The sequence below is a fragment of the Pinus tabuliformis genome, chromosome 9 (genome assembly GCF_031772625.1).
Source record: "Pinus tabuliformis cultivar Carrire ecotype Pingquan chromosome 9, CPIR1, whole genome shotgun sequence".
Classification (NCBI taxonomy): domain Eukaryota; kingdom Viridiplantae; phylum Streptophyta; class Pinopsida; order Pinales; family Pinaceae; genus Pinus; species Pinus tabuliformis.
Genome location: NC_142307.1, coordinates 1,247,379,764 through 1,247,451,852, shown reverse-complemented (window position 1 = coordinate 1,247,451,852; position 72,089 = coordinate 1,247,379,764). Strand labels below are relative to the sequence as shown.

Below are 72,089 nucleotides of genomic sequence, written 5' to 3'. Positions count from 1 at the left end.
TGCCATGCCTGTCAAATTTTCGATAGCAAAACCAGAAGACCACCCGCACCTTTACAGCCAATAGTTGCTATTGGGCCTTTCGCCAAGTGGGGCATCGATTTCATGCAATGTAACCCCACCTCGACCGGGGGGCATGGGTATATTATAGTCGTTGTTGACTATTTTACCAAATGGGCCGAGGCGATGCCTACATTGGATAACACTGGTGAAACAGCTGCCCTTTTCTTTTTCAATCATGTAGTCGCCAGGTTCGGCGTACCACAGGCTATAGTGACAGATCATGGATCGCATTTTCACAATCACATGATGGTTGAATTAGCTGCCAAGCTAGGGCTATCTCATGACAACTCTACCCCGTATTATCGGCAAGCCAACGGACAAGTTGAAGCAATCAACAAGGTCCTGAAGCGTATGTTGCAAAGGATGATAGGGGTTCATAAGAGAAGGTGGCACCTAATCCTGTACTCAGCCTTGTGGGCTTACCGAACATCGGTAAAGAATGCGACCGGGTTCACACCTTTCCAACTGGTGTATGGCCTGGAAGCAGTCTTACCAATCCAGTGCGAAATTTCGTCGCTTAAACTCGCAATTGATCTCCTCCCCGGAACTTCGGAAGAAGAGGCTCGTTTCTTGGAATTAATCCAATTGGATGAAACCCGTCGTGATGCCGCTTTGGCTAACGAAGCCCATAAGAAACGAGTCAAAGCGCAGTTCGACAAAAATGTCAAACCCCGTGTCTTCTAAGAAGGCGACTTGGTCTTGCTGCATGACCAAGAATCCGATAAATTGGGAGCAGGAAAATTTAATTCCTTATGGATGGGTCCCTATATTGTTAAACGAGTGTTAGCAAAAGGAGCCTACGAGTTAATGGATTATGACGGAATTCCACTGGCGCAACCCCGCAATGGGTTGTACCTCAAGCGTTACTATGCTTAGATAGTAACCTGTATGCTTTTGTTGTATTTTGTTTTCGCTAAAGTGTTTGTTTTGGTCGAGTGATCCACCTTTTTACATTTATTGCAGATGTCGAACCTTCTGGAGACATGTGTTGGATATGCCGACGGAGCGAGTCGTAGTTCGCGGAACTTATCCTCCGCAGCCTGGGCCATTTTTGATCCAAGCGGCGAGTTAGTAAGTTTCAGAGGTGTATGTATTGGGCAATCAACGAATAACATCGCTGAGTATAGCGCGTTGATAGAACTACTCTCTGATGCCATCACCCGTGGCATACGCCGACTAATTGTCAGGCTAGACTCACAACTCGTAATACTACAACTCAATGGTATATATTCCGTTCGCAATCCAGCTATTTATCGCATGTTCCTAAGGGTTAAGATTTTGGAAAGACAATTTGATTCAATTCAATACCAGCATATTTCCAGAAACTTAAACACGTTAACCGACGCATTAGCAAACTATGTGTTAGATAGACATTTGCGACATTTATAAAAAGAGACACATCATCAATGATTGTACATATGGATCATATAACTCAACCAGAATAAAACTCGAAAATCAAAATATATATAAGCTATTTATCGTTCATACATAATGTTCTGTAACCAAGACAAAATCGGTCATATGACCCAAAAACTCAAAAAATGCTAGGGGGCACCCTAGCCTAGTGGTGCTCATGATAGCACGTCACGGCCTGTGCAATCATGCACAAGAGACGAGTCCATCGTCTAGGCACGCCAGTAGTATGCCGCTGCAACTGTAAAGGTAACTCATCAATCCTCACATCGGGAATGCCGAGAGTAAGGCTCTCAACCTGCTCCTGCACAGCTGTAAGGATCTCTGCTACGTCAAGGTCGCGGAGAATAACTCTCCTAGCAGTCTCCCCTGCTGGGGCAGCAACTGGCGCTCTCGGGCGAACTGCTGGACGAACAGGACCAACATCTGCATGCACACAAGAGTTTGATTAAAAGTCTTGATAGAATAAAGCACAACAACATTATGAATAAAAGCAGTAAACAGTGATATGGTAAGAGATTTTACCAATAGCACCCCACTGTTCGCCATCCGGCAGTACCAAGTCCGGATCACCTCGGAAATCCATACCAACATATGGATACTCAGAATAGACGATCTCCTGGCGCTCGAACCACCTAAAGAAGGTATCAGTGAAAGTAATATGAGATTGACCAGCATGCCTAGACATGTGGTCGACCCATCTCTGCATGCGTGGCTCGGTAGGAGAAGGCAAGTCGAGTGCAATATACTGAGGCTGCATCAGTGGTATTTTCTCCAAGGCAAAGGCAGTCAGAATAGAACCATACCCAAAGTTCTTCAGCTTCCCGTCCTTTACCTTGGTCAATTGACTTTTCATCTGAACAAGTACTGCATCACACCAATTGAATATTTTCGGTTGGAGACACTCCAAGGCATGCTGCACATAAGATCTGTTGGCAACATGTAAAGATGCGCTATCGGCCATCCTACCAATAGTATACAGAATGGACCTGAGAGACCTGTCAGTGATCTCACGGATAACAACCTTGCCATCTCTGCTCGGCTGGGAACCTTCCCTGCAATACTGGCAGACATAATCTCTCACGGAGTCATTCCCCCGGGCCGAACCTGACAAAGAAATGGGGGCACCCCGCCTTGACAACCCAGTCAAGAAGTAAATGTCCACTATGGTCAAGGGGATGGATTTTCCCCTAATCTAGAATACTTGGTTAATAGGGTCCCAAGCATCAAGCATATACTGCAGTAAAGAGATCTGTGCTCTCATACTAGAGATACGGAAGAACTTCAGCAGGCCACAGTTATGCAGCGCATTCACCGTGACAGGGTCATGGAGGGAAATCATGTCCTCCTCTTCATGTTCTCGTTCTCGCCATGTAAGGGACATTTTGCTCAAAGATCCCTGCAAAACAAACAAGAGGAAGAGTAAGTTCCTGGATTTGATGAGAAACTGGAAAAATTTCATCAAAAAACTGTGCATAGAACTGTTTTTCTGAGATCAGCGCAATTGGCAAGTGTCCTACCTACGTTGAAGGTCAAACTGCCTTAAGGCAGCTTGACATTCAGCGCAGGTTTCGAATGGACTGCCTGCGCTGATGGCAGAGCGCCCTAACCAAACCCCAGGGGCTCATGGGGGCAGGAAAACAGGCACAAAATGGAAAAAGGAAACCGTGAAAAGAAAGAGCTAGAGTTTAGCTCCTACCTGGTCCAGACGGCGCCGAAAATCGTCCGCAGAATCTCCCGGAATCAGCTGGTGAAAATCAAGGGGGAAGAGGCACCTCCAAAGCTCCAACAAACCAAGTTCAAATGAAATGGTAAAATGAGAGGTAAAAACACCTTTTAATTGCTTTTTACGCAGTTCAAAGCGAAATATTAGGGTTATATTCTCATTTCCATGCAAATGTTATTCATTTCTAACTAAGTTTGATGCAACAATTGAGAATGCAGTACTATCCTTGAAAAGAGAAAAGCTAGTTATGGTAAAAAATCAAAATTTGACTATATAAACGAGCAGTTTTAGCATAAAGTTCATGCTCGTTAAAAAATAAATGCAAGATCCGAGCAGTTTTAACGCGGTCTTCATGCTCGTTAAAAAATAAATATAAGCAGTGAGCAAGAGTTTCCTCCAGTATTTAAGCTCATTTTAAAATAAAAAATGAACCTATCCCGGTAAATAACCACTGTGATCGTAAATTTATCAGCCATAAAAGCCTTGGTCGTGTTTGTACCTACCACCTCCACTTTTCATTTGGCCGATCGTTCACCTCCATATGATTGTTTACCCATTTTGAGGAACAGCTGCGAAGAGTGATTTCACCTAGCCATCCTTGTGACACTGCCGTGATTGGAAAATTCCAACCTGTACCTGGAATCTGCTGCTATCCCTGTTTATCACTCGTTCCTCAAAAGACGAGTCTTCTTTAAGCTCTTTTCAATTGACTTGTAAAATATGAAAAGATTGCCGAGTTTTGGCCTTCCAGCTCGTTAAAGGACAGGAAGAGCTATCCCTCCTCTAGATTTTAATCTTTTTGGACCTGAGGGATTATTGCACAAAAAGATCGAGCGCTTGTTTTGTTCGGCTCGTTAAAGATATCGAAAACTCATCCCTTTTGTATTGTTTTATACTTTTTCGGACTTAAGGGATTAGATGACGAAAAAGGAATTTTGGAGTTAACTTTATGTACCTTTTCAGACTCTCTAAAAATGAAAAGGACTGAGTTATCCTTATCGTTAGACTCGTTAAAATTGTTAAATAGCGACAAACTTGTCTTTAGACGAGAACAAGTTTCACTATCGCTAAACTCGTTAAAACATAGCGATGGGCTTGCCCAAAGGGCAGGTTATAGAACAAGCATATGTTATCCTCCTCAAGCTTGACAAAAATAAAGAGGTACTGGTCAGCAATGACTGGGGAAAAATTGGGAAAAATCAAGAAAAACTTTGATGGTAGCAGGTCGCTCTTGAACATGACACTTTTCCTCCATACCACAATCGGGTTGGGTTGTTTCATTCACCGGTCACATCACCATGGTCTCGCCATACCATCCATATTTGGGGTAATGCTACCAATCCATCGCATCAGTGTTGCCATATGTTCAAGAGAAGTTGTTCAGAAAGAGTCAACCGGGTCCCATCCACTGCCATACATTATCCTTCATCCATTCATGACCGCCACCCTGAATCATATGTCACAGATCATTTTCACCTCCATTAAAATCATTAGCTCCGTTCCGTGTCACTGATGTGGGATTCATCAAGGCCCTCCTTTGACGGATCGCTTCTTGTCGACATCAGCTCATTATCCAAAAAGTTGATCTAGGAACAACCCCTTCAGTACTTTGAAGCTTGCACGCCTCAATGGCAAGTTTCTCACTTCCGGCGGCAGGAATACATCAATGACCTTCGACCAGAAGATTTTGCGTGGTGTTCGACGCCAAGTCCTTTATTCACACCACGTGAATTGTACTGCAGTACCTTGAGGGTCATTATCATTATCGGTGATTCCTCTCGCGCTTGTTAACGGTTTTCATCATTGACCGGTAATCAAGCGATGTCTTTCCATGTTCGACTTCAGCGCAATTCTAACATGGATCAACTTGTACTTAGAGTGAAGATCGAACGAGTTTGAAGACCCCGGATCTAGTTTCATCCATCCGGGCTGCGATATATATTCAGGAAAGATAAAGACATTTGACATGTACATCATTACAGCAGATGATCATCCTACTCAAGGGATGATAATTTCGCCAAAATTATCGGTCTACCATCAGACGATCGTCTGTTCTATGTACAAAAATGAATTTATAAAGCTGAGCATGGGAATGCCCGCCTCAGCTAGATCATGAAAGCAGTATGAATCATAATGTATTGTATTGTATTTTATTACAGGTCTCCTCCCAGCAGATGGATGAACTTCGGACCCTCCTGGATAAAGCATTTCACCCGATAAACAGCCTCATACTTTAAGGGGCAACTGTTATAGACATTTTTGTGCCTTACATCCCCGAGCATGAAATGTCCATAATCTAAGGGATCCAAAGTCCCTAAATATGTTGTTCCTACCCCTAGAGGAACAAGGCAAACCAACCACAACAATTCACAGAAGTTCTCCACCTGAAAACACTCAAAAACAAGCCAATTCTGGATCATGTCAACTGCTCCACTGAGCATCTGCGCTGAATGTCAACTGCTCCACTGTCTACCTGCGTTGAATGTCAACTCCAACAAAGGCTACCTGCGCTGAGCGAGTTTGGACATGTGGCAGAGTCATTCCTCAAGGTGTCAATACCCAGGAAGCTTCCAAAATGACACTTGCATCAAGGAATTCGACTGGTGATGAGTAAGAGGTTCCAAATCTCCAAGTGGAAGCAAGAACCTCCAAGTGGACTCAAGAACTGAGAGAGGGAGAGGACACTAGTCAGATCTCAAGCTGACTCATCCTCTCTCCAAATATCTATATATGGATCTCTCCTCCATGGGATCTAAAGGCTGGAATTTGGTGATTGCAAAGAATTGTTGTTGGTTTGTGGTTGGAAACATTGGGTGCTTAATGCTTTGAAGGGAGCTGAAGAAGGAATTCCATTCTGCTGGGAAGGAGATGCTGGATTGGAGCCCTATGGGTTGTATCTCTTCCTGAACCCCGTTACTTATCAATAAAGCTATCTTGATTCTTTCCTATATGCTGATGTATTTTGTATGAATGCATTAGTGTATTTGATTTACTTCTAATCCTGAATCATTTATGAATATGTATATTTGCCTTTGTATTGTGTTCTTCCCTTGTCGCAAGTAGCTGTTCTCTTGTCACAGGTAGTTGTTCTCTTGTGATCTCGTGAGATTCAAGTAGCTGTTCTCTTGAGAAAACGAGGAGACAAGTAGCTGTGGACACACAAAGAGAAGAGGATCTAGATCGAGGGACAACCGGAAGACAACGGTAAGTCTGTCAATCTCCCCTCTTTCACATTTCATAAAGGAAGAAATCATAATAGCTGTATTCGTTTGTTGCTAAGGCGTTGTCACATCTTAGGTGGATAGGATCGTCCTGCATAGGCATTTTTCCCCACAACAATCTCCACAACATCCTTATAGTCTGTATGATCAGCGTGGTGTTACATTGCAATTGTCTCCTCGTTCATCTTCAGCTCATCACCGATTGTTTTCTATGGAGTCAAAAGGCGAAATTCAAGTCTCCTCTCTTAGTCAGTCAGAAGTTTTTACTAGTAACACTCCTCAAGTCGGTGATGAGCAGGCATATGAGTTTCCTCCGGAAGGTTTCCCTTATACGGGAAGCATCCCCTCTAGAATTTATCCTAAGTTTAGTGAGCCATTATTGTCGCATGGTTATACCTCTCTAGCTTAGTTGGTTTCGGGGACTCCTAGTGCCTCATCATTGTATCAAAATCCTATCTGGTCTTCTAGAACCATGCCTACATCAAGTCCGTTTGTCCAGAACACGACCTCTCGACCGATTGTACTAACTCTAGTCACTTCAGTTCCGGTTCAACCTACCATTTCATTTTTGCTTGTTTCAATGTTTAAACCAACTCTTCCAATTCAACCGACGGTCTCGGTAAGTTCTTCTACCCCTCTAGTGAGTGGACAAACTATGCCACCACCTAGGGGGCAAGATTCGAATATCTCTATGATGTCAGGCCAAACCAATGTGAGTGGATCACAAACTCACATGGTTGGAACAAATCAACCTTTCTACGGCACTATTCCTAACCCTGTTGATCCATCTGGGTCAGGTAACATCCAATACCAGTAGCCATACGTGGCTCAGGTTCCATTCCAACTAGATTATGTTCCATATGGTTCACAAGCCTTGGTTACCCCGCCTTACATTCCTCAAGCTGGACCTTATGTTCAGCCTGGCCAATCCACTGTGCCTGGTGGGTATGGCTAGATTCAATTCGGGAACTATCTAGGAACTGTCCAGCTACCTTTGCAGCAATAAGGGAAACCTTCATTGCAGCAAGGGCAAGCATTGCAGTAACAAGGAAAACTTCTACAACCGCAAGGGAAACCTTTGCAACAGTCGCAACAACCTTTGTAATAACCACAAGGTCAACCTGTGTAGCAACAAAGCCAACCTTTGCAACAACCACAAGGTCATCCTTTGCAGTAGTAGAGCCAACCTTTGCAGCAGTAGGCTGTATATGCATATCAGCAAGGTCAATACGTTCAGGGCCAAGGTCAACCTTTGCAAGGTCAAGGTCAACCCCTGCAGCAGCAGGTTCAAAATCCTTATGTCCAAAGGCAGCAGGTTCAGAATCCTTTTGTCCAAGGGTAGCAGGTGCAAAATCCTTATGTCCAAGGTCAACAGGCTCAACAACCTTTTAACCCATATGCCTATCAACGGCCTATGGCAAGACAGAATCCTCCCTATGGGAAAGGTAACCTATAGTGGGGGAAAAATCAAATTCCATATGGGAAAAATCCTCCATTGTGGGGGGGAAATCCTTACCACCAAGGATGGGTTCCGAAGTTCAGGTCTACTTAGAGGCCCCAAATTCCTTTTAATACACAATTTTCATTCTTGGCCACGTTGGAACTCCCAGATGTGTCAAGGCTCACTAATGATCCTATCCTTCATTCGCCTTATTGGCCTCCAGTTCCAATGAAAGTTCTGAATGATTGCCCCAAATTTGAGGAAAAGCTGAAGGAGGATCCACAAGCCCACGTGATGACATATCACCTCTAGTGCTCCTCCAATTTGTATGTTGATGATTCTATCTACCTACAACTTTTTCAAAGAACTCTCATAGGGGCTACAACAAAATGGTACATTGAATTGCCTCGAGGTACCTATAGTGACTTAAACTCTCTCACTATGGCTTTCCTCACTCATTTCCAGCTACCGGTTCACTATGAAACTGGCACCTTTCTGCTTACGTCACTTAAGAAATATACTGTGACCCATATCTCTGATCATATCCACGAATGGAGACGTCAGCATCGCCTAATAAAGTTTGAAATTGTTGATCAATTACTGATAGAATGGTTCATCAAATCCTTCATCCGCCAAATTGCTAGGGACATAGCTATGGGTGGGTGTGTTACTGAGGAGAAAGCCATCGCTCGTGCCAAGTATTTCGACCTAGTCTACTCGAAATATGGCACATTATATGAGATGTTACCCAATGCTCCAAGACCATCATCTGATTTGACAGCATCGAAGTCTCTGACTACACTACCTATTGATGGAGTGACTGGTTCCATGTCTTATACTCTCACGAAATATTCTTCCAAGAATAAATCAGTCTCGAACACTGGTTCCAATGATACCTTCTTGAAATTCACCTTGTCCTTGTAAGACCTCTGAGGTTCACGTTGTCCATTATACCACAGTGGACAAAACCTATAAGGGTAAAAAGAAGGTCAAAGGCAAGGCCAAATCCAATGCCCCGAAAGAGGGCCTCTAAGTCTACTGCTAGTGATGCTTCTCAAAGGAAGTTGAAGTACCCGTGCCTCATCTGTAAGGAGGATCATTACACTAAATATTGTCCCCAATGATATAAAGTTATTTGCTTGCTAAAAGGGACCCCGGTTGTCTTAAAATAACCCTTTCCATCCCAGCAGACCCAATTGGTAGACTAGCCTCAGTCCTCTACTCCCTCAGTTTCCCAAGTGTTTGTGATGAACATGCCTATAAATGTGGCTACCAGATCTAAAGATTATCAAACCCAGATGACATGGAAAGAGAAAGAAAGTACCCCTTCCTCCTATATCCCATCAATGCCCGGTCCTCTCCATATAGAGCGACCTAATCCTGATTTTGTTGTCCAACCATGCTCTCGGGGTGTGCTGCGAAAGTCCTCATATAATCCAAATGCTCAAGCTGCTCAACACTATAATATTGTTGAGGACTTAGCTCAGGCGCCATCAGCTATGTCTTGTCTCGAGGTCCTTCAAAGTTGTCCCTCTCAGCGGAAGGCATTACTGTCATCAATCGGAGGTGTTGATCCATCTGATTCCAATCTCATTTACTTTGATATGGAAAACCATGTTCCATGCTTACCTCATCAGCTTTCCTTTCTCATTCAGGTGATAATTAATGAAAAGACAATTCACAGGACCGTCATTGATGAAGGTTCTTCTACCTACATAATGTCTGTCTCTTGTTGGAAGGCAATCAGTTCTCCTACCCTGAACCAATCACCTAACACGTTGGAATCCTTTAATGGACGTGATTCTCGACCATTCAGTATCCTTCCTAATCTTGCCATTACCTTGGAAGGTAAGACAGTTAATGTCGAAGTAGAAATTGTTGATGCAAATCTTAACTATAATCTTCTACTCAGGTGAAGTTCGACCCATGCTATGCATGTTGTAGCCTCCTCTATGTTCTGCATGCTCTGTTTTCCTCATGAAGGGAAAATCGTCATGGTCAACCAATTGTCTTTCTTTGCCTCTTCCTCCTCGGATGGCAATGTTCCTTATGTGAAGCATACCGGTGCTCCTTATGAGAGTGTGGGGGCTAGAATTTTTAAAGATCCTGCCTTAATGGGTATTTTTCCTCTCCCACCTCCGCATGTCGCCTCAGTCAACATGATCTCGGTTAAGTTTGATCCTTGGTTCATTCCTCCTCCTGATAAAGTTGATGCATGGGGTGATGTCAAGCCGTTAAGCCCTGCCAAGAATAATTATGTGGATATTGTTTCAGCTTCGGCCTCAGTATCTACTAATCACACTACTTTGGGTATGTCTCTTGATGCGTATTCTCAATCTCCTTGGCTTGGTTCTTCGAATTCTTCGAATCCCTTAATCGAGACGTTTCCTACTGATGAAAGTATCATGGAAATTATGTCTTTTGAGGAAGCACCTTGGAATGATACTCATCATTGTTCCTCGTTCTTACCTGGCCAGGAAGTCATGTCTACCTATCTTGAGAAGTTCTCTTCTTTGTTCCTGACCCAACCACTGCAGGTGCCCATCATGACCCATGAAGATTGGTCGAAAGGGAACATGGGTAATATTACCCAAACAATGCCTATTGACATTTATGTTAAGCCTCGTATCGTTGAAAACGTTCATATTGGGGTAACTTGTTCTCTTCATGAGATCAAGATTTATACTCGTCTTTTTCAATAGTTTTGAGATGTTTTTACATGGTCATATGAAGAAATGCCTAACATTGACCCAAGTATAGTCATGCATGAAATTCTGACTTATCCTAATGGGAAGCCCGTTCCCCAATGACTTCGTCCCGTGCACCCTAGAAAAACGGCTGCCATCAAGGGAGAAGTTGAAAAACTTCTTAGAGCTGGATTTATTTATCATACTCCTCTAATAGATTGGGTGTCCAATATCGTACAGGTGACTAAGAAATAAGGCACCATTCGGGTCTGTGTTGATTACTGTGACATTAATTGTGCCTGTCTGAAGGATAATTATCCCACTCCTTTTATAGACCATATTATAGATGAATGTGTTGGGAGTGAGATTTTCTCCTTTATTGACGGTTTTTCTGGTTATAACCAGATAAACATTTCATCCGTTGATCAACAGAAGACTGCCTTTATCTGTCTGTGGAGGATTCTTGCATATAAAAAGCTCCCTTTGGCCTTAAAACTATTGGGGCTACTTTCCAACGATCGATGTCTTATGATTTTCATGACATTAAAAACATCATTCAACCTTGTTTGGATGATCTTCATGCTCATTCACGTAAGTGCCAAGACCATCTCGATCACCTTTGACAAATATTTCTTCGTTGTAGACACTATAACATTCGTATTAACCCGCAAAAGTGTGTCTTCTACATTGAATCTGACCGACTTCTCGATTTTATTGTTTCGAAGGATGTTATTCATATTGATCCTCTCAAAGTTGAGGCTATTATTAATCTATCCCCTCCTTCTTCGTTGCATCAATTACAAAGTTTGCAAGGGAAAGCGAATTTCCCTCGTCGCTTTGTGCCTATGTTGAACTAGCTTCAAGGTTCAATTGATTTCTTAAGCAAGGAACTCCATTTCATTGGGATGAGACTGCCCAAAAGTATTTTAATGACTTAAAAGTTGTCCTCATTAATGCTCCTTTATTGCACCCTCCGAACTATGATTGTGATTATTTCCTCTATCTAGATGCAACTTCTAGCACTATTGCTATGGTCCTAGTGCAAGATGACAATGAAGGTCATGAACATGTCATTTATTACCTTAGTCGCAATATTCTTGATGTTGAGACCCGTTATGCTCATGTCGAGAAATTGGCTTTGGCTGTTGTTCAGGTTGTTCAACGCTTTCAACATTATATTCTCCTCCACACTACAACCGTGATTTCTGATTGCAACCCCATGACATATATTCTAACTCGTCAGTTGCTTGGGGGAAAATATTCCAAGTGGATTGTCATCCTCTAGGAATTCAATTTGGTGTTCACTACTACCAAATCGAAGAAATCACTTGTATTTGCTGAGTTGATTTGCTCTTTTCCCTCTGCTTCTCTCCCTGCTAGTGCTGATGAGTGGTTACCCGATGAGACTCTCTTTCTGATTATCACTCTCGATCCTTGGTACGGTGATATCATCGTGTATCTCCAAGCTTCTAGCTTCCAGTTTGGGTTGTCTAAGGATGATCACCAATGCATTCAACATCAATCCCAACCTTACCGCATCATTGGGGATACTTTATACCGTGTTGGTGTTGATTTAATTATTCGTTGATGTTTAACTCTTGATGAGGCTGAAAGAGTCTTAAATGACTGCCATTTTGGTGCATGTCGTGGTCATTTTTCTGGCTATGCCACTGCTCAAAATATCCTCTGCGCTGGCTATTTCTAGCCCTCCATCTTTAAGGATTGCATTATTGTTGTCTGCAAACGCCACCAGTGCCAGATTTATCAGCGGAAAATACATGCCCCACCCGCTCTCCTTCACCCCGTTATTATCGTTGTTCCCTTTTCCAAATGGGGCATTTATTTTATGACATGTAACCCTCGTTCGGTTGGGGGGCATGGTTATATTATCGTTTTCGTGGATTACTTCACCAAATGGGCCGAAGCAATGCCTACATATTCAGCTGATGGTAAAATGATGGTGCAATTTCTATTCAATCATGTGATTTCCAGGTTTGGAGTGCCTCAAGCCATTGTCACTAATCATGGCTCCCATTTTCATGATTATATGATGGTTGAGCTGACTTCTAAATTGGGCTTGCGTCACGACAACTCAACTCCATATTACCCTCAGGCCAATGGCCAAGTTGAAGTGGTAAACAAAGTTTTAGTTACTATGCTTCAGCGCACCATTGGGATGAAAAAATCTAAATCTCATGCCTGTGGGCCTACCGAACCTTGACTAAAGACGCAACTAGATTCACACCTTTCCAGCGCATTTATGGTCTGAAAGCTACCTTACCAATTGAATGTGAAATTCCCTCACTCAAATTGGTTATCGAATTACTCCCTGAAACCTTGCCTCAAGAAGAGTGTCTCCTATTCTTAGAACGACTGGATGAAACCCGTCATCTCGCTGCTTCACTCATTGAAGCACAGAAAAAGTGAGTTAAATCCCATTTTGATCGGTTGGTCTCTCCTCGTGATTTTTCTGAGCTAGATTTGGTCTTGCTGTATGACCAAGCTAACGATAAGGTAGGGGTAGGAAAATTCGAACCCATGTGGCATGGGCCCTATATTGTCAAGTGTGTATTACAGAAAGGGGTCTATGAGCTAATTGATTATGAAGGTAACCCTTTGAGCAAGCCATGCAATGGGCTATACCTAAAAAAGTATTATGTGTGAGTCATCTCACATTATTACTTGTGTACATAAGTGTGTTATTCATTTTTGTGTAGTTTGGGTTGGTGTGTTTTTCAAGAAGCTTTCCTACTTATTATGCCTTCACCTGCTTTGCAGATGTTTATGACTCCTTATGTCAGTTTTGCTGATGGTACTTTCCACAGTACCTAGAATCTATCATCCGCAGCATGGGCTATTTATGACCCTCATGGTGAGTTGATTGGTCTTCAAGATATTTTTTGGGTAAAACAACTAATAACATTACTAAATATAGCGCAGTTATAGAACTCTTGTCAGAAGCCATTGCTGTTGACATTCGAGAAATGGTTGTTAACCTTGATTTGCAACTTGATGTTCTTCAGCTCAATGGGAAATATTCTATGAGAAACCCTCAGATATTGAGAATGTATTTACGTATTCGTCTATTGGAAAGAAATTTTGATTATATCACATATCATCACATTCCTGGGCATAAGAATACATTAAAAAATGCATTGGCTAATTATGTTTTAGACAGACATTTACCCAATATGTGAAAAACATTGTATCATAGTAAACAAGAAATATAACATATATATGTCGATAATGTTTGAGTGTAATACATCAAAATCCAAAAAATAATATATGTGTTCCAAATACATCTGTGGCTCGCAGGCCTGAAAACTGTAAATGAAAACTATGGACTACTCTGTGTGGTGATCATGATAACATGTTATTGCTCATACTACACGAGTCGGTAATCGTTCAATCTGATTTGACACTCCCACTTTGTGTTGCTGATAATGGCAAGGAATGTCCTCGATCCATGCATACTCTGGGATTCCTTTGGTTAGGCCCTCCAGATTTCTGGAAATCTCTTCTTCGTTGTCCACTCCTTCCTGATAAGGACTGACCTCAAACTGTCAAGCCACGTGTATAGCTATAGGGGACATCCTTGCTAGTATTTCTAGTCCAACATCTACATTTACAAAGTCAAGATATCACGAATACATATATGCAAAAAAACAATAAAAACCAAAAAAACAAAATTGTTTTTCTCACCTCCATCATCAAATTCTTGTCCCTTTGGGAGTGGTATGTCAGGATCACTGTGGAAGTCAATCCCACTGTACAACCATTCCTCTACCACAATCAACTCTCCCGAGCCATACAAAGAAGGTAGATCTGTAGGACATCTATTGGCCCCCTCTAGATCTATGCATCAGCTCGCTCCATCGAACCGTCTGTGGATCTCGTGGTACTCGAGGATTCACCTCTACCATATGGTAATGGAACAGTGGTATCCATTCCAAGAAGGTCACTAGAATGGAACCATATCCAAATTTCCTTAAGTTCCCTGCTTTGCACTTGGATAGTTTCCTTTTCATGTTTACCTTCATGGCTTCCGCCCAATTGAAAATCATGGGCGCCATGCAATCCACAACATACTGGAACCGAGATTTGTTGGACTCATGTAGTGCTTGAGCCCCAGCCACTCGGTTGATGGTTAAGAGTATTACCTTCAATACAAGATTGTTTATGGTCATGATGTCGATCTTGCCGCTTGTAGATTTCAGGGCTCCCGGGAAATGTTGGTCAAACAACATGTTTACACTTGCCCCAATAGGCCTACCTACATACAATTGGACTGGTTCCCCTCTGCAAGACAACCCGGTAATGAAGTAAATGTCTGAAGTCTCCAACTCCAGCTCTTGGTCATGGATCAAAAATACCTCCCATCCAATGTCCCATAGACTAATCAGGTATTTTAGTAACTCAGGTTGAGCCCATAGGCCCGGTGTCAGAAAGAATTTGAGGAGCCTGCAGTTCCCTAATGCATCTAGACAGTTTCGATCTTCCAAGGCCATTTGATCTATTTGTTCATGCTCTCGTTCTTTCCACTCAACCACCATATTTTCACTTTGATTCACCTTCAAACACCCAACATTTGATTTAGTATCAATCTTTGAAAGGGAAATTTCGGATTTAAAGCATTAAAATTGGGCAAAATTTGAAAAATCCTATTCTCTGCACCAACACGACTGTTTTTAAAACAGGTGCGTCGACGACGCAAGTCCCCATGCTAGAAGCCCCTGAATGGCGTAGTCTCGTGCCCAGATCCCACGTCGACTGAGGGTGAAATTGTTTTGCTAAAAATCACTAAAAATCCCTAAAAAGATGGTTAAATGCGTAAAAAGAAAGTATCAATGCAAAGATTAGGGCCTCAACTCTTACTTGCAATAGACGGTTCAGTGATCGACTTCTTGGATCTGCAGCAATCCACTCCTAAATATTTAGGGCACAAGTGGGTAAAAAAATTTCTCCAAATGAGGTAAATCGTAAAAATGTTTTACTTTTTTCCCTTTTATAAGATTTTCAGTCTATTTTAGGGTTTTAAGAAGTATTTTTTGCCATTTTTCCTTATAAATGGATAATGCATTTGCTTCTTGTGCAGTGACAGGTGATGGTTTGTCGGTGGTGATATGACACTAGAGTCGTATTTAAGCTCTTTTCCCAACTCATAAAAAATAAAATGAAAAGATACCTACTTTTTCCCTTTTTGACTCGTTAAAGAAAATAAAAATGGGGAATCTACTTTAAGCCCTTTTCTGACTCTCAAAACGAAAAAATATTGCAAGTTCTTTTCATTTTGACCTCGTAAATGGTTTCGAAATATTGTTTAACCAGTATACGTTTACCCCCTTTTCAGGTTGGGATAAACTATTTACGAAAAAGGTACTCCTTGGCTGACATGGTCAAGACATTCTTTCGAGTATTGTTTTCTACCTTCTCGAGCTCGAGAGATAAATTGAAGAAAAGGGACGTTTTGGAGTTTTCTTTTCCATGTCTTTTTCAAACTCTCTAAACATGAAAATGATACCAATTTTTCCCTTTGTCCAACTCGTTAAACTTTAGTGACATCAGATTATTCACCATGACGGACATCGAGCTTCTCCTTCCTATGGCTCGTTAATCTTATTATGTTGAATCTATCCAAAGGATGGACTTATATTACAAGCATATGTTATCCCTTCAAGCTTGCGATAAAAAATAATTGGGGTACCTTCTAGAAATGGTGGAGGAAAATGGAAAAATTTTACCAGTTGTGTTGGCTGCTTATCACTCTTGAACATGACACTCTTCTACTTTGTATCGGGTTGGGATATCCTCACTTCATCATTGACCTTCCTGGGTTTGGGCCTCCACTTTTTCCTTTCCATCTTATCTTTTCCATGTCATCATGACCTCCAATTCTATGGATCCAAAAACTGCCAAACTTTGGAGTCATGTCACCGATATGTTCAAGAGTTAATCCTTTTGCAGTTTACACTCATTCCTGATTCTCTGTATCATCCATAATCATTGCATCCTTTGTCTTGCGTCGATGATGTGGGATACATCATGGCCCTCCTTTGACAAGGTCATTTCCTATCGACTTTAGCTCATTATCCGGGAAGATGGCCAAGAAACTCCCTTCTAGTACCTTAGAGCTTGCATACCCTAATGGCAAGTTCTTCACACTCGACGAGAAGTTCTCATCATTGGATTTCGATCAAGTGACTTCATGGGTGTTCGAATTTAGTTCCTTATTCACACTCAGTGAATTGTGTTGCTGGTACCTTGAGAGCCATTATCATTATTGTTGGTTTCTATCACGCTTGTTAACAATTCACATCATTGACTAGTAATCAAGCAATTTTCTAGCATGTTCAATGTCAACACATCTATTCACATGCTAGAATTTGTACTTTGATCGGGTCATGTTGGAGCGCAAGACCTTGGGTTCAGATTACAAAAGTCCATGTTGCAAGGCGATGTGACGTGATCATGCTTACATACATGTCTCTTTCAAATGGATGGCTGCGACCATACCATGAGTCTGTTATATGTGATCCTTCTCATTATTGGATGGTTGCGACCATACCTTGGGTTAGATATGATCCTTCTTGCTAGATGGTTGCACCCATACCTTGGATCCATTTACATGATCTTCTTCTGGATGGTTGCATCCATACCATGATTCATGTATCAGATATTTCAGTGATGTATATGTATCTATGCTTGCTTACAGGTCCGACGACAATTTCGGTTCCATGCATCTACTCGTAAAGCATTTCACCCCTCACTCTTGTTCGGCCTTCATGCTTTAGGGGGCATCTGTTACACATCATTTTGTCACTGTCCCTATACTCCCCATTCCTTGATCCTGGAGGACCTCTATAGTGACCCTCATGTGTTTCCCTATCATGAAGAACATGTCCTTACATCCCTCTTCATCTATAGAACATTTCCCTCTTACATCATTTCCTAAGAATATTCCTTCAAACTCAGTTTTCAAGACCGACGCTATCACTCAATTTCTTCCCTATGCTGATTTGCAGAGTTTAACACTGGGCCTAGCGTTGAACGACATTGGTAATCCATTCATGACCCGTGCCAACCCTCTTTTGGAAATTTCTTAAAAATGGATTCGAAGCATCCAGGTCTTGAAGCTTCGTGAACGGAAGTCTGGTAAATGGTTAGGCAGAATAGAGACGAGAGAGACTGTTTGGGCTCCTTTCCCCTATTAAAATGGGACAAACCAAAAGGGATAAGGCCTCTCCCATCATAAGAGGATCCATTTCCCCTCTCTCAAGTTATATAAACTCCTCCTTTTCCAACCTCAAATAGCTAATGAAAAGGATGGAATAACCTTCAAATCTTGATAGCCACCTTAAGAGCCTTAGCCTTCTAGTTTGTGTTTGTAAAGGGAGAATAAGCTTGTAGTTTGTTTGCTTTGGATCAAAGAGGAAGAAGCCTTGAACTTCCATTGTTTTGAGGGTGAACCATGGGATGCTAATAGTGGTGCTGGAACCCTGACATGTCGAAGGAAACCTGCAAGACTCAAGCGAAGGTTGTACTTTCCTTTTTGTCATAATAATACAATTGATATTTTGTTTCCTATATCAATTGCATATGTTATTTGGTAGCTTAAGACTCCTTAGCCTCTTAAGTAGGTTAAATATTTTGTATGCTATCATGTGTGCTTTAGTTTCTTGTCTCATTGTTTTAGGTTCTTGATTGACACTAAGGAACTGATCGCTAGAGCAAAGGCACAAGGACTTCATCAAACAAGGATTAGCAATACAAGAGGTAGGATCTTATCCATTCTCAATCTAAGGGAACTTATATTAGATTGTCTTGTTTGTGGCTAGACCCTCTCCCCTGGGCTAGAGGGATTGTCTCTATCCACAGAGAGAATCTTCCTACTCCACAATACGTATACGCACCTTCTATTCTGTGAACCCATGTGTGTACATGACTTGGACAAGGTTAAACAACGTATACAACTTAAAACATTCTCTTTCCTCAATTTCTTGATTCTGATCTGCAATCCTTTGTCCCATCATCCTATTCTTCTGTGCCATTACTCTGTTACCTCTGAATTAACCGGTTACAATGTGAGTTGCCATCTTGCATCACTTTATCATTTCTAAAATGACCTGTGGACACCTCTGGTTATCATATATGTGAGTTGCCATCAAGGACAACACATGTACCACAATGCCAGAAAAATTCTTCCCCGCACCTTTAATCAAGTTTTTAGGGGGTCTGGACTTGGAACACTACACCCTGGGCTTGAGAACTAGCCCTCTTAATCACTATAAGCAAGAAAAATCATCTTGGTCTTTTATTTATGGGTAGTCTTTTGGGGCAAGGCATATTTACGAGTCTATTCAGCCATTAATACGCAGGGTAGTATATGTCCACCACTAGATAATGTGCCCATTTCAATCAAACAGTGGGTGTACACTGCCCCATGTATACTTGTAAATATTGGTTGTCGTCTTTAGGAAGTTGGATTTGTATGTAACATGAAACTATTGAAGATAATTAATTTGTTTTCTAAAAAAAAATAAGTATATGTAAATAAATTATTATTATATTAAGTATTGCTTTTCTTCTTTAATGGAAAGTATTTACTTATAAGTATATGTGATGATATAGATATAATATTGTATGATATCAATTATGCTATGTTAGTGATAAAGTAAATATTATGTATAATTATCATATATATATGTGTGTGTGTGTGTGTGTGTGTGAATATTTAATTTTAAATTATGTGGTCAATTTTTTTTCGAAATAGTATCGTTATTTCTGAATTGTAATTATGATTACATTTATTATCAAAAAAATATGTGAAATATATAAGTAAAATATGTATGTGAAATACATAAGTTTGTGAAGGAATTAATTTAATTGATAAACAAATAAATACTATTGAGAATACATAAGCTTTAATAATAATGAATATTAATAGGAGAATAGTGATCATGTTTGTGTTTTACTATTATTATTATATTTTTTATCATATAAAAGGGTTATATTAGTTTATTGAGGATTGGATTAAATATAGATTTTAAATTATGGATAGATTTGGTGTTTCTAAATTCTGCAAGATGAATGTTATTAGTTCAATGAGTAGTGATGAGATATTATAGATTCTAAATGGAGGATGAATGGTCTTTGGTATTCATTTTTTACAAGAAAATGAAATTGATTTCTAGATTAATCATGATAAAAAGATATAGTGCATTATTGTTCTATATTTGATATGTATCATAACATCATATGTACGAGAATGATATTGATTATGGTTTTAGTTAATTGTTATGTCAACATAGGACTGTTGATTATAATGTTGGGATGAAGTTTCATGATATTATGGTATGAGCATAATGAGGCACGCGTAGTTATTATTTTTTTGTGTTACAATAATGACGCTGTATGCTCATGAGGGATATGATATGCATAGTTTAGCATAGGAATTATGATGTTATGATATGAGGTTATATTAACATGTGGTTCCATTTATTATGTGATGTTATGGTATATCTTTGATACAAATATGTTAATGGTATAACTTATGAGGATAGTATGATGTAAAACCTGTGGTAATTGCATACACATTTTATGACATGCATGAGCATGTAGTTCATTATTATTCAAAATATTGTTATTAACAATGATATTTATCATAATGACATGCAAGACTTGACATGTGGATTATTTTCTATGAGATTATGTTGTTATAACTGATGCGTTGGTTGCATGTCGATATGTGGTGATTGGAAGGAAATTCACTAATGGGACAAGAGGGTTGGTTTATTTGATGATCTCGTGAGAGGCCATACCTAAGAGGGAGAATATGTAACACCGTATGGGCTGAGAACAAACTCAATCAACAATACATATTCGAGTGGTTCCTTCATCTTGTATAGCTCTTGATATATAACTCTTGAGGGGATATGGGACCATCTTGAGGAGGCTAAGTGTCTGATATTGGAGGCCAAGTGCCTGATATTAGATTGGGATGTCGAAGTCTAGTGGGGGTGTAAGGACTTTGATGCTTTGGGTTGTGCATCTCAATGAGTGTTGAGGGAATGGGTCGGTCTCTCGAGATGCTTGGAGTACTACTACTTAGAGTACTGAGCCATGTGCCTGGCTTGGTGAAGATGAGGTTTGAGGCTAGGCATTAGCCTTGGGGCCATCCTTGGGCTATGGTACAAACTAATGAGGCTTTATGCCTGGTTTTGAATGTTGGGAAAAGGGGACAAATATTCCTTGTGATTTCCCTGGTGATGTGAAAATTTTCGATGTCTATTGGTTGTACTGGTTCAACAAAGGGTGTATGGAAAATGTGAAGTAATTAATAACTAAATAAAACAAAATAAAAAGTTAAAAGGTTCAATTTAACTTCTAGACAAAGTTTCTTAAAGAGGAGTATGTCATGCTCCATAATAATAATAATAATAATAGATAAATATAATAATATTAATACGCAAGTGAAGAAATAATAAATAATAAAGAAATGACAAGGGAGGATGGAGAAACCCTAGCAAAGCAATGGCAAAAAGAGGAGGGGGATTTGGGCACGGGTTTGGGCGAGGCCAAAGTGAGAGAGGCCGCGGGGATAGTCACGGTGGATGCCAAGGACCCCGAAGAGATTGAGAAGGAAAGGGGGTATTCGTGACAAAGCTCGCCCGCCTGGTAAAAGATGGAAAAATCCGTTCCCGTGAGCAAATTTATCTTTTCTCGTTAGCCGTTGAGGAGCAACAGATTGTGGGTGACAGAAATGGCCACGTCGAGCTCGATGTTCAGTGCAGCAAAGAGGTGGCCACAGCCAGCTGTGGAGCCATTATTTTGGCCAAGTTTTCGATTATTCCCATGAGGAGGGGTTATTGGGGTAACAAGATCCGGAAACCCCACATCGTACCTATCAAGATCACTGGTAAATGTGGCTCCGGAATAGTCAGAATGGTGCCTACCCACAGAGGTGCCGGGATCGTGGCTACTCACGTGCTTAAGAAATTTTTGCAGTTTGTTGGAATTGAAGACGTGTTCACCTCCTCGCGAGGGTCAACCAAAACTCTTGGAAATTTTGTCAAGGTCGTCAAGACGTTGGAGGAGTACCCACAGACTACAGAGCATTATGGAGACATTGAAGCTACACGGTCATGCATGACCCAGAGGACCACAGAACCCCCTTCCTTGGTAACTTCTAATCGCTTTCAAATTTTTATTAAAACCCCTTCGGGGAAGTCTACCTTGATTTGGGTCCTTGCAACAGACTATGTTATGAACCTAAAGAATATCATCGCCCAACAAATTGGCTACCCGGTTGGACTACAACATCTGTTATATGGGGGCAGAACCCTACAAGATCTCAGATCCATTTTGGACTACAACATTATGTCAGAATCTACTATAACACTCAACCTGAGGCTGCGAGGTGGTGCAACAACTTTCAGTTCAACAAAACAAACAGAAGGAGGCAGTGGGACAAGCACAGAAACAAAAAACAACACAGATCCACAACAAAAGCACAAACTCCTATGGTAGTCCCAAAGCAAGTTGGAATAGAACCCAGTCCATACATTGTGGAGCAGCTGAACTATACACCAGAACTAAATATAGATATACCAGAAACAAATGAGGCATGTAATAATTTTGAATCACATACCATCATTTGTTGATTCAACTGTTTCTGGCCAAAACCCTTTGAATTTTTCCATTGGATATTCACAAAATGGACTCTACACTATGAGATTCACCTCTGTTCCAAGGGGTTTTTTATTGTCAAACTCCATTCAATAGAGATAAGAGACATTGTGATACAGGAGGGACCATGGTTCTGGGGATCTACAGGCCTTTTCATCACACCATGGTTCCCGAAATTCAATGCCAATACTATGGTAGTTTCCAGGATGCCAGTTTGGGTCCATCTGCACAACCTCCCATTACACTTTTGGGACCAATAGGTTCTCGCCGGTATAGGTATCACCATTGGTAGATATATTAAAATGGATACACAAAGAGTGGAGGAAAGAATTTTTACATTTGCCCGCATCTATGTGGAAGTAGATCTCAGTAAAGGCTTACCGGACTGCATACAACTGAAGCATAAACAACGAAGCTGGACACAGACACTAGACTATGAAAACACATCATTTAGGTGCAGAATATGCTGACAAACAGGACATCTACAAAATACATGTCCTGAAGACAAAAAATAAAGCCGAAGGAAGAAGAAAATAGGGAAACAACACAAGGGTTGGAAATTTACCCCACCAGATCCTGAAGAGGAGGAGGAGTTTGAAGTGGAAGAGCCCATACCAAATGAGAACAATCAAACAAACAAAGAAGCAGAAATCCAGGAGACATCTCCACAAGGACCTATGGAACCACAACCGGAAAAGATGCCAGATACAATGGAAAACAATGGAACCAAAAGACTACACACATCAGACACCTCTGATTCTGACAAGGAAAATCCCCGACCAGGCGCTGAAAATCCACTTCAACTTGTATCCACGATGCCATCTCAAGGGGAGTGGCACAAGGTCGAGAAGAAAAAGGGGAGGAAAACATGATTTTCTCCCCATATGTACATTAAACTTTTTTTAACGAACCCCTGATCTGAGGTCATTTGACTTGCAGATGAAATGCGACTCAACATATACAAAATGTAATTTTGTTTTCATTAATAAAATTACGACTTTTCTTACGGGAAAAAAAATAATAAATAAAATAAAATAATAGTAAATAAATAATAAATAATAATGGAAATATAATAATAGTAAATAAATAAACAGGACATCTACAAAACACATGTCCTGAAGGCAAAAAAGAAAGCCGAAGGAAGAAGAAAATAGGGAAACAACACAAGGGTTGGAAATTTACCCCACCAGATCCTGAAGAAGAGGAGGAGTTTGAAGTGGAAGAACTCATACCAAATGAGAACAATCAAACAAACAAAGAAGCAGAAATCCAGGAGACATCTCCACAAGGACCTATGGAACCACAACCGGAAAATATGCTAGATACAATGGAAAACAATGGAACCAAAAGACTACACACATCAGACATCTCTGATTCTGACAAGGAAAATCCTCGACCAGGCACTGAAAATCCACTTCAACTTGTATCCACGATGCCATCTCAAGGGGAGTGGCGCAAGGTAAAGAAGAAAAAGGGGAGGAAAACATGATTTTCTCCCCATATGTACATTAAACTTTTTTTAACGAACCCCTGATCTAAGGTCATTTGACTTGCATATGAAATGCGACTCAACATATACAAAATGTAATTTTGTTTTCATTAATAAAATTACGACTTTTCTTACGAGAAAAAAATAATAAATAAAATATAATAATAGTAAATAAATAAAATAGTGAATAATAAACCCGAGTTATATATATATATATATAAAGAAAAAAAGTTGCATGTTGACACATGAATTGTGTGCATGTGGAAAATTTTCCAATTCCCTTCCATTTTTGGAACAATTGGTTCTATTTAATGGACGAAGAACGGAATGAGATGATCATTCTTCGGGAGAAGACTATAGAAAGATTATGTGCAACTCAACCTATGATTGGGTGGACATTCGTCCCCAAAACTTTGTTGTGGTTAGAGGGATTCAAATAGTGTTCATATCTCAAATCACAAGTAAGGAATATCGTCACTACGAGTAAGTCTTATATGCTCATGTTTTTCAAAATTTTATGCTAATTATTTGAATAGTTGTGTGTTGATTCTTAATTGCATAAATTGATGTAATTAGTTGTAGATTTTAATTTTGGATTCTTAAAGAGGCCAAAATACTTCATACATTATTAAACAAGGATATGAGTTTGTAATATCACAATTGTAACACCCTCCTACATTAAGTATAAGGGGAAAATTTGGCATAAGGATGACTTGCCCAAAGTAAATACCTTCTATTGGGAACTAGTCCATGGTAAGATCTTAACGACGGAGAATTTGAAAAAAAGGAAAATTTGAGGACCTTCTAAATTTGTTCTATGTGAATTCAATGTTTTCAAAAGTTAGATAGATCTAGGTCAATTTAGTTGTAGTTTTAGCGATAATTACAAGTCTTGATGAACACACAACTAATTATGTGCAACTGGAATATAAACTTAACTATACACAAGGCAATAAGTTTGAGAAAAATATGAATACATTCTTGAATATTTGTGTTCAGAACACGTAACAAACTAATTTTAATACTTCTCAATATGGAAAAAATCCTAACCAAATGTATGGCCTCCTGCAATGTAGAGGAGGTGCACCAACCAACCAATGTTACAATTGTTCACAAAGAGCGAGTACCATTCAAAAAAGTTGTGGGAATGTTGGCGTTTGAATTTTGTTGGATGTATGCTTTTAATGTTACTAAAACTATAGTTTCTTTGAAAAATTGAAGATTGATGGATTTTATACTTACATTACTACTAATGTCAACAACCTTATAGTCTTTAACACAACTATAAGTAGGTTATTCAACAATTTTTTAGCTGAAGTAGAATCTGGATCTCGATAGGCTTCTAGAATATGGTTGACTCTTTGTTTCGAAAGTTTTAGGCTCTGATCTAGTGTTGGAAAGATATATCTACTAAAACTGCAACACATCTCTCAAATACAACCAACATAGATCCATCTTAAGTACGAATCTAACATGAGCCGAGAGGGATCAAATTTCTTCACATGTAAATTTTTTTAGAGTGCAAAATCCAATATGTAAATTTTCATTGTTTAAATTATATTTTTTATTTAAATATATTTATATACAACATTGGAATATTTTATTTTAACAAATATTTTCTATATATAAATATATATGAAGTTTATATCGACATAAATTAGTTAACATAGATCTTCAAATAGTTTATTTAAATTTCCCGTTGAAATATTTTTGAAAAGTATAAGGTTTAAACATGTTACTCATTTTTATTTTTTATGATAGACAACATTCTTTTTCTATTTAGAACATGATTTTTGTTTTATTTTTTATTTTTTTTTAAAGGAGAAAGTGTCAACTTGATGGATGGACATATAGACAAGCTTACACATTCCCCTTATACTGGGTTGTAGTAAGAGCCTCTTGGCTCAATAAAGGGGCACATGTCAACTCGATGGACAGATGAACGGATAAACTTACACATCCCCCTCATATTGCGCTATAGAATGAGCCTCCTGACTCAATCAATTAGATCCATCTAATTTCCAATCTAACATGAGTAGATAGGAATCAAATTTATTTGGGTGTAAACTTCCTTTAGAGTGCAAAATTTTGAAAAAAAATAGCATCCCTTTCATCCCATGATAAATCTCAATGAATTTGCTGTGTGTGTGTGTGTGTGAGTATATATATAATTTTTTTTAAATGTTTTCTTTTGACAATTTTTATATATATAAATATATGTGAAGTTGATAAGTTGATATTGACATAAATTAGTTAACATAGATATTCAAATTACTTTACAACAAATTATATTACATTATATGGATTTCGCTAACCAAACATGGATAGCATATTATTTTTATTTTTTTATTATAGATCACATTGCTTTTTTATTAGAGAATATTTTATTTTTATTTTAAGAGGGACATATATCATCACCATGTTGAACACGGACATAATTACACATCCCCCCATACTAGGTGGTAAAATAAGCCTCTCAACCCAATAAAATTATAAAGATTACAAAAATAACCCTTACCGTGTAGATTCCATAACCAATAGTCTCATGTTTCTTCACAATCACCTAAACCATATACATATTTTTTAAATCACACACAATCAATAATAAGAAAAAATTAAATCTTGAAGAGAAAAAATACCCTTGGTTCATGTAGAAATGTCATATCTATGCTTAAGCTATAATTATTATTATTCATTTTTATGAAAAAGTTTTACCGCCATTAAAATATTTTTACAATTAAAATTGAGTAAATATATTTATTTTTATTTTCAAATATAATTTAATTTTTAAAATTTAAATTAAAAATGAATTATTTATATATATAAATTAAAAAAAATAAAATCTATAAAATAATATTTCTTTTATAAAAAAAACTATAATAATGTCAAACTTGGATACCAACTATTTACTGTATAAATAAAAATATTGCACATGTAATTTTGTAAACTTCTCTTTCTAAAATTATAATTATAATTATAATTATATATATATATATATATATATATATATATATATATATTCAACTTTCTTTCCTCAAACTCTAAAGTATACTGGAACATACCCGTAGAAATAATTAGAGCTCTCTTTGGTCTCTCTTTGATTAGGAATAAAATTAAAATTTACCGTCAGTCGAAGTACTTAGAGCTCTCTTTGGTGTTTCTTTGATTAGGGATAAAATTTAAAATTTACCATGGAATCAATTTTTTCTGTGGAAATGGTTGAGCATGTATAAATATGTGTTCATGACATTTCGCGCAAAATTTGTATCTTAATTTTAAAAACTGAGCGTACTTACCAGTTCCAAACTTCACATTTCCTTATGAAATTGGGTTTAAAGATAAAATAATGATTTTTCTTTAACATGCTCACAATTTAGTTATGGGTTGAGAGAGCCAGTTCCAAACTTCACATTTCCTTATGAAATTGGGTATAAAGATAAATAATGATTTTTTATAACATGCTCACAATTTAGTTATGGGTTGAGAGAGCTCTGAATAAAACAAGTAATCAGTATTCTTGTATTGAAGATTTGAAAAGTGGAAAGAAAACATCTAAGTCTTTTAGCTATAAAACATGAGTAATTTATCATAAAATCTTTAATAAATCAACAACTATGTAAATCTTATTATTTTTATTTTATTTTTCCTTTCATCCCACTTATACTTTTTACTATATTTTTTTTTTAATCTTTTTATTCTTTGTAATTTTTAACTCTACTATTTAGAGTTGTAAGTGATAATATCCACACTGGATTTTTCTATATTATTTTCCTGGTTTTTAATGATCATAATCTTTTTTACTACTTAGTACTATTCTTCTACTTCTTTTTTTTTAAACTATGTTTTCTTAGTTGTATTTGCTAATTCAAATTGCTTGCTCTTAGTGGTGTTTTCCAAATCCCCATCTTTAGTTTACTACTTGAACATTTCTTTGACAACAAAGGCTACTAATGCTAGGTTGCTCAAACATTTCTTTATTTGGTTATTTTGTTACTCTATTATTGTAATAATCTTGGACTTGCAATATTATTAATTTCTATAATAAATTATTCTTCCACACTTTCCTTTGTAATGTTGTTAGCAACATGCACTACACATATACTTGCATTATTTCCAACTTGGATAAATTTTCCTTGTTTGTGGACTCATATTCTTGCATTTCACTATTCTCCTCATAAGTTGACATTTCATTATTTCTACTCACATCAACTTATGAATCTTAAGGGATGGAGCAACGTGTTCACTCAACACCAAATTTTCACATGGTAATGGAGCAATATTCGGGTGTCTAGAATAGGCACATGTCACACCCTATGCCATAAAATCTTATTGAGAGGCCTATAATAACAAGGTAATGGTGATTCCTTTTAACATGTGATTTTATTTCTCTGAGACCATTAATAAAATAATGCTTAAAAAATCATTAGTCAAAATTTGTATTTTGATTAACAAGTACTCAAAAGCATCAATATATTCTTCTATAGTGTTTATTTGATGCAATTTGGCAAGTAATTCCACAAAATTAGTATCGTTTTTTGAGTGATCAAAAAAGGATTTCACCAACTACTTCCATGTAATGTTTCCTAAAAATGTTTTCTTATACCATTAGCACTATTGTCAACATTCCCAATCAAATGTAAAACTCATATTTTAAGTTCTAGTAGGCCATTCTCTATAGCACAGAGGAAAATTATTGTTCCATCTAGTCAACGCACTTTAAATTGGAAATATCAAACATATTCATACATACCTTAGGTAAACATTAAACATATTATGGGGAGAAACAATTGCAACTACAAGAGGCTTCTCCCATGGAACAATCACCATCATCGTGTTTACCCTCTAACTTGTCAAGTTTATCAAAACAAAGTGACAACCACCCATTGATGGCAGTCAAAGTTAGTCCTTACTTGCATCAACTATTTGTGTGAGGGACTTTATTGCTAGTATTATGTCATTCATTCTAGCTTTCATGATTGACATGTTTCTAGCATGGGTCATTGGACCATGAGGAACACTTGAAGGGTTACTAGGAAAGTAGATTAATAATATTAACATCATAATAGTTTTTCTTTCGATAGGCCTAATAGATTGTTGTTGAGATAGGTCAATGGTAGGGGTTGGATTTGTCTTGGACTCATGTTTTCTACCTAAATGGTTACTAAATATCTATTTCGTTATGCTCAACATCCGAAGAGAAGAGAAGTATTGTGAGATATATGTAATTTTTTCAAAATATTTACTCTTACTTGAGTATTAATATACTGGAAAAATTCTCAAATACTTAATTTCCATGTTATGTAAGAATTTAATTGTTTGTGCTATAGAATCTAAGGTTTTACACAATCCTATGAACAAAGGAGTGCCAACAACTATAGCTCTATGATATACATAATTGTTTCCAATAATAATATTCAATTGGTCTTTCAAGATGCTAAATAAGGAAGATAAACTATACCCTTAGGCATATTATCCAATTCCTTAGTAAACCAAAGTGATATCCCTGAGTATTATGCTCTTTGTAATATAGAAACAAGATGGTTGATATTTTTATGTAAATATGGTTTTTGTTGCACTTAGAGGGATTCTAATATTAGTAAGTTTACATGGAAGATTTAATCCATATATAGAATATTTCTGATGTGGTACTACTTAGTAAGTACCAATAAAGATTTACAAGAGAATCCAACCAACTGAACTCACTTGTATTCCCTATGCCTCCCAACAACAATTTACCGATTAAATGAAATGCTTTTGTGTCTAAATATGCTATAATATGTCTTTTGACTAAAAAACATTTCTCTAAAATTTAGGTGCATGCTCCATGGGAAAGTGCTTTGATACTATTTGTGATGTACATTGATATATGGAAAAAAAAAACTTAGAGAAATATTTATAGAAATGTAATTCTAAAAATAAAATAAGATATAAACATTGAAGCATCAACAATAGACAAATAAAAATTGATATTATAAGGAGGGTGTAATGTTAAGTTGTCTATTGAAGTGAGAAACCTTCAATTTAATAGAGTTCTAATATAATATTTCTCACTTTCCATTTAATTACATAAATTTTATTTATATAAATATTTTCTATCTACCAAAAACCCCAATCACATAATGTGTCTTCATTATATAGGCAAAGCCCACAAACTAGTGGACCTTATTTAGTGAAGTTACTTTATATTTATTGAATACATGCTCTATTTACCTAATAGACCTATATAATAGCATTATATTCAAACAAGGTAGACTTGATATACAATTTTAATGATTAGAGATATTTATTGTCACTATACAAATTGCAATTATGTATTTTTTAAATTACAATTGTTGTGTTTCATCCCATAACTTAGTAGTAACATTTAATTCATTTCAATTACATTTCATAATATTCACCATCAATATGATTAGAATGATGAGAATAACATCATCAACTTTGTTCACTTCTATATTCACCCAAGCCATGTATGAGTAATGATTCATTTATTGAAGAAATAATTTCCATGTGAGCCATAATGGTTATATGGGCATCAATATTCTACAACACACTCTACTTTATTGATAAACTAATTGTTGATTCTCAACATGAAGAATCCATTAAAAAAAATATATTTCTATGCCAATTAAAAAATGAAAAGTCCATAAAAGAAATATTGCTAATAGAAAAATTGGTCCTAAGTAGAAAATATTTTGATTATATTAAAAAAAAAAACAAGTGTTATCATAATGTTGTTCCATAAAAGTCAATTTAACCAGTTAGACTAGCATATGATTTTAATGGATTGAAGTTATTTGTTGTCTCTATACAAAATGGAATTATGTTTTCTTAAATTATAATTGTTGCGTTTCATCCCATAAATTAATAGTAGCATTTAATTCATTCTAATTATATTCCAAAATATTCACGATGAGTATGATCAAAATATTGGGAATCACCTCTTCAATTTTGTTAATTACAATATTTACCTAAGCCATCTACAATCAATTATTCATTTATTGAAGAAGTAATTTCCATGTGAGCCATAATGGTGATATGGGCATCAAAATATTTGCAACACATTATACTTGATTAATCAACTAATCGTTGATTCTCAACATGAAGAATCAACAAAAAATACTACTATGTTGAATAATTGTTAATTCCCAACAGGAAGAGTTTATAAAAAATATTGATAATGGAAGAATTGGTTATAAGTGAAAAAGAGCTTGAGCATATTCAAAATTTGTCTTCGTGTTATTATATTGTTTCTCTATAAAAGTCAATTTAATAAGATCTTACATAAATCCTCTTACTTCAACGCCAATCTAGTAAGGTCCATTACATCATCTTGTATAGAGTTGTGAGCAATGTGCCCTAATTTGAATCAGTGCCAATATACATATTTGAGTAGCACATGGTAGTGCTCTTCAATACCAATCTAGTATGGCCCATTACATCATCTTGTATAGAGTTGTGACCAATGTGACCCAATTACATATTTGAATAGCACATGGTAGTGCTCTTCAATGTCAATCTAATAAGGCCCATTACATCATCTTATATAGAGTTGTGACCATTGTGCCCCAATTTGAATCAATGCTAGTAAACATATTTTAGTAGCACATGGTAGTGCAATTTATTAGAGTCATGGTAGGAAGGTTTTGTTGAAATTAAAGATCAAAAGATTTAGCATGGAATTAAAGAGAAATGAGACAATTATAGCACTATGGTTATTAATCTCCTATGTAATTATGTGACAAGTACATTTACCATATACATATTTTGGTCATTTGTTAGATGTTTGTTATCTATAAAAGAAAAAACTTTTCTTTAAAAAAAAATACAACTTAGTTTCATGCTAAAAAAAAAATCCTAAATTAAAAACATTAATATTAATTTAACTAAATCTATATAATTACATTTGAAATATAATTAAAATAATTTCTTATACTATTTTAGAATTTTTATTTGAAATTTATATTTATAATAACAATATAGATCACCCTAAATTGTATTAATGATCTTCTATAAACTAAAAAATTATTAAAAATTAAAGAACAAATTACTTTACATTTGATCAAACTCCCAGCTATCCAATCCAAATTTAAATAGAAGTATCAATTTTATATAATTATTCACTAAAGATTCACATCTAACCAAAACGGATTGTGATACTTAAGCATGAGCAACAAAATGCAATATATATTGTATTTCAATTTTAACGTTTTTCGGAAAAAATATTGTTTTTTTTTTTTTAAATAATTTTTAAATATATAAATAAATTTAATATTTTAGGAATTTAAATTATATAAATTAATATGTGGATAGCATAATACTGGTTACTTCGGTTCCCAAACAGGCAGAAAGTACGGTATATAATGTCATTCAAACTATGATTGATGCAGTGCTCAAGGCTGTGCATATCATAGGGATTAACACAGTTATAAGAAATCTTGGGCAGTAACTAATAGGCCATTATATCACCGAATCAACCATTATTTGCACCGAATCAACCATTATATCACATTATAAAGATAAAAAAATAATCCTTGATTCAATAACCAATGCTCTCATGGTTCTTTGAAATCACAGAAACCATGTACATGTTTTTTAAATCACATACATTGTGATTTGCTCATTTACAAATGTAACATCATATCTATGTACAACTTATAATTATTTCTTTCCATATGTTTTTCATCTCTTTAATCCCTATAAACTTTTTTTCAATTAAAAATAAATAATAATTAATTTGTAGGGTTGGAACACAACTCAATTTTCAAGTTTGAATTTAAAAAATTAAATATATAAAGTATTTTTGTCTTTCTCTAAAAAGATTTGAAATACTTTTATGATTTTAAAAGGTCATACTTCTTTACCATCACATAAACTATGTAATGTTTTTTAAATTAAGCATATTGTCATTTGTTCATATACAAATAAAATATGTAAGTTTAAATTATAAATATAATTCTTTTAAGCCATTCAAACATTTTTACAATTATTTGTAATTTTTAAACGCAAATCAATTTTCATAATTTGAATATTCAAATTCTATTTAAAAAATAAAACATACAAAAGATATTTTATCATTTTTTATTAATTTTTAAATTAACTTTTTATGATTGTAAAATATCATGTTTCTTTACAATTACATAAATGGTATATATGGCTTTTAGATCATACATATTTCCTTTGTTCATTTATACATGTAATATTTACATTTAAATTATAATTATTTATTTTTAAAAGCTTTTCATCTTTTTGGACCATCTAAAATTTTATATTGAAAATGTAAAATTGAGTGACAATTGATTTGTAATTTCTAAATAAAAACTAATTTACAAAGTTTAAATATTTAAATTTTAGTTTGAAGTTTAAAATATCTTTTAAAAATATCATACCTCTTTATAATCACATAAACCATGTACATGTTTTTCAAATCTCACACATTGTCATTTATTAATTTACAAATATAATATCTATGTTTAAATTATAGTTATTCATTTTCAAAGACTTTTCATCAGTTTTAACCCATTCAAACATTTACAAGTAAAAATGATTGTTATTTTGTTTGTAATTTTCAATGTAATAATCGGAATAAAATTAGTAAAAATAAGCAAAATACAAAAAAAAATCAATTTTTTTTTGGAAAAAGTTATTAAGAAAAAAACAAAAACCATGAATTTTTCAAAACAATTTTAAGTCGCTTGTTACTTATTTTTCATTTTTCTTTTTATTTCACCTATTTTTACTAGCTATAGTTTTTTCTATTTATTTACTTTTTTCTCCATCATTCAAAGATAAATAACAAACCCCAAATAATAAATGCAACTTCGCTATAGAAATCTTCTTTCTAATGGAAAAATTAAAACCATTTACAAACTTCATTAATTATTCCTCACTATTTCATTTAAGTTCAACTCTTATATAATATTCTAAATATTTATAGCTTAGTTAAAAAAGTGTATGCATCTGCGAAGCATAATAATAAGTTGCAAACTTGTCTCTTACTTTTTTTTGGAACATCTTCTCTCTTAGTTGAATTTTGAGTTTTCATGATATTTTTCTTTCTATCATGGTAGCACATTCTATTTATTAAAAATTATATATATAGATAAAATAATAAAATAAATAAAACTTTATTTATATAATTTTTTAACTTTTTAATTTACCTTACAAAAATGAAAATATTAAATTTCATCTTTTTTATTTATCTTAATTATTTTTTAAGGGTTGTCATCATATTCTACTTCTACTCGATCTCTTTCTAATGATATAAATTTTATCTCATTTTGAACTATAAACATAAAATTATGGTCCTTAAAAAAATTGTAATTTTATGCCATATCAACATCTATACTACTTGTATGTCGTTGACATGTGGTGATTATACGCCCATGTCTCACAATTGCAAAGCACCATGTCTACGAGTCAAACACCTCAACATGCTAGGTCATATTTGGATCTGGGTCATCTTCCTCACAACCAATTCTAATTCTTTCAGAGGCCAGGATGTTTGGATCTTTCTAAATTCCTAAATTTCTACATCCTTTCAAATTCTTGGATCCTTGCAAGGGTGCTTTGGTTAATGGTCAAACAGTTGGATATCTACCTTTACAGATATCTGGAATATCTTGTCTCTGGATGTTTTCGAAAATAAAAATTGTTAGAAATGTTATATTTAGATATCCGTATTCCTAGATATTCGAAATCCACTATCCAAAAAAACCAAAAAGTCTTATTAAATTGAAAAGTCAAAACTTTTGGGTTCTTAGGTTATCTTCCATTCAGGTATTCCACATTATCTTTCATGGGAATTTTCACCTAGCTTTCCACATTGGCACCAGCACTCCTCTAAAAGAACATCATCATATTTTCAACAACATTCAACATCCAAAATTTTGGATATCTTGATGATGTGACATTTAGAAAATCATAAAAGACCATATTCCAAAATTCTAGATTCCCAGACTGTCATGTTCCAAAATTCCAGATTTCCACACTCTCAGATGCCATGTCACGCTCTATGGTGGATGCATCATGTAACGTCTCCACTTAAAAAAAAAAATACCGCAACTATAATACATTCACCTCTTGGGATTTACGCGGTTGTAATTTCAATGAAGCGTCAGCATATTAATGATCGTCTTTAACATTAAGGCTTGATTACCCAACCGGAGGTCCACGCGGCACACATTTTTTTACCAGCATTTTTTTTACACTGCTGCCATCACGTGGCATGCTATACTTACTGCAACTTTTATTAACTCCTCTGCTCCGTCCGGTACGTGGCCTGAGCAGAGATGTCCGGTCTCATCTATCTGTTTGGAAACCCCGCCCCAATCGACGGTGCACTATTCTCTCCACAATCCAATGGTGGCAATCACCTCGGGGTTTACCTCTTCTGTGGATTGATATGAGCGCGACTCCATATGGAGGGAAACTTCCAGCGGAACCTGCTCCAATCCTACTCATTCTTCAGCAACTCTGTTCTATTGGTGCACAGGACCAAGCCCCTACTAGCGTTACCGCTTCAGACTCTGTATTTGACAGACATTACAACCTAGAGGTAATTTTTGAGTTATTGTTTTGTTGTTGCGGATGTTCCTTTCTATGAAGAATTCGTTTATTGTAGCTCTGGTCATAATTTTCTTTTTTTCTGCGAGTTCATATGTTTTGCAGAGTGATGGGCAGCTTACTCTTGGTTAATTCAGGAGGAGAGGGGCTCCTGCGACATCGTCTTGACGTCCCTTCCGGGTAAGATTCACCGTGTTTGAAGCGTTCCCTAGCTGGGGCTTCGGTTCTGAATAGTATAATGACTTTGGCTCTTGCCGGTTAATACCTTAAGTTATTGTTTATATTGCATGTACGTCAAATGTTCAGGGGTTTAGAGGGTATTCACCCTGATAGCTAGAATCGCCCTCAAATTACTCTTAATGGTATTCTCTATATGCTCCGGGGTTTCATGGCTTCTCACCCACAATGGTGTCGCCATCCCTGGTCTGGACAGTTCTTTGCTAAGTTAAATATGTATAAAGGGAATTTATCGGTTGTAAGTCTGTTGTATATTTTCCAGTTATAATTCAACCGTCTGGTGCGACTGCTCCAGTGGATGCTTGGTTAACTTTCCTTTATGCATTGAACGTTTATGAATATATACATGGGTCTCCGGATTTACTTCTCCTAATAATTGCTCCTATGTCTGTGTTCTGGTTATGTTGTTTGTGCACAGAGGGTTATAGTTATTTTCTGAAATGTGGCCTCGAGCCCTTTTGATCATTGTTGGTATCTTTGCTCTTCCTTTAATATCATATGATAATTTCTCATTAAACCCCCTCAGGGCTTTTCTTCTGATGCATTTTCCTATATAGTTTATCGTTGTACCTAATGGGTCTGAAACCTCATCAACAGGGTTGGGGTTTATTTGATTTTCTCCTCTATCTGTTGGTCTCATTGTGAAATTATTCCCGCTACTAAGTTTTCTGGAACTTACATTGAGGGTTTCGTCCCTGGAAGTTCTCAATTGGCGAGAGAGGATTTATTTTAAAGACTCGGCCTCAGGAGTCCATTAGGTCCCTTTAGGATTCAGGTCCCGGATAACCTGGGCAAGGCCGTTTTTCTTAAATTATTGGAATTGTGACCCTACACTCACACAATTATTCTTTTCCAGTATTGATAGTTCTGGTATGCAATTCCCAGTTCTTCCGTATTAATTTTTTTGTTTGCCTATATTTTTTTTCAAAGGAAGGAGTTGTATAATTTGGCCCTTGAGGCCTACTATTGTTATCAATACGATTCTGTTGGCGTCTATGTATTTCATTTACTTACAAGAAAGGTGCAGTGTGATGTATTACTGTTATTTCCTTCATATTTACCAGAACTGTTGCATGAACTCTTTTTACAACCCTTCAGCGTTCGGATTGTCTTTTTCTATAGAATGGTTCAGCAATGTATATATATTGTTTTTCTTGTATGTAATGGCACTATACATTAACTTTCATCATTCTTTCAGAATTTCCAATAATCTATTTAAAAAGGCATAAAACAGATTAGTATGTCTTCCCATTATTTCATGTATATGGTAATTCGGTGGCGTTAACTCTTTTCAATTTTTCTCAGAATTTCAAATGGTAAATACCGAATTTTTTATTCCACCTATAGTAGGAATTATATTCATGAAGAAAGGTATTGAGGAACACAAAACAAATAAAATGGGCCAAATGTGCCATAATCCAATCCACAACAAGATAGTTCCTCTACAGGCAAATTTAGTTTCAACAGTCATTAGTTTTTTTTATTTTTATTTTATTTTTATTTTTTTTTGCGCTTAAAATATCGATTTCTAGATAAATATGCATCTGGGTTTCTTCAAAAGCAGAATAATTGTAGTATCCTACTAGAAGAGCCTTTTGTATGCACCGTCACTTCCACACAGTCTATCAACAATTCACAGTCATAATATCAACAATTCAACAGAGAGTATTTCATACCTGGTTACTTTAATTAAGTATCTCCACAGAAAGAGATCACCTCTGGATGTAGCTAGTCACTCTACCCGACCTTGAGATTGTCTTTCGAGACCAATCTCCCCCCTAGCTCTCTTGTAGGACCACTGTCCTTAGCAAGAATGATTGCACTTTTGTGCTTGGCTATCTGGTCTCTACCAGACTTAGCCTTTTCCTTTTTTTCTTCTCTGCCTGTCCCTACAGCGCAGATTTTTCCTCTACCTTCCTCCTTTTCTCTAGAAGCCCTTCAAGTTAGGGGAGGTAGTTAGGGTTGCAACCACAGCAACCATCTTTGCCCAACTTCCTCCTCAAGATGTTGCCAGCACATCAAGAAAACATTTCTTATAGATATATATATATATATCTATATATATATATATATATATATATATATATATATATATATATATTTAAATAAAAGGATTATTAAATTTCAAATGACTAATATTGTCATATTCAGTTTGTCTCTTATCGTAGTAAAATTAAATATTTACATTTTCTCGGGGCATCACATCTCCCCCTCCTGAGATTGGACATCGTCCCGATGTCTTTTGACCATAAATAGCCCCGGGTAAGCTTGTTTCATAAGCTCTTCATCCTCCCAGGTGGCCTCTTCAGGCCCAAAGTGCTGCCACTGCACTTTAACTTGGGTAATAGCTTGCTTCCGCAGATGTACTTCTCTCCAGTCGAGAATGTTCAGCGGCTCGACCAAGATTTCTCCTTCCGGTTCGACCTGCAACATGCAACGTTCTAAGTCAGTTTCTTTTAAAGAAAACTTTTAGACCAATTTACCGGAATGATTCTTACCTGTACATCCTGCCATCTGATTACATGTTTAGGGTCGTAGACGTATTTTTTTGATACGGAGACATGAAAGACATTGTGGACTCAGACGTGACTTGGCAGGGTGAGCTGGTAAGCCGCCAACCCAATCCTAGCCAAGACCTGGAACGGTCCACAGTATCGAGGTGCCAATTTGGTACACCCGCTCCACTGCAATGTGCTCCTCTTTGCTTGAATTCTTACATATACATGATCGCCGACTTGGTATTCTTTAAACCTCCTTTTCCGGTTGGCAAAATTCTTTTGCCTATCTTGGGTGGCTTTTAAATTAGACCGAACCTTCTTGACCATTTCTTCCATTTCCCCAAGCATTTCTGGCCCCAACATTAATTTGTCTTCTGGTCCACCCCAGCTTGAGGGTGTGCGACACTTTCGCCCATACAGTACTTCGAATGGGCTCATTTGCAGTGATGTATGATAGCCATTGTTGTATGCAAATTTGACCAAGTGCAGGTAATCTTCCCACCTGGTCGGTTGTTGCATAACATATGCCCTCAACATATCTTCCACCACTTGGTTCACCCATTCTGTTTGCCCGTCCGTCTGAGGGTGATATGCCATACTAAAATTCAGTTGAGTTCCCAGTTTAGCAAACAATGTTTTCCAAAAGACTGATGTGAATTTTACATCATGGTCGGAGATTATTGTTTTTGGTAACCCATGCAACTTAAATATGTTTTACATAAAAATATGAGCAATCTGCATACCTCTATAAGTAGACTGCACAGAGATAAAGTGTGCTGATTTACTTAATTTTTCCACCACCACCATGATGGAGTCGTATTTTTCCTTGTCTTGGGCAAACCTGTTATGAAGTCCATAGAAATGGTTTCCCACTTCCATTCCGGAATGGGTAATGGTTGCAATAGTCTCGTAGGGTGCTGGTGTTCTGCCTTGATTTGTTGACATTCTAAACAACATGCCAAGTATTCTGCCACATCTCTCTTCATACCCGACCAGTAGTATTCTTTTCGAAGGGCAGTGATCATTTTCTGATATCCTGGGTGTCTAACATAGTGGCTGATATGAAATTCATCTAAAATCAGATTCTTGATGTTGTTCTGATTGGGCACATATAGCCTCTTCCTATAGTACAACATTCCAGCATCATCTACCCCATAATCTAGCTGATTTTCCTTGCTGGTAGGTTGTTGTACTTGCTGTTTTATCTGCTGGTATATAGCATCTTGCTCTGCTGCTTTTTTAATCATCTCCTCGAAGGGGCTTTTCCATTCACTACAGGTAATTTCATATAAGCACTGTAATTTTCGACTTAATGCGTCCGCCACCCGATTCTCCTTCCCTTTCAAATGTTTGATTTCAAAGTCAAAACCACTTAAGAAATCCACCCACCATGCTTGCCTGGCATTTAGAGTGGGCTGGCTAAAATAATTGGTCAGACTGTGGTGGTCTGTCAGCAATAAAAATTTTCTTCCCATAAGGTAGTGTCGCCACATCTTCAAAGCGTGTATGACGGCTGCCAATTCTAAGTCATAAGTGGAATATTTCTGCTCATGTTCTTTTAGTTTCCTTGACTTGTAAGTGATTACCTTACCTTCTTGCATCAACATGCCTCCGACGCCTTCCTTGCTTGCATCAGTGCACACCACATAATCCTTATTGGGGTCAGCTATGCTCAGAATGGGTGCGGTGGTGAGCAGATGCTTAAGCTGCTCAAAACTTGCTTGGAATTCTGGGGTCCACCTAAAAGCTCTTCCCTTTTTCTGTAAGGAAGTAATAGGGTGCGCTACTCTTGAGAATCCTTCTACAAATCACCTGTAATAACTGGCTAGTCCCATGAAGAATCAGATGTTTGCCACATCCCTTTGTGCAGGCCACTCCATTATGGTCTTTATCTTTTCAGGGTCCACTGTGATCCCTTATTTTGTGATTATATGCCCCAAATACTGTATTTCCTCAAAGAAGTCACATTTGCTGAACTTGGCATACAGCTGGTGTTCTCGGAGGGTTTGTAGCACCAACCTAAGGTGCTCCTTATGTTCCTCCATGGTGCGAGAATATATAAGTATAACGTCAATAAATATTAGCACAAATCAATCCAAATATTGATGAAATATGTTGTTCATTAAACACATAAAGGTTGCATGGGCGTTAGTTAACCCAAAGGGTAGAACCACAAACTCATAATGCCCATACCTTGTTCTAAAAGAAGTCTTAGCTATATCCTCATCCTTAATCTTGATTTGGTGATAACCCAATAGCAGATCGATCTTGGAAAATATTGTTGCTCCCTTTACTTGATCAAAAAGTTCATCTATCCGGGGTAAAGGATACTTATTTTTGATGGTCAATTTATTCAACTGACAGTAATCTATACACATATGAAGAGTCCCGTCCTTTTTCCTCACAAATAGTACTCGAGCTCCCTAGGGAGATACGCTAGGGCGAATGTAATTTTTGTCCAACAGTTCCTGCAACTGCATCTTTAATTCTGTCAACTCAGGTGTACTCATTCGGTAAGGTGCTCGGGATACCGGGGCTGCCCCTGGTACCAATTCGATAGTAAAATCTATATCTCTTTTAGGGGGCAATCCAGGAATCTCCTCTGGGAACACATCCGCAAATTCTTGTATCACAGGGATGTTGTTTAATGCGGCTGTTTTATCTTTTGAGTTAGCATAGCCTACTTGAATGGCATACATTTGACACCTTTTCCTGATACATTTTTCCAACTGAGAGGCAGTTATCGGCTGAATCTGCACAGGTCGATTAATTCCCTGCATCTCCTGTTGTTTTCCAAGTTCATCCCTGTAATAGTTGGTCTTAGTTTTACAGTTGACGAGGGACCAGTGTTTTTCTAGCCAATCCATACCGATTAGAACGTCATATGAGCCAAGGGGAAGCACATTTAAATCTGCTAACACTGGCTGTCCCGCTATCTTTAAAGGGCAGTCATTGACTTTTGCAAGCACTCGTCTCTTGGCCCCTGTAGCCAGCTGTACTAGCCAAGGATTCTTGAATTTAATAGGTTGCAATTTACAGTGCTCTACAACCTTAGGACTAATATAACTTAATGTGGCTCCAGGGTCAATTAAAACAGTTACAGTAAGGTCTGAGATTTTACCTTCGAATTCCACCATAGTCGGCTGGTACTCCGCCTGATGATCTTCCAGGGCAGCATTAATCCTTGGCAGACTACGTCCCACGTCACCGACTGTCGATGCTTCCTGGATCTGGGAAATTTGTTTGGTTCCCTTCCGTTGCGGGCAGTTTTTGACGTAATGAGGTCCACCACACCCCCAACACTGCACGGGGGGCCTTGCTGTCCCTTCATGGTCAAATTTTCTAGATGGCTCGCTGATCCTGGACTCACCCGTTGGCTTTGACCTGAGGGGGCCTTTCTGTAGATTTTTACTGTTTTGCCCTTTTGCCAAGCCCTTACTACCTCCACCTCGACTCCCTTTATTATTTCCAGCCAATCTGTTGTTCCTCTTATCAGTCCATCTTTTACCTGGAACTTCTCCCTTCTGTTTACTTTGTTGGTAACAAATTCTGGCTTTGCATATTGCTTCGTCCATTGTTTTTGGATTGTCAAACTCAATCCTTTCCCTCATATTCGAGGGCAGGCTGCTGACAAACCTCTGTACTTTAGCCTTTTCCTCCCTAATATAAGGTACATAACGAAGTAATGATGTAAACCGGGTAATGAATTCATCCATGGTCTGTTGTCCCAAACGCAAGTCATGGAATTCCCTTGCCTTCCCTTCGTAGAAACATTCCGTCAAGTACCTCTCCTTGAAGTATCTTTGAAATTTATCCCAGGTAATATTCTGTTCACTTACTCCTTTCACGATCTTGACTTCCTCCCACCATAGGGTGGCTTTCCCTTGCAACTGGAAAATGGCTAATCGTGCTTTCAGGTTGTGATCATATTCATATAGCTGGAAGTATTTGTTCATATTAATTAACCATGCCTCAGTTGCTTCCTCTTGTTCTTCGTCAAAGTGTGGCGGTTTGATCTTGCGGAACTCCCCTTGCAACTCTATCCGTTGTCTTTTTGATGTCTGCTATTCGGAAGCATTATCAGATCATTCCTCCTGCTCTTCACCCCTTCCATCTGACCCCTTTAGTTCTATGTGGTGATTCTGTTCCTCCGACACTCTTTGCTGCTCAGCACTAGGATTCAACGGTTGCTGATTCTGTTTATCTTATATGCTCTTTAGAATTCTTTCCTACTCCATCGTTAATCTAGCGTTATCCTCTCGTAACTGATCCATTTCATTTTTCAGCTGTACCATCTCTAATATTGCAAGGTTTGTATTGCGAGTCTCCTCCCCAAGCTGTACCCATAATTCTGGGTTATCCCCAGGGCTTGTTGCAGGTCCCTGGCCTACTACAAACCTAAGTGGAGCACTGCCTGCCCTTCGCATGCTTACTATCTTCTGTCTCTTTGTTGTTTCCTTTGCCTTAGCCTAAACATGGAACCAAAAGAGAAGTTAACATATAACTGTTTTCTGTAAATATAAGTAAAATTGTGACTGCAAAATTTATAATGGTTTTACTTCGTTTATTTCCAATCAGTTGTGTTTTTTTTAATTTGTTTTTGTTCCAGTGTTTGTCCCAAAGGCCACAGTTTTTGAAACCTAGCTTTGATACCACTTGTAACGTCTCCACTTAAAAAAAAAATTACCACAACTATAATACATTCACCTCTTGGGATTTACGCGGTTGTAATTTCAATGAAACGTCAGCATATTAATGATCGCCTTTAACACTAAGGCTTGATTACCCAACCGGAGGTCCACGCGGCACTCATTCGTTTACCAGCATTTTGTTTACACTGATGCCATCACATGGCATGCTATACTTACTGCAAGTTTTATTAACTCCTCTGCTCCGTCCGATATGTGGCTTGAGCAGAACTGTCCAGTCTCATCTATTTGTTTGGAAACGCCGCTCCAATCAACGGTGCACTATTCTCTCCACAATCCAACGGTGGCAATCACATCGAGGTTTACCTCTTCTGTGGATTGCTATGAGCACGACTCCATTTGGAGGGAAACTTCCGGAAGAACCTGCTCCAGTCCTACTCAATCTTCAGCAACTCTGTTCTGTTGGTGCACAAACTTAGGCCCCTACCGGCGTTACCGCTTCAGAATCTGTATTTGACAGACATTACAACCTACAGGTAATTTTTGAGCTATTGTTTTGCTGTTGCGAATTTTCCTTCCTATGAAGAATTCGTTTATTGTAGCTTTGGTTGTAATTTTCTTTTTTCTACGGGTTCATATGTTTTGCAGAGTGATGGGCAGCTTACTCTTGGTTAATTTAGGAGGAGAGGGGCTCCTGCAACATCGGCTTGACGTCCCTTCCGAGTAATATTCACCGTGGTTGAAGCATTCCCTATCTGGGGCTTCGATTCTGAATAGTATAATGACTTTGGCTCTTGTCGGTTAATACCTTAAGTTATTGTTTATATTTCATGTATGTCAAATGTTTAGGGGTTTAGAGGGTATTCACCCCGATAGCTAGAATTGCCCTCAGATTACTCTCAATGGTCTTCTCTGTATGCACCGGGATTTCATGGCTTCTCACCCACAATGGTGTCGCCATCCCTGGTCTGGACAGTTCTTTGCTAAGATAAATATGTATAAAGGGAATTTATCGGCTGTAAGTCTGTTGTATATTTTCTGGTTATAATTCAACCGTCTGGTGCGACTACTCTAGTGGATGCTTGGTTAACTTTCCTTTATGCATTGAACATTTATGAATATATACATGGGTCTCCAGATTTACTTCTCTTAATAATTGCTCATATGTCTGTGTTCTGGTTATGTTGTTTGTGCACAGAGGGTTATAGTTATTTTCTGAAATGTGGCTCGAGCCCTTTTGATCATTGTTGGTATCTTTGCTCTTCCTTTAATATCATATGATAATTTCTCATTAAACCCCCTCAAGTCTTTTCTTCTGACGCATTGTCCTATATAGTTTATCGTTATACCTAATGGGTCTGAAACCTCATCAACAGGGTTGGGGTTTATTTGATTTTTTCCTCTATCCGCTGGTCTCATTGTGAAATTATTCCCGCTGCTAAGTTTTTTGGAACTTACATTGAGGGTTTTGTCCCTGGAAGTTCTCAATTAGCGAGAGAGGATTGATTTTAAAGACTCGGCCTCAGGAGTCCATTAGGTCCCTTCAGGATTCAAGTCCCGGATAACCTGGGCGAGGCCATTTTTCTTAAATTCTGGAATTGTGACCCTACACTCACACAGTTATTCTTTTTCAGTATTGACAGTTCTAGTATGCAGTTCCCAGTTCTTCCGTATTAATTTTTTCGTTTGCCTGTATTTTTTTTCAAAGGCAAGAGTTGTATAATTCGGCCCTCGAGGCCTACTATTGTTACCAATACGATTCTGTTGGCATCTATGTATTTTGTTTACTTACAAGAAAGGTGCAGTGTGATGTATTACTGTTATTTCTGTTGAAAATGCAATAAGATGATGGAGCTTAGTGAAAAGAAGTCACCTTCACTAAGTGGGCCCGTAGGCTATTTTTGGTGCAAAGTCTATTTTTAGACTATATCTATTTTTAGACATATGGATCATGGTATATGAGTTACAGGATGCTATTTATGGATGATTGGTCATGTTGGTAAAAATAGATGGACCTCTATTTTTAGACATATGGGCGGAGTCTATTTTTAGACTGCCATTCAAAAAATAGAACAGTCGAATATTATTAGCTCTTAATAATATTTGGACTATAAACATTATCTTATCCTCTTGCAGCACTTCAGTTCGAGCTACGGATGTGGCACATGCAACTACCAGAAGGAAATACTCTTTTCCTATGGGTTAGTTGAGCTATTGCATGATGGAATTTAGTTAGAACTCAAGTGATTGAGTTTGGTGGAGTTGATTGAGGAGTTGATGGAGTTGTGTTCAGTTTGACTTAGTTGAACTAGTTGTATTTAGTTTAACTGCCAAATACACTAGTGATGAGTGATGTGAATTAATTATTAACTCATAAATCAACTAAATAATACATCAGTTAACTCAATGCATGGACAGTTTAGTGGAGACAAGTGTTAGAGGTGGGTGAAAGGGTGAGACTACTATCAGTTGTGACTATAGTTGTGCATGAGATTTGTACAATCAATGATTGAGATTGCCAATGAGGATTGCGCAGTACAAGCCAAGGGAATTTGAATTTGGAACTGATCTATTCTCAACTTGGATTGTGCAGTAGAGGTAGGCAAACAGTGGAGGAGATTTGAACCGGTGACTCGTTCAGACCTGAGCTAGTTTGTGTGTAGCATGTGGAGATAGTACTGAGTACTTGTGAGGAGTATTGTACTATGTATTGTTACATGTTGTCTATCATTATAATATACAGATAGTTGGGGGTTTTCAGCTGTATGTTTTCCCCATTACATACTGTGTTGATATGTGTGATTGATGTTTCAATGTGCACATGCGATTGTTTTTTTAATTCCGCAAATTGATGATCAATGGTAGAGGAGGTTATGTATTATGCATGGATTCCGCAAATAGTGTATAATCAGGATAATCTCTGTGAATAAGTGTTATATTATTCAAATGTCTACATGGTATCAGAGCAAAGTTGATCATCAGATCTATTATTCAAAAATTGATTACATTTTATTTCTTCAAGCAGAGTCTGTAATCGGGCCAGGTAGCCTCTGGATTCATCCTTCTTTTGGAAGGTGAGATATCCGGTAAATGCCCAAGCAGTCAATCTCTGTACGAGAAATACTTTGTTCTCACGAATTTTAGATCAAAAGCGGTTGAGTTTTGAGCTGGTGGAATTCGAATTTGCAACAGTGTTTTCTTGGTGTCGAAGTTGAAATGTCTTTCAACAGATTGCGATTGGAGTATGCCGTTGAAGGTAGCTCGAATTATATTGCATGGAAAGACAGGATGGAGGCGGTGTTAGATGACAATGGGTTGAAGGAGTTCATAGAGGCTGAGGTCCCAAAGCCTACTGATGCTGGTCAAGTTGAGGCTTGGCAAAAGAAGACAGTAAAGTCTCGAAGGATTCTGTTCGAGGGCGTGAAGGATCACATTGTATCCAGCCTGCATGGAAAGGCTTCTCCATACTTGATGTGGAAATCATTGACAGATTTATTCCAAAGCAAGAGTGACTAGAGGAAGTTGGCACTCAAAGATAAACTCAGAAACATTAAGTGTGAGAAAGGAAATAGTATGCCCAAGTATCTCACGAAGTTCACCCAATGCCGGGATGAGCTGGGAAGTGTGGGGGTGACTGTCCATGATGAGGACTTGGTGAGCTTGGCTCTCCTTGGTCTTCCAAAGAGTTGGCATTCCTATCAGGACTTTGTCAATGGTCAGGAGAAATTGCCGGGATGGGCGAGACTTTGGTTTGATCTTGTGCAAGAGGAGATGAGGTGGAATACCAGGGATGGATCTTCATCAAAGGCATCTGATGAAGAAAATTGCGCTTTGGCTGCCAAAGCAAAGAAGGGGAAGAACAAGAAAGCTTCTCATTCCAGTGTGAAAGGAAAGAAGTAGGACATGTCCAAGGTGAAGTGCTTTCATTATCACCAACACGGACATTATGCCACAAATTGTCCGCAGAAGAAGAAAAATAAGCAAGCTGCTGGATCTGCAGCGGGAGAGGCCTTACCCTCACAGTTTGAGCTGCATTTTTCGTTGATCGCATGCTTGGTATCAAGTGTGATGGGATCGGTATGGTTTTTGGACAGTGGTGCATCTTTTCACATGACAGGAGATCGAGATTTGTTTTCTGATCTGGATGAGAAAGATCTTGGAGTGCACATCGAGATGGGCGATGATGGTAGATACAGAGCGACCGGTATCCGTACCATTTCCTTTGAGAGGGAGTCTGGTAAACCCTTCGTATTGAAGGAAGTGATGCATGTTCCAGGATTGAAGAAGAATCTTATCTCTGTGGTGATGTTAGAAGACAAGAGCTATGATGTTGTCTTCAGCGAGGGAAAGGCTTTCCTGCGCAGTAAGACAACTGGAGAAACCCAGAAGATAGGGGTTTGAGTCAAGAACCTTTATCAATTGCATGTAGATGGTTGCGCAACAATGGCATGCAAGGTAGAAGGATTGGTGAGCTGGGATGATGGCGAGTTGTGGCACCGGAGATTGGGCCACCTTCACCATGGACCCTTGAAGATACTGTAGCAGATTTCTACCGGGCTTCCTAAAGGCACTCTTGTGCAGTCAGATCAGTGCAAGGGGTTTACTTTGGGAAAATTTGTGAAAGCCACCTTTCATGAGAAGGATAGTCATGCCACGACGATCCTTGAGAGAATTCACACAGACGTGTGTGGACCTTTCTCAGTTGCTTCGACAACAAAGCACAAGTACTATGTGATCTTTGTTGATGATTTCTCTCGAAAGTGTTGGATCTTCTTCATGCTGAAGAAGAGCGAGACATACTCAAATTTCTGTGAATTCAAAGCTCTAGTCGAGAAGGAATCGGGGAAGAAGGTGAAGGCTCTTAGGAGTGACAATGGTGGTGAATTCATCTCTGGCGAGTTCAAGGACTTCTACAGCGCAGAAGGGATTCGAAGAGAGCTCATAGCTCCCCATAACCCACAGCAGAATGGGGTTGCTGAGTAGAAGAACAGAACGATCATGGGTGCTGCACGGGCGATGTTGCATGATCAGGGCCTACCCCTTCACTTGTGGGCGGAGGCATGCAATACTGCAGTATATGTGCAGAACCATTGTCCTCACAAGATACTTGGCATGAGTACACCCGAGGAGGCTTATTCTGGTAAGAGGCCTGATATTTCCCATTTGAGGATTTTTGGTTCTCATGTTTACATGCATGTGACGAAGGATGCTAGGAAGAAGTTGGAGTCGACCGCAGAGGTTGGGATATTTGTGGGGTACACTGATACGCCCCACAACTATCGTGTGTATTTTCCAGATAGTCACAACACTGTTGTGCGACGGGATATCAAATTTCAAGAGGAGAAAGCCATGAAGTGTTTGCGTGAGAGGGAGCCACACTTGCATGCAGATGAGGAGCTATTAGTTCCTAAGGATGAGCTTCAGGATGTGGATCAACCACAAGATGAAGTTCATGGAGTGGAAGAGACCACTCATGCAGCGCCAACCATCAGAGGGCGAAAGCGCACTACAGAAGCTGAGCGGCTAGCTCAAGATGCAGAAAAGGTTGTAGGACCACCTACAGCACAACGCAGACAGAGACAGTCACCTGATCGGTACACTGGATACATGGCTCTTGTGAGAAAATGTGTCGTGACTGAGCCATCCTCTTTCGAGGAAGCTGTGGAGGATCCCGCATGGGTAGATGCCATGGTGGAAGAGTATGATTCGATTGTCAAAAACAGTGCATGGGAGATTGTCCCAAGACCGGAGGGGAAATTAGTGGTGGGTTTGAGATGGATCTGCAAAGTGAAGCAGGTAGCTGACGAGAGTGTGGAGAAGTACAAGGCAAGATTTGTTGCCCGAGGCTTATCACAGATAGAGGGGATCGATTATGAGGAGACCTTTGCACCTGTCGCAAGGTATTCTTCCATACGGACGATTCTTGCTCTCTCAGTGCAGATGGGGTGGCACATCCATCAGATGGATGTGAATACTATGTTCCTCAACGGAGTCATTGAGGAGGAGGTGTACATAGAGCAGCCTAAAGGTTTCAAGATCTTCAGCAGTGAGTTGCATGTGTGCAGGCTCAAGAGAGTGCTGTATGGGTTGAAACAAGCACCTCATGCTTGGTACACACAGATAGGCAGTTATTTCACCAGACTTGGATTCTCCAAGAGTGAGGCAGATCCTAACCTATACCAGATTGTGGTGGAGGGTAAGTTGCTGATCATTGTACTTTATGTAGATGATTTGATTTTGACGGGAGATGAGCTGTTGATACTTTCATGTAAGAAGGATCTTGCTAAAGAGTTTGAGATGAAGGACTTGGGCCTCCTTCATTATTTCCTGGGATTAGAAATTTGGTAGCGCAGTGATGGACTATTTGTTTCTCAGGGTAAGTATGCCCGGGAGATACTGGAGAAGTTCAACATGCATGGCTGCAAGCCTGTTGATATTCCTCTTCCTGGAGGTTGGAGGAAGGAGGATGCTACTTCAGCAGAGGTAGTGGATGCCACTGTTTATAGATAGTTGGTGGGGTCGCTTATGTATCTGGTCAATACACGACCCGATATATGCTATGCTGTTAACCAGCTTTCACAAGCTATGGTTAAGCCAACCAAGCTGTTCTGGAAGGCAGGCAATCATGTATTGTGTTATCTTAGAGGCACAACGGGATATGGATTGTGGTATAGATAGGAGGATGAGGTGAAGCTATGTGGCTTCACGGATGCAGATTGGGATGGGAGCCCAATGGACAGAAAGAGCACATCTGGAGGTATCTTTAGTATCGAGTCGAAAGCAGTTTCTTGGTACAACAGGAAGCAGAGATCTGTGGCACTCAGTTCAGCAGAGGCCGAGTATATGGCAGCAAGTTTGGCTGCATGCGAGGCTATATGGATGAGGAAGATCCTGATCGGGTTGTTCGGGTCACACTTGGAGCCTACTGTGATTTATTGTGATAACCAGAGTTTCATTAAACTCTTGGCTAATCTAGTATTTCATGATAGATCCAAGCACATTGACATCAGGTACCATCATATCAGAGATTGTGTGCAATGGAGAATCATGTTACTTTCATACATTCCCACGGAGGATCAGGATGTTGATATCTTGATGAAGGCGCTCACCAAGAGCAAATTCGAATACCATAGAGGCAGGGTAGGGGTTGCATATAATCCATATCTTGTTGAGAGGGAGTGTTGAAAATGCAACAATATGATGGAGCTTAGTGAAAAGAAGTCGCCTTCACTAAGTGGGACCGCATGCTATTTTTGGCGCAAAGTCTATTTTTAGATTATGTCTATTTTTAGACATATGGATCATGGTCTATGAGTTGCAAGATGCTATTTATGGATGATTGGTCATGTTGGTAAAAATAGATGAACCTCTATTTTTAGACATATGGGCGGAGTCTATTTTTAGACTGCCAGTCAAAAAATAGAACAGTCGAATATTATTAGCTCTTAATAATATTTGGACTATAAACATTATCTTACCCTGTTGCAGCACTTCAGTTCGAGCTACGGATGTGGCACATGCAACTGCCAGAAGGAAATACGATTTTCTTATGGGTTAGTTGAGCTATTGCATGATGGATTTCAGTTAGAACTCAAGTGATTAAGTTTGGTGGAGTTGATTGAGGAGTTGATGGAGTTGTGTTCAGTTTGACTTAGTTGAACTAGTTGTATTTAGTCTAACTGCCAAATATACTAGTGATGAGTGATGTGAATTAATTATTAGTTAATTCAATAATTATTAACTCATAAATCAACTAAAGAATACATCAGTTAACTTAGTGCATGGACAGTTCAGTGGAGACAAGTGTTAGAGGTGGGTGAAAGGGTGAGACTACTATCAGTTGTGACTATAGCATATGGAGATAGTACTGAGTACATGTGAGGAGTATTGTACTATGTATTGTTACATGTTCTCTATCATTATAATATACAGATAGTTGGGGGTTTTCAGCTGTATGCTTTCCCCATTACATACTGTGTTGATATGTGTGATTGATGTTTCAATGTGCGCATGCGATTGTTTTTTAATTCTGCAAATGGATGATCAATGGTAGAGGAGGTTATGTATTATGCATGCATTCCGAAAATAGTGTATAATCAGGATAATCTCTGTGAATAAGTGTTATATTATTCAAATTTCTACAATTTCATTCATATTTACCAGAACTGTTGCATGAACTCTTTTTACAACCCTTCAACGTTCGGATTGTCTTTTTCTATAGAATGGTTCAGCAATGTATATATATTGTTTTTCTTGTATGTAATGGCACTATACATTAACTTTCATCATTCTTTCAGAATTTCCGATAATCTATCTAAAAAGGCATAAAATAGATTAGTATGTCTTCCCATTATTTCCTGTATATGGTAATTCGGTGGCGTTAACTCTTTTAAATTTTTCTCAGAATTTCAAATGGTCAATAACGAGTTTATTTTACCACCTCTAGTAGGAATCTTATTCATGAATAAAGGTATTGAGGAACACAAAACAAATAAAATGGGCCAAATGTGCCATAATCCAATCCACAGCAAGATAGTTCCTCTATAGGCAGATTTAGTTTCAACAGTCATTAGTTCTTTCTCTTTTTTTTTGCGCTTAAGAAATATCAATTTCTAAATAAATATGCATCTGGGTTTCTTCAAAAGCAGAATAATTGTAGTATCCTACTAGAAGAGCCTTCTATATGCACCATCACTTCCACACAGTCATAATATCAATAATTCACAGTCATAATATCAACAATTCAACAGTCATAATATCAACAATTCAACAGAGATTATTTCATACCTGGTTACTTTAATTAAGTATCTCCACAAAAAGAGATCACCTCTCGATGTAGCTAGTCACTCCACCCGACCGTGAGATTGTCTTTGGAGACCAATCTCCCCCCTAGCTCTCTTGCAGGACCACTGTCCTCAGCAAGAACGATTGCACTTTTGTGCTTGGCTATCTAGTCTCTACAAGACTTAGCCTTTTCTTTTTTTTCTTCTCTGCCTGTCCCTTCAATGCAGATTTTTCCTCTACCTTCCTCCTTTTCTCTGGAAGCCCTTCCAGTTAGGGGAGGTAGTTAGGGTTGCAACCACAACAACTGTCTTTGCCCAACTTCATCCTCAAGAAGTTGCCAACACATCAAGAAAACATTTCTTATATTTTTTTTTAAATAAAAGGATTATTAAATTTCAAACGACTAATATTGTCATATTCAGTTGTCTCTTATCACAGTAAAATTAAATATTTACATTTTCTCGGGGCATCACACATCATCACCATGCCACATCATATTTTATATTCACTTAAGATGCCACATCAACACACCATGTCAAGTTTCATATCATATGTTTATTCATTGAGGTTAGTTTACGTGTATTCCACGTACCTATCAGGTTGACATCCACTTGGTATCTAGATTCAAGTTTTGTTTTCCAATTGAGGTTCATCACCATGCCACACCATATTCAATATTCACTTCAGATGCCACATCAACACACCACGTCAAGTTTATATTATATGTTTAGTCATCGAGGTTAGTTTACGTGTATTCCATGTACATGTCAGGTTGACATGCACTTGGTATCTAGATTCAAGTTTTGTTTTCCAATTGAGGTTCAACATTCATAGTTATGGATCTTAGATATGCCATGTAGCACTACCATCAAGGTTATTTCCATGTCGTTTCATTGTGTTCGAGTTTCGTCCATCTAGACTACCCAACATCCATTTATTTTTATGGAGACATTTATATAAAAATATGATTGTTAATGAAATTAAGGGTTTGGAAACATGCATAGCGTGCAAGAATAATTTACTTGCAACAAAAAATTCCAAAATAAAACCTCTAAGTATTAATATTGTAGATTGGATTGTGGTAACAATTCAAGTTATTTAAATCATAATAAAATAATAATAAATGTTTATGTGAGGGAGAAATCTCCACGATTTTTATTTAATTTAGAGTATTTATATTTCTTTGCAATTGATTTTATGAATCTTATAAAAATTTTATGGCATCCCAATCTAATATATAGGAACCAAATAACTTTGTCTAGGTCATACATTTCATTATAGAGAGGAATTTATTCTAAAAATTACAAAAGGGTGATTTAAAATTCATAACTAGTTTATCTTGTGAATAGAATATTAGACCATGACCAAGATTGATTGCAACTCCAGTACAATTAACTATTCTAAAAAGGACCCAAGGGTAATACTTAGATCTTTATTCTTATTTTTAAATAAAACTTATAACCAAATAACTAAAACAATCACACTATAAATAATAAATAGAATATAAAGATAAAAAAACTTACGTGAAAGTAATGAAGTTGACCATCAAAACCAAGTATATTAACGGATTTCCATCCAATCATAGGTAGTTCACTGTAGAGCTCCACCCACCAGCCAAGCTATGATACCACAAGGGTGAAGTAGGAACATTGAACTCTATGTTAAACCTATAAGGAATTTAACAAGGCTAATCTTCTCTACCAAGTTTAAAAATGATAGAGTTGCTTTAGGAAACCACATTCCTTGCCTCTCACAACAAAAAAAGACTTCTTTCTCTACTTAGTTCCTCAAAAATATCTCCTTCTAGTGAGGACATAGAAAGGTCCAGTTGATGTCAGAAAACTTGTATATTTTCTTGGTTTCATAGCTCTTTCAACAAGTCTACCTGCTAACATTCATGATTGGTCTAGTTTACCAAACTCTATGGTTACTAGCGAATATTTTATGTTCTCCACCTCTCTAAAAATTCTTTTTACTTTTATTTTTTCCTTCTCAAATTCCCCATTCATTTCCCCCTAAGAATAAGTCCCCTCCACTCCTTATTTTTCAATTATGTAGTGGAGACATCTTGCCAAAGTATAGTAATGATGACTTGGCTGTAGGAACAGGTTTTCTTCTCTACTCATAGCTTGAATAAGGTGAATATATTAAGGTAGAATAAATAGAGGGAACAATAAAGGAATCCCTGAGACCCATTAATATTCCCCACTTGTGATATCACAACCCCTATAGATGCTCATGTATGTTGTTCATGGTCATTATCATATTATTAAATATCAAAGTAAAAATAATCACAATGTTTACAACGCCATGGTATATCTACCTCGCCATGATTAGTATGGAAAAAAACTAAAATATGCATGCATAGATTTTAACAAATTTAATTACAAATTTTTCAAAAAGAAAAATTGGGATATTACATCCTCTCCCCCTTGAATAACACCATCCTTATGTTCTTCCAGTGAAACAATGTCTATGATGAAAACAAGGATGAATATGCCTCTCTCATGGTATCTTTCATCTCCCATGTGGGCTCATGAAGCCCGAAATGTCTCGATTACACTTTTACCCACGTGATGGATTAGTTTTAGAGTAATGTTACTTTCATATCGAATATGCATAACGGTTTTGGTTGGAACTCTCCCTATGGTTCAGCCTAAATTATAGCTTAATCAATAAGATGGTTAATATCATGTACATATTTTTAAAGTAGAGATACATGAGAAACAATATTTGTTGGCAAAGCAAGTTTGTAAGCTACCAGTCCTGTTCTCTCCAAAATTTCAAAGGTTCTACCATATAGATGCATGTTTGCAATAGGCTCTAAGCTTTAGAGAATTTTTTTGTAATTTCACTTTAAGATATAGATGCTCAGCAATTTTAAGATTTTATGTATCTTTTTTATATATACATGATTCTTTTTCCTGTTTTTGTTCATATTGAAGTGTTATTTTAACTTGATGACCTTTTTTTCTCCATCTCTTTTAATATTTTTAGTTCAATTGTGATTTTATTAACTAGATTATCCCAAATTATAAGTGTATGACATCTTCAACCATATAATGTCAAGAAAAAATTCATTAATATTGATGCTCGATAACCATTATTATAAAAAAATTCTACCAGTTTTAAGTAATCTTCCCATTTACTTAGTTTACTCATCACATACATGCAAAGTATGTCTTACAAATTACAATACACGATACTTAGTTTACTCATCACCGCATGTATGTCTTACAAATTACAATACACGATTTGTTCTTTCTTTTTTCCCATGATAAGCATTGCTAAAATCTAGTTGTATTCCCAGTATTCAAATAATCATTTCCAAAATATTGATGCGAACTTTGGATCTGTATCATATATAATTATGGTAAATTTTGGTTTGTAGCATAGCCCAAAATGGGGCCAAAAATACGAAAATTCGCCAATACCATTCGTATACCGAAGTTCGACAAAATTCGATCTTCAGGTATATTTGGTTAACATAATATATATTCGATCCCGTCTAAATATAGTTGGTTAACATAATATATATAAAATAAATTCCATAGTTCATAGTTTAGGCACAGAGATGGTTGATTCGCTAGCATAGCCAAGGGAATTACATGCCCTAAAGACAAATAGCTGCAGGATAAAACGAGAAAATTAAATTTCATTTTTAGGAGAATTATGAGTTAAACAAGGGGAGCTGCGATGCAGCGAGTCCCTGCGTGAAGTTAAGGTTGTCTATTACGCACTACAAAGTAGGGGAAATATGACAATGTACTGAGTTTTTAAGAAGCAAGATTACACACTGTAGTTGATCTGATTCAAGCTGCATCGAGTTGCTTTCGTAAGAGCAAAAGGTAGGCAAAAGCCTTAATGGCAAAACTATTACACACTGTAGTCGATCTGATTCAAGCTGCATCGAGTTGCTTTCCGAAGAGCAAAAGGTAGGCAAAAGCCTTAGGACACGGACATTGACTGTAGGCCGAGAGATACATGCTGTCTGTAGTTGAGCAGAGCCGGTGATGGCGGACCCGAATGCATATTTGAAGCATCCGTTGTAGACCTGTAATAGAGAAAGAAGCGGGGAAATAAGACAATGCGTAAGATAATCCAAAAGAGATGTTAGTTTTTTTTTGGTTTCTTTTTCCTTTGTCTTTCGACTTCTGATTCTGAATATCAAAGCTTTAGCTGAAAACCCCCCGCATTCAACCATGCTAGTTCTACGTTTTTTAATATGCCTGCCTGAGCAACATATTGTTTGTATGAACAGTACCCGCATGTAAAATTAAATGTGCATATTGAAGTATTTTTCTATGGATGCAAGTATACCATTGATTGTAATCTGGTAGTTTGATTACTTGTTCTGTATGCATGCTTGAAAGTGATAATGTGTTAGCTTATTTATTTATTCTTACTTTGGGAGTTTTGTATTCCTTAAATCTAAAGCTTAGAGCATTGGCCATGATGCAGAGAGCGACAGAAGAAATATACCAGTTCCTCATGCAAGCAAACAATGAAAGCTTTAGCTGAAAACCCCCAGCATTCAACCATGCTAGTTCTACGTTTTTTAATATGCCTGCCTGAGCAACATATTGTTTGTATGAACAGTACCCGCATGTAAAATTAAATGTGCATATTGAAGTATTTTTCTATGGATGCAAGTATACCATTGATTGTAATCTGGTAGTTTGATTACTTGTTCTGTATGCATGCTTGAAAGTGATAATGTGTTAGCTTATTTATTTATTCTTACTTTGGGAGTTTTGTATTCCTTAAATCTAAAGCTTAGAGCATTGGCCATGATGCAGAGAGCGACAGAAGAAATATACCAGTTCCTCATGCAAGCAAACAATGAAGCACTTCCAGAAGGATTAACAGTCCCAGAGTCATTCAGTGATCTTATGGCCGATATGAGGGCCAATCCATATGATGCCAAGACATTTGCTTTGAAGATGAAAGCAATGGTATGTCTTGCCTCAATTTCTATTTGCTTTTGCAGGCATTTTACGCCTATTTTTTTGTGGGTTGTACAGTGTTGCATATGGGTTACAACTAACACAGCTAATTGAATATTTCATACGACTATCTTCTTCCTCTTTTAGTGAAATTTAACATCGTATGTTAAAAGTGTCAAAATTTGTGTTTTTGTTGAATATGATATTGCCTAATATTGAACAAGGCAGATGATACTGAATTGCAGAGGACATTCATTTCATTAATGTCTGACAAATGACCACTAAAGAGGTCAATGGGATTAAAAGATACATCTTGTGTGAATACAATGTGGAAGTGTAAAAGCAGCTTATAGGCAATGCAGAAAAGAATATACTATATTTCATGTAGTTTTGAATTCTCAATTCAGTACTTACAACATGGAAATGCACAGACGAGTTTGCAATGCAATTGAGATCAACCATGTGAAAGGCTGCTTTATTACAGGTTGACACAATAATGAAACATTGGATTAAAGCTTCTTTCGTTTCATATGAATGATGAGGATTCATAAAGTGGTTTTAAGTGTCGCGAATTGAACTTATTAAAGGGTTAATCAGGAAGCTTAATGTGCAATGATGTCTAAAGGGCCCAACGCAATGAACATAGAGTCACAGACCAAGCATATCAACTTCCGGAGATAGATCTCTGTAGTAGACTAATTCTTTTTCATGGCACTAGATTGCAACAATTGCTTGTTGGCTGTTGTAAGTTTTCTCCTTTTGAATTGGACAAGGCCATATGAAGGATAGGAGATATAGAGCCATTCAACATAGACTAAGCATATCAAATGCCATTCATGAAAGCCTCATTGCCTGTTAAACAAACTGGGATACTTTTCAAACCACTCACTCTTAAACATAAATATATCATTCAATATCTAAGAGATACTACCTGACATCTAGCATCTCTGCCTGGACTGCTTTATCTTCCAACAATCTCCCAATTTGATCTCTTTAGGTAGGTTGGCGCATGGCGGGTATTCCATGTGGCTTGGAGCACGCATTATTGGCACACATATGTAACAACAAATATACACCAATGTGAACCACGGTACAATGACCAAGCAATTTTTTAAATGTTAATGTAAAATATATATGGGTGCAACCTTAGAACTAGTGTAAGGCCTTAAACATAAGATTCCTGAGTCCATATGCCATAGGTATATTGGCAAGATTAACATTACTATTAATGTATAGTATAAGCAGGGGAAAACAGTAAACTTACAAGAGCGTTGGTCACAAAACAAGATTTACAAAAATGTCTATATCTACTTATCGCAATGGCGTTTGTCTCTAAGAACTTTAGAAACTTCAGCCTTTTTCATTTCAGACATCAGACATTTCAAACAGTGTATCAACATAAGAGCTTCTGTGTAACATCAGAAAGTGATAAAACTTCAAGTCGAAGTCATAAAAGGGGTGAGTGTAATTCCTATAAGCCTCAAAGCCATAATTACTTTTGAAATGGCACTGCTGTAGATTTCAATGTCGGTGGATATTTTGATTAAGATTTTTCAAATGTTTCAATGGGATTGAAGATTGGTAGACTTTGTTTCATAAAAACTAGCATCGATCACTCTGAGTTGTTAACCGCAGATCCATTAAGCAATGGAGGCCAGGTGGAAACCCTGAGTGGTTATGACCTAGTACGACGCCACTATATGGATCGGGGCTGCAAAAAGCAATCCATATTCAGCTATACAGGGAAAAAATGTTGAAAAAGATTAAAGAAAAAATTCTTTTAGCTTGTAAAACTCTTGTATTTTGTATTATAAGATTGATCACAGTAGCTTTACAGTAAAGAGTGCTAATATAAATATACAATACAAAATTCTTGGTAAATTAGGAACTAGAAGTACAAGAAAATAATAGCAGGTCTCTGTGAAGACCATTGACCAATTCTAAGACAAAAACTACAGAGCTTTATAATGAGCTTGACTGATTGATTACAGTAGCTTTACAGTAGCTGTTTCACCGGCATGGCATAACTATAAAAGGGAGGGTTATAGTAAAAAACCTACACGAGGAAAATGTTTCCTTAAAAAAAACTACAGAGATGAGACACACCTGTGTGGGCTGCCAGCTTTCACCCCTCACAATTCATAGAAATCGTGTAAATTTCACCCCTTAGAACCAAAAACTAAAGGAGTGTATCAGGAATGAGAACCTCCAATATAAAAATATTAAGGGTTCAACGCAATGCAGGTAGAATAAAACCAAAGAAGGGAAATTACCTGTAATAACTCGTCACTCTTAAGATTATGCCACCACGGAACATGCGAAATGAACTGTGCAAACATATATACATACATCCAATGAACAGGGACCTAAATCAATGTAAGCAAGGGTTATGGTTGCGCCCATACGACAAACCAGCTCTGCAAGTCTTCACCCAGCATGCGGCCGCAGAAATGGAGAAAAATCAAAAAGAGTTTGGGTAAAACATTGATATAAAACAAGCTCCAATTCTTTTAACCAGATCAGGATTCCTATATCAATAGAAGCACTCTGTAAATGATACAGAATGTAGCTTAAGGGATTATGAGCGCAAAACAGAATAGGGTACTGTTTCTTTACCCACTCTGAGACTGCTACAGAATGTAGCTTAACGGATTATGAGCGCAAAACAGAATAAGGTAGTGTTCCTCCGTTTGCAACGTAGAGGAGCGTCAACCAGTCTATGTCGGTCAGGCCAATTGGTCGAAGAAGTGCTCTATGCTCTCTCTCCCTAACTATTCAAGTAAAATAGGTAGCATGGGAAGAAGGGGACGGCGAAGACTGCTACCACTTTATAAGCACAAGTTATAAGCAAAATTGATGGCATTCAGCCAAAAAGAAAATACAGAGAAACCAGTTACTACCAGACAGAATTCGACATCACACTAGGGTCGCATTTGCATTTTTTTGAAAAACCCCTGATTTCCTGTGAGCAGACCTAGTTTTGTAGCCTGTGTGAAGGCAGATTATAGAAGGCCCCAAGTACAGTGAGATTGCAGAGGCAAACAAACAAGAGACATTCAAACAATCACATGCGAATACTATTCATCAATTCAATTAATGGATTACCTGTAAAAAAATTCAGAACTTACAGGCCAAAAAACTGTAAACAAAGCAATGTTCAGTAGCATATCCTACAGCACAGGGTTTAGTGCCGCAGTATTCCGCTTATATGAGATATCAGCAGAAACCAGAACCCTTAAATCAACATTTGGCTTCTATGATGTCCATCCAAAACGAGCCAGCCCTAGATTATAATCGGCAACTGCCAATTACAAGTAGGCCTAATTTAGTTTCATCGAATTACACAGGTTCGAGGGTATCCATGTTCAATAACTATGTGCAGACGCCGCAGCTGCAGCAACATATGCTTATTCATCAACAGCAGGTCCCATCATTTAGCACCACAGGGTATGGGGAGCTGTATGACAACTTGCTAGTTTGTTCTCCATCTCAATCTGAATCCTACGATAATTTGGATTACAATTCAGGAGTTCTTCCTGCACGTAATTTGAAGGGCCCAAGATTAGTTCTTCACCGGACACCTCCCGCCATGCAAACATTCACGATACGGACACCTGCGAAAGAACAAACACCGGACCAACGCCTGTAAAGGAGGCAGAGCCCATGCGGCAGCATAGACAACAAAAAGAAGTAAGGGTATAAACTTGAACCGGTGGTAGACTTAACATTAAACGTTAACAAATTAATGCCAGCATTAAAACTAAACCGCACACCGTCAAGCGCACATGATGGTCGTTAAATATCAGTTTACCATATGCTCCGGCCTCTTCCGCCTCGGGAAGAGGCCAAATAAGATGAGAAAGGTGAACCGCCGAATCCGACTTTGGTTAGCTGCAGAGAACACCTCACAAGACTTTAGCATAAGGGCGGTATAAGCGACAGGGAAAGCACCGAACTAATGTTAAGTCGGCCCAAAACGATTACAATAGTCCCTGCCGGATGCCAGAGGGCAGGGACTAATAAGTACGAAATGCATGCTATGGTTGATACCAATTTCAAAGGTAAATCTAAAGACAGAGTTACTAGCATTAATGCTAAGCTGAATCTTAAGCTGTAGTCCGGCACGGAAGAAAACGATATAGAAGTAATTGGAAATTTCTTTTGTTTAAATTTTATAAAAAGCCTCTAAAAATACAGGAAAAGTCAATAAAAACATTAAAGAAGATAATTTGTCAAAATAGTCTAATTCTTGTAAAAAGTGATTGATTTTTTTATTCAAGAAAATTTTAGATCAAATAAATTTTGAATATCAAATTTATAAATGTGCATGGAAGATTATATAGAAATAAGTTTTCAAATTATGGAAAGATCTTAGATTTAAGTAAATAGGATTATTTTGTAAATGTAGATTTATTTATTTGGAAAGGATTTTAGATAAATAAATTTTGAAATTATAAAAAGATTTTAGATCTAAGTAAACATAGGTTTGAGTGAGAAAAGGTGAATGTAGTTTTTTCTAAATAAAATTTGTTTTCAAAATTTTTTTATTACCTAGAATTAAAAGTTATTTAAAATTTAAAATAAATTAGAGAAAAAATGAGACAAAGATCTAAAATATATATTATGGAAAAAATATTTAAAATGTATATTATCTAATTATTTAAAATTGAATTTTTTTCATTAAAAGTTCTATGTATATGTCATAACCCCGAACTAAATTTTTTTTTTTTATTAAAATTACCAGCATTGCAACCTATGTACTTCGTCACTATAATTACCTGCAATGACACATATTCACATACCAATACTTTGCATGGCGTGTTATATCAAACGTGTGCAACTGCAAATAATTTAATTTCTTTAGTCTACGTGTACAAGGATCCATCTCCCAACAAAGATGGAAATCCTCAATATTTACTTTGGCTACGGAAAGGTTTGATACATGCCGTTCATTGGGTGGGGAAGGATGAGTCATGAGTCCAGGGCCGTCCACTCCACCACCCCGTTGCGGTTGATTTGGTATGTTCCATTAATGTCTGCACTGCCACTGTACATGGCAGGTGTAGCGCTGCCCAACACATCTATCACCTCGGGATACTTACACGATCAACAGTTTGGAGGGCAGCTCGACGATCCAATGGCGGTAGACGGTGCAGGGCTATTCACATTGCATGGTCCCTTTGCAGAAGCTCATTTTGCCGCCGATTTCCCAGGCTGTCGCTGGGATGTCATCCTCCATTCTGGGTCTGTGCGTTCAGCTCCTAGTTTTCAGTTTACTACTAGGTGGCGTTCATGCTACCACCGCCTGAACTATGCACTCGAACGCGGCTACAGGTAACCATTCACACTTTCCTCATACAGCAACGTTGCCATTGTTACAAATACTAGAGAATATCTGTTTTTTTTACTTGCCTTGTATAACAAGCATTTATAGCTCAGTCACTAGCTGAAAACCGTTTCCTGTGTGCAGGATTCTCACACCTCCACCTTCGGAGTTGGCTTTGCTAGGAACCCAGTGCCGCAAACATGGATTCGAGCTCCGGCGTTCCAGGTATGAGGCCTAAGGCCAGTCTATTTACGTCCATTGTTTTCCTCTCATCTCTCAGAAAAAAAATACATGATGGTTTTTGAACTAGAATTGTGTTTAATTTACGCATATGATGCTTGGGATTCTCAGATAATTTGTCCTGTACAGAGGACCAGCCTCGTCGTGGCCTCCCTCCGGCTTCACGCCTCTGGCTAGCTCAGTTGCATTTATGTTTTTGGTTATTTGGGTCCCTGCTGGGTTTCAAGAAAAACATTGGGGTCGAGCTCTTTGTTGGTTTTCCTTATTTTACTGTAAATGTAACTACTGTATATTTTTTGAGTTAAATATAGAGTTATTCCTTTGACTTTTAAAGGGCACTTCGATTCAGGGGAAAAAATTGGCCTGGAAACACATGCCGAGAGTCAACCCTTATTTTTCCGACGAGTCGGTTTTGTTATTTGAGCAATACATGTATGAGATTATCAAGTACCAGACTTCTGCCAGTGATTTTGGCTGTAATACCGTGATTTCCTAGACTGTTCGGAATGTCATAATACAGTACTTAGTTCTTGATTGGTTTGCTCAGTTATATTGAATAACGAAACTACCCTTCCTGGGTCAATGCATCTATGGAATATAATTATTCTTTCTTATGTTTAATTATGTAATACAATTTTGCTATTATGCCTTATTTTTCTGAATTACAATTCCATGCGTGGTAGCAGGGTTTCCATAATTACCAATTTGGCGTTTTATGTTCTTTAATTCCTACTGAATTTCTTTGTTGTTTATTAAGTAACAAATGAATGGCTTAATCACTCTCACCTGAGAGCTATTTGCTCGTCTCACCTTGAAATTTAGAATTACAGTCGCTCAATCATATTTCTTTTGTATATGAACTGTGTCGATTACCCAGTGAATACATGTGACAGTAAGTCTCAAACGAGGTTATGGTCACTGGGGTATAAATACCCTGAGCCGTCATGTATCTGTCTTAGAGCCCTAAAGTAAGGTAACTGATTAAATTACTGCTATTGTTTTTCTTTAATTTGCGCTCGGCCACCTGTATACCCGGTTTGTTTTCTGAAGTGTGTTGTATGTTATAAACTAACAGAGATGGCGTAGCCACCCTGTCTATGGTTTTATCGGACAGTGGGTCAATTCCGACGGCGGTCTTTCCTTGTGAAGGTGGTTTTGGCTTCATTCTCGGCCACAGTTAATTCGTGGAATAATTCCAGAAGTAGTACCCTATGCCTAGGGTTCCAGGAATACTACCCTTCACCAAGGGTTTGGGAAATGGAACCCTGCCCAGGGGCTCTGAGCATAAGTACTATATACATTATACACCCTTTTACAGTCATCAATTTAACTTTTACCATCGAGCCTACAATAGATTTTCTCTAACTGTTATCTAATCGGCATTGTGAGCAGAACCCCATTACCCTATTTTTAAATAAATAACTATAGCATTACAATCATCTAATACAGCATGCCTACTCAAAGCTTTAGAGTTTCCTTTTTAGAACAAAAGAAAACAGAGAACAGTTCAGTCCTTACCTCGGTCACTGTTGCTTGTTAAATACTTGAAAGCTGAGATTACCTCTAAGCATCTCTATTCACCTACTTTCAATCTGCCACCTGTCCATGAGATTTGTCCTCTGGGACCAGAATCTCCCCCCTTGCTTTCTTGCAGGACCACCGTCCCCAAACAAGATGTCCGCACTTAGTGCTAGGCTATCTGGTCATCACCAGACTTAGCCAATCTCAGTTGCTTGTTTCCTTCCTCTGTCTGTCCCAACAGCACAGAGCCTTCCCTTTTCTCCCTCTTCTGTTTTCCTCTTTCTCTGTCTGTCCCCACAGCACAGAGCCTCTTTTTCCCCCCTTGGAAACCTTTCTAGTCAGGGGAAAAAAATAACAGTTAGGATTGGGAATCATGGCAACTGTCTTGCCTCTAACTTCCCCCTTGAGAAGTGGCCAGTTTCTTTTTATCAAAAAGAAAGAAAGAAAAAAAAACCTTTTCTTTTAACAAAAATCCTCTTTAAAAGAAGAGAACTAATATTATTTAAATTCAAACGATAATGTTGTCAATCCAGTTCATCATTTACCACAGTAAAATTAAATAGTTACATTTAACCTGGGGCATTACATCTCCCCCTCCTGAAATTGGACATCGTCCCAATGTCCGTTGACAAGGAACAACTCCAGATAAGCTTTCTTCATGAGCTCCTCATCTTCCCAAGTGGCCTCATCAGGCCCAAAGTGCTGCCATTGCACTTTAACTTGGGTAATAGCTCGTTTCTGCAGTTGTACTTCTCTCCGGTCAAGGATTCTCAGCGGCTCAACCAAGACTTCTCCTTCCAGTTCAACCTGAACATGCAATATTCTAAATCAGTTTCTTTTAAAGGAAACTTTTAGACTGATCTACTGGAATAATCCTTACCTATATATCTTGCCATCGGATCACATGTTTAGGATCATAATCGTATTTTTTTAACACAGAGACATGGAAGACATTGTGGACCCAGATGTGACTTGGCATGGCGATCTGGTAAGCCACCGGCCCAATTCTCGCCAAGACTTGGAATGGTCCACAATATCGGGGTGCCAATTTGGCACACCCGCTCCATTGCAGTGTACTCTTTCTGGCTTGGATCCTCACATAAACATGGTCACCGACTTGGTATTCTTTGAACCTCCTCTTCCGATCAGCAAAGCTCTTTTGCCTATCCTGGGCAGCTTTTAAATTAGAGCGTACCCTTTTCACCATATCCTCCATTTCCTTAAGCATTTCTGGCCCTAACCTTAATTTGTCTTCAGGTCCACCCCAGCTTGAGGGTGTGTGGCATTTCCGCCCATATAAGACCTCAAAGGGACTCATTTGTAACGAGGTATGATACCCGTTGTTGTATGCAAATTCAACCAAGTGCAAATACTCCTCCCACTGCATCGGTTGCTGCATTACATATGCTCTTAACATGTCTTCTACCACCTGGTTCACTCGCTCTGTTTGTCCGTCGGTCTGGGGGTGGTACGTTGTACTGAAGTTCAGCTGTGTCCCCAATTCTGCAAATAATGTCTTCCAAAAGGCCGACGTGAATTTCACATCACGGTCTGAAATTATCATCTTCGGAAGTCCATGCAGTTTAAACACATTCTGCATGAAGATATGGGCAATTTGTACAGCTCTGTAGGTGGATTGCACAGGTATAAAATGTGCTGCTTTACTCAACTTGTCTACCACCACCATAATAGAGTCGTTATTCTTCTTTGTCTTAGGCAGCCCTGTTATAAAATCCATGGAAATGGTTTCCCACTTCCATTCCAGAATGGGTAGTGGTTGCAATAATCCCGCTGGATGTTGATGCTCCGCTTTAATTTGTTGGCACTCCAAACACCGTGCTAAATACTCGGCTACATTCTTCTTCATACCTGGCCAATAGTACTCTTTTCGAAGCACAGTGATCATTTTCTGATACCCTGGGTGTCCAACATAGTGACTGATGTGAAATTCATCCAAATCAGATTTTTAAGACTGTTTTGACTAGGTACATATAGCCTCTTTTTATAATACAACATTCCAACATTATCTACCTCATATCCTTGCTGATTCTTCTCGCTGGTAAACTGTTGTACTTGCTGTTTTATTTGTTGGTATTCAACATCCTGTTCTGCTACTTTTTTTATCATTTCCTCGAAGGGATTTTTCCATTCGCTGAAGGAGATTTCGTACAAACATTGTACCTTCTGACTTAAGGCATCAACCACCCGATTTTCTCTCCCCTTCAGGTGTTTGATATCGAAGTCAAAACCACTCAGGAAATCTACCCACCGTGCTTGTCTCGCGTTTAAAGTGGGCTGGCTAAAATAATTGGTCAGACTGTGGTGGTCTGTCAGTAATAAAAATTTCCTCCCCATGAGATAATGTCACCACATCTTCAAGGCGTGTATGACGACTGCCAGCTCTAAATCATAGGCAGAATATTTCTGCTCATGCTCTTTTAGTTTCCTTGACTCATAAGCTATTACTTTCCCTTCTTGCATCAACACACCTCCCACGCCCTCCTTGCTTGCGTTAGTGCACACCACATAGTCCTTATTAGGATCGGCTATGCTCAAAATGGGTGCGGTGGTGAGCAGATGCTTAAGCTGTTCAAAACTTCTTTGACATTCCGGGGTCCATTTGAATGCTCTTCCTTTTTTCTGTAGGGAGGTGATAGGATACACTACCCTTGAGAAACCTTTTACAAAGCGTCTATAATAACCAGCTAACCCCATAAAGGACCTGATGTCTGCTACATCTTTCAGTACAGGCCATTCCATTATGGTCCTTATCTTTTCAGGGTCCACTGCGATTCCTTCTTTTGTGATTATATGGCCTAGATACTGTATTTCTTCCTTGAAGAAATCGCACTTGCTGAACTTAGCATATAACTGGTGTTCTCGGAGGGTTTGTAGCACCAATCTAAGGTGCTCCTTGTGCTCTTCCATGGTACGGGAGTATATCAGTATATCATCGATAAATATCAGCACAAATCTGTCCAAATATCGATGAAATATGTTGTTCATTAAGCACATGAAAGTTGCAGGGGCGTTAGTTAGCCCAAAGGGTAGCACCACAAACTCGTAATGCCCATACCTTGTTCTAAAAGTTGTTTTAGCTATGTCTTCCTCCTTAATCCTGATCTGGTGATAACCTGATCGCAAATCGATCTTGGAGAATATTGTTGCACCCTTCACTTGATCGAAAAGCTCATCAATCCGAGGTAGAGGATACTTGTTTTTTACTGTCAGTTTGTTCAGCTGACAATAATCTATACACATGCGAAGGGTCCCGTCCTTTTTCTTAACGAATAACACTGGAGCTCCCCATGGAGACACACTGGGGCGGATATAGTTTTTGTCTAATAGTTCCTGTAGCTACATTTTTAACTCTGTCAACTCAGGTACACTCATTCTATAGGGTGCTCGAGATACCGGTGCTGCCCCTGGTATCAATTCGATGGTAAAGTCTATATCCCTCTTAGGCGGCAGTCCAGGAATCTCTTCTGGGAACACATCCGCAAACTCTTGTATTACAGGGATGTTATCCAACGTGGCTGTTTTATCCTTTGAGTCAGCATAGCCTACTTGGATGGCGTAAATCTGACACCCCTTCCTAATGCATTTTGCTAACTGGGATGCTGTTATCGGCCGAACCTGCACTGGCCGCTTAATTCCTTGCATCTCATGCCTAGCTCCAAGTTCATCCCTATAATAAATAATCTTTGTTTTGCAGTCCACCAATGACCAGTGCTTTTCTAACCAGTCCATACCGATCAGAACATCATATGAACCAAGGGGGAGCACATTTAAATCTGCCATTACTGGCTGTCCTGCTATCTGTAGAGAACAGTTATTGATTTTTGCAAGTACTCGCCTCTTGGCTCCTGTCGCCAGCTGTACTAGCCATGGATTCTTGAATTTAACAGGTTGCAGTTTACAATGCTCTACAACCTTAGGACTAATATAACTTAATGTGGCTCCAGGATCAATTAAAATAGCTACAGTAAGGTCTGAGATTTTACCTTCGAATTCCACCATGGTCGGCTGGTATTCCGCCTGACGGTCGTCCAGGGCTGCATTAATCCTCGGTATGCTACGTCCTACATCGCCGACTGTCGATGCTTCATGAATTTGGGATAGCTGTTCGGTTCCCTTTCGCTGCGGACAGTTTTTGACGTAGTGAGGCCCTCCGCAACCCCAGCACTGTACTGGGGGTCTTGCTGTCCCTTCGCTGTCCAATCTGGCAGGCTGTTCGTCGACTCTGGACTCGCTGGTTGGCTTGGTTTTGAATGAGTTTTTCTGTATAGATCTGTTGTTCTGCCCCTTGCCAACTCCCTTGCTTCCACTATTGCGATTTCCTTTACTATTCCCAGCTGACTTATTACCTCTTTTATCATTCCATATTTTACCCGGAACTTCCCCTTTCTGTTTACTTTGCTAGTAACAAATCTTGGCTTTACATATAGCTTCATCTATTGTCTTGGGATTGTCAAACTCAATCCTTTCTCGCATATACATGGGTAAACTGCTGACAAATCTTTGCACCTTAGCTTTTTCCTCTCTAATATAAGGCACATAATGAAGCAAGGAAGTAAAACGGGTGATAAATTCGTCTATGGTCTGCTGCCCCAACTGCAAGTCATGGAATTCCTTTGCCTTTTCGTCGTAAAAACGCTCAGTCAGGTATCTTTCTTTGAAGTACCTTTGAAATTTCTCCCAGGTTATGGTCTGTTCACTTACTCCCTTTACGATCTTAACTTCTTCCCACCACAGGGTGGCTTTTCCCTGCAGTTGGTAAATGGCCAACCGTGCCTTAAGATTGTGATCATATTCATATAGCTGGAAATATTTATTCATATTAATCAACCATGCCTCAGCTGCTTCCTCCTGTTCCCCATCAAAATGCGGTGGTTTAATCTTGCGAAACTCTCCTTGCAACTCTATCCATTGCCTTTTTGAGGTCTGTTGTTCAGATGCATTGTCAGATCGTTCCTCCCTCTCTTCTGACCCTTCAGGTTCTGTATGGTAGTTCTGTTCCTCAGACATCCTTCGTTGTTCCGTGCTGGGATTAGCTGGTGGCTGGTTCTGTTTGTCGGACAGGCTTTTTATAATTCTCTCTTGTTCCATTGTCAGTCGTGCATTATCTTCACGTAACCGGGCCATTTCATTTTTTAATTCCTGCACGGTCTCCAAAATAGCCTGGTTTGTATTGCGAGCTTCCTCTCCGAGTTGTACCCATAATTCTGGGTTATCTCCCGGGTTTGTTGCAGGTCCCTATCTGGCTACAAATCTGTGTGGTCTGCTGCTTGCCCTTCTCATGTTGGCTAACTGTTGTTTTGTCCTGGTCTTGGCCTAACAATCTGAGCAGAGAACAGTTTTATAACGACACAATTTTGTTTTTTTTTTCATCTAGTTGAGTATATTAGAAATGCAGAGAATATATACATATATCTATTGAATTTACGTCAATCAGTTACTGCCTAGAGGCCACAGTTTTGAAAACCTGGCTCTGATACCACTTGTCATAACCCCGAACTAATTTTTTTTATTATTAAAATTACCAACATTGCAACCTATGTACTCCGTCACTATAATTACCTGCAATGACACATATTCACATACCAATACTTTCATGGCGTGTTATATCAAACCTGTGCAACTACAAATAATTTAATTTCTTTAGTCTACGTGTACAAGGATCCATTTCCCAACAAAGATGGCAATCCTCAATATTTACTTTGGCTATGGAAAGGTTTGATACACGCCATTGATTGGGTGGGGAAGCATGAGTCATGAGTCCAGGGCCGTCCACTCCACCACCCTGCTGCGGTTGATTTGGTATGTTCCATTAATGTCTGCACTTCCACTGTACGTGGTAGGCGCAGCGCTGCCCAACACATCTATCACCTCGGGATACTTACACGATCAATGGTTTGGAGGGCAGCTTGACGATCCAATGGCGGTAGACGGTGCAGGGCTATTCACATTGCATGGTCCCTTTGTAGAAGCTCATTTTGCCGCCGATTGCCCAGGCTGTCGCTGGGATGCCGTCCTCCATTCTGGGTCTGTGCGTTCGGCTCTTGGTTTTCAGTTTACTACTAGGTGGCGTTCATGCTGCCACCGCCTGAACTATGCACTCGAACGCGGCTACAGGTAACCATTCACACTTTCCTCATACAGCAACGTTGCCATTGTTACAAATACTAGAGAATATCTGTTTTTTTTACTTGCCTTGTATAACAAGCATTTATAGCTCAGTCACTAGTTGAAAACCGTTTCCTGTGTGCAGGGTTCTCACACCTCCACCTTCGGAGTTGGCTTTGCTTAGGAACCCAGTGCCGCAAAGATGGATTCGAGCTCCGGCGTTCCAAGTATGAGGCCTAAGGCCAGTCTATATACGTCCATTGTTTTCCTCTCATCTCTCAGAAATAAATACATGAGGGTTTCTGAACTGGAATTGTGTTTAATTTATGCATATTATGCTTGGGGTGCTCAGATCATTTGTCCTGTACAGAGGACCAGTCTCGTCGTGGCTTCCCTCCTCTGGCTAGCTCAGTTGCCTTTATGATTTTGGTTATTTGGGTCCCTGCTAGTTTTCAAAAAAAAAAACATTGGGGTCGAGCTCTCTGTTGGTTTTCCTTATTTTACTGTAAATGTAACTACTGTATATTTTTTGAGTTAAATATAGAGTTTTCCTTTGATTTTTAAAGAGCACTTCGGTTCGGGGAAAAATTGGCCTGGAAACACATGCCGAGAGTCAACCCTTATTTTTCTGACGAGTCGGTTTTGTTATTTGAGCAATACATGTATGAGATTACCAAGTACCAGACTTCTGCCAGTGATTTGGTTGTAATACCGTGATTTCCTAGACTGTTCGGAATGTCATAATACAGTACTTAGTTCTTTAATTTGCGCCTGGCCACCTGTATACCCGGTTTGTTTTTTGAAGTATGTTGTATGTTATAAACTAACAGAGATGGCGTAGCCACCCTGTCTATGGTTTTATCGGACAGTGGGTCAATTCCGATGGTGGTCTTTCCTTGTGAAGGTGGTTTTAGATTCATTCTCAACCACAGTTAATTCGTGGAATAATTCCAGAAGTAGTACCCTATTCCTGGGGTTCCAGGAATACTACCCTTCACTAAGGGTTTGGGAAATGGAGCCCTGCCCAGGGGCTCGAGCATAAGTATTGTATACATTATACACACTTTTATAGTCAGAAATTTAACTTTTACCATCGAGCCTACAATAGAGTTCTCTAACTATTATCTAATCGGCATTGTGAGCAGAACCCCATTACCCTATTTTTAAATAAATAACTATAGCATTACAATCATCTAATACAGCATGCCTACTCAAAGCTTTAGAGTTTCCTTTTTTAGAACAAAAGAAAACAGAGAACAGTTCAGTCCTTACCTCGGTCACTGTTGCTTGTTAAATACTTGAAAGCTGAGATTACCTCTACGCATCTCTGTTCACCTGCTTTCAATCTGCCACCCGTCCATGAGATTCGTCCTCCGGGACCAGAATCTCCCCCCTTGCTTTCTTGCAGGACCACCGTCCCCAAACAAGATGTCTGCACTTAGTGCTAGGCTATCTGGTCGTCACCAGACTTAGCCAATCTCAGTTGCTTGTTTCCTTCCTCTGTCTGTCCCAACAGCATAGAGCCTTCCCTTTTCTCCCTCTTCTGTTTTCCTCTTTCTCTGTCTGTCCCCACAGCACAGAGCCTCTTTTTTCCCCCCTTGGAAACCTTTCCAGTCAAGGGAAAAAAAAACAGTTAGGGTTGGGAATCATGGCAACTGTCTTGCCTCCAACTTCCCTCTTGAGAAGTGGCCAGTTTCTTTTTATAAAAAAAAAACAAAGAAAAAAAACCTTTTCTTTTAACAAAAATCCTCTTTAAAAGAAGAGAACTAATATTATTTAAATTCAAACGATAATGTTGTCAATCCAGTTCATCATTTACCACAGTAAAATTAAATAGTTACATTTAACCTGGGGCATTACAGTATAAATCTTAATTCGAATTTGGTAATTATGGTTTGTAGTGATAGACATGGTTTTTTCAATCGATATTCTCCCGTCTCTTATATCAATACCTTCAAAATCTCCATTCCTCATGGGAGTCACTTCAACTTTTGGCAGTTTTTCACAGTAAATGCCTTTAGCTCTTGTAAGGCCTCTTCATCAATTACACCCTTGGTTAATCCTTCTAGACTCTTGAAGTACATAAGATCACTAAAATGTGGTTTGTGGTGAGGAAGCTCCTGCAAATAGTTCATTTTGTCTTGTCGTACAAATTCATAGTGCTTTGCACAACAAGCACAAGAAAGCAATGGAGTATATTGGCAAGGGATGGAGTGCTCTACACGAAGTTGACAAGGTGATTGACTCTACGGAGCCCGATGATGAACTATTAACATCCTTGCTTAAAAGAGAGAAGTAGAATTTTGAATTTGCTTGGAATTCGATAACATGAACACCTAGGCGAGGCTATGGTTGGCTCAGCTGCATTTGAAATATTGTGTACCTGATGCTTGTAAAGTAGTGGGAGCGGCTCTATTTGTTGAAGTTGTTGACGCGAGGAATGTAGATGCACAATATGAGCTTGCTTGCCAGCTGTGA

At 38.2% G+C, this 72,089-nt stretch overlaps 1 protein-coding gene and 1 pseudogene across 1 annotated transcript; one reads left to right on the top strand and one right to left on the bottom strand.

The window, feature by feature from the left end:
• Positions 1–21,078: 21,078 nt before the first annotated feature.
• Positions 21,079–35,416, top strand: LOC149153090 (uncharacterized; annotated as a pseudogene).
• A 5,026-nt stretch (positions 35,417–40,442) lies between these two features.
• Positions 40,443–42,446, bottom strand: LOC149153089 (uncharacterized). The gene is made up of 3 exons (XM_089443695.1): positions 42,312–42,446; positions 41,170–41,957; positions 40,443–41,085 (listed from the first exon to the last, which is right to left on the bottom strand). The coding sequence occupies exons 1-3, from the start codon at positions 42,444–42,446 to the stop codon at positions 40,443–40,445; spliced, it is 1,566 nt and encodes a 521-aa protein (XP_089299821.1).
• Positions 42,447–72,089: the final 29,643 nt, after the last annotated feature.

What these genes read in the sequence shown, in the direction of transcription:
- LOC149153089 (XM_089443695.1), bottom strand. Translation starts at nt 42,446, where the DNA reads ATGCGAAGGGCAGGCAGTGCTCCACTTAGGTTTGTAGTAGGCCAGGGA. An exon ending in ACCTTGCAATATTAGAGATG is followed by an intron (nt 41,958 to 42,311) that starts GTACAGCTGAAA and finishes AAATACTTCCAG; the next exon opens with CTATATGAATATGATCACAA. An exon ending in CTGGAAGATCATCAGGCGGA is followed by an intron (nt 41,086 to 41,169) that starts GTACCAGCCGAC and finishes AGCCACATTAAG; the next exon opens with TTATATTAGTCCTAAGGTTG.